We start from the raw sequence: 57338 nt of genomic DNA, 5'->3' as shown, positions 1-57338 counted from the left end.
TGTACGGGATATAAAAGATATAATTTTACCACTTGCCAAAGATCTAATATTCTTGAAAAAAATATTTAATCTACTTGATAAAAAAATTTCAAGATTAAAATTTAATTCCTTGCTCATAACCATAAAAGCAACAAAAATTTATTAATCACAACAAGACAAAGAAAGGAACAAAAACTTGTTCAAACAATATGCTGAAAGGTACTATAGTGGTAGATAACAACTTCCACTTATTTATTTATAATACTCCCCATTATTCCTAGAATGTTGGGTTTATAATTAGACCATAGACTTTGTCCTCACTTGTCCCCCATTTGATCATTTCTCTTATCTGGGCTCATTTGGATGATTCCTCATATGCACCAATCTCTACTTCTTTCTTAGTAGCTTTTTGGTCAGATCTCATCTCCTCGTTTATCAGTTGGAAATTGGGCTTAAAACAATTCTCATTGGTGATAATAACTTTGTCCTTATTCTGAACACATATTGTAGTTGTGATGGGCGTAGTATTCTTCATGTTCTCTAAACTGCCCAAAGCCCCACCTGTCTTTAGGAAGTCTGATATGGGTGTTTGAGATGTTTTCATGGTTGCATTTTCCCAGTTTATTTTTAGACCTATGGGTCAATCTCGGATTACATCCATGGGTACCTTTTTGCTTCGATTTCTTTTCCCATTTTCTTACATCTGATATTCTTCGCAAGTTTTGATCACATTAATCTCTGTTGAGGCAATGATTTCTGAGCATTGTACCTTAACCCCTTCTTCTACCCTGCACTTTTGAATTACTTGCTCTAAAGGATCTTGGAAATTTCCCTCAAGGTTACTAGGAACCTTAGCTAAACAATTTAGAGTTCCAGTCTCGTTCATCCAAGGAACCTCTTTATAGGTCCATTTTTCATTTGGAGGCCACAGTGGCTGGACATACCGTGGAGTAATTAATTCTGATGAGAGCATTTTTGAATGTAAATTTTCACTCGAAAAGTAGAAGGGAGGAAATTGAAAACCCTGCATATTCTTTTTATTCTTGATCAACCTTTGACCCTTTTCTATGCCCCTCTTCTTTGGGTAAAGCTTATCTCTCACAAGTGAACTTTTTTCTTTCATTGATTCTTCATTCACCATTAATTCACCAACGCCTTGGGACAAATCTTGAAGCTATCTTGAATTACCATGCTCCCTAATAGGTTCTTGATCATCAGACAATATCACTTCGAACTCATTATTATCATTCAGAACCTCAATTACAGCCTTCACAGCGGGATCCTCTAAGGATTTCTCTCCATGGATCACAACATTCACCAGGTCCATTAACATGTTCATATGTTCTTTTGAATCAGCATGGAACTTTTTTGCATGATCAATCATTTCTTGTTGAGTCTTGATAAATTGCTCTTACAGTTTCTCGATTCTTCCAACCCTGGCTAAAATCTCGTTCATGGCTCTTATCATTCTTTAGGAAGACCAAGTTAACTCCAATTTGATTTCGGAAATTTTGTCATGGAATCCTCCATGAATTATTCCCATATTTTTATGATTAAATGTATGTAAAATAGTTTGAAATAAAATATAATTATGCAAAGATGCAAATGCAAAAATGAAAATGTAAATAAATGTAAAAATGCAAAGATGCGAATACAAATGCAAATATGTGAATTTACATGAAAATGCAAAAAATGTAGAAATGCAAAAATAAGAATGCAAATTGTGCAATAAAAAACAAACATAAAAGTACGAATGCAAAATGAAAATGCAAAGATGCAAAATGCAAATGAATGTATGAAAAAGGTGTTACTCAAGAGTGATCATCTTAAAAACAACCTTCATTGAACACAAAAGTTTGGTACATCAAACAAAACTTTATACATGGGGATAGCTTTCACTCTTAACTTTAACAAAACTTTACATATAGAGGATAAATTTCACTCCTAACTTCTCCAAAGACAAGTTAGTTTCCATTCATGCTCAAAAGTTGAGTTATCAATATGCTTCAATCCCTTGTAAAGTAAGCTAATTCTATCACTTAAGAGCCATATTGCTTGTATGGACAACATCTTCTTTCATGACATTGTCTTTTTCCTTCATCTTATGTGTCAACCTTCGGAGTTGTAGGCAATGTTGCTCATTCTCCCTTGTGAGAGAATCTTTATGTTTACGGAGTTCTTTGACAAGATCTTCATGTATGTTGCAGCTCTTTTTCAGTTTGGTGACCCCTGTTATCCACTCTTCTGGGGTGTTTCCTATACCAGCATTTTGAAAGGCTTGGCTGATCTTTTAGAAATCTTCACACATGGTGCTCATCTTTGTGCTCAATTTATTGTTTTCAATCTTTAAATGACGTATTTGAGCCTCAGACCTCAGCAAATCTTTTTCTTTCTGGGCGCCCCTACTGATATTCTTACCTTGACCACTTTTGGTATTAATCTAGCAGGACCTTCAATTACCAAACTAGGTACATAATTTATCATAAACTGTAAGATTCCATGATCCAAAAGACTTTGGACTCGACGTTTGAAGGCAAGACAATTCTCAATGGTATGTCATTGAGCTCCGGCATGACATTCACAATAAACGTTGATGTCATACAAATTCGGATACGGATGTTGGAACGGTTTTATGTAATGCGGAGCTGTTCTCGCGCTTCAAGTAGCTTCTCGTATAACTCCTCATATGATATAGGGATAGCAACAAAATGAGAGTTGCCTTTTGTCTTGGATTGAATTAGAGTTTCTGACATAGGGAGCAAATTAAACTTCGATGATTTTAGATTACATGATTTCTTCTCATTTCTGGGAGTTTTTACAGTTGTCACCATTTCTTGGGTATCTCCAAACAACTTGTGAATACGAATGATGAATGTCTGTAATTTCTCAAATTGGTTAGGATCAAAAGTCCCTTGTATATCTGAGATTGTAGGATTATATTCATTGAACTCTCTCTCTTTTTTGTGCAACAATCTCTTTTTCTTTGGCCAAAACAGATATTCTAACCATCATCTTGGACATTTGTTCTCTTATTTCTCGTATCTCCTTTTTCTCTTCAACAGGCATACGATCTTTGGGTGTATAGTTCTCCTTTATCTTCGGAGTTCCCTTAGGATGACATTCCTTAGCTGCGTCTTAGTTTGTTTGATCATAAAACTTTTTGTCCATTTATGAAAACTTTCCAATTTGATGTCCACTCTCGAATTAATACCTTCTGGTTATGCCATGATCATGTAATACAAGCAAAAGAAATTAATGTAAACAAGTTAGAGCAACATAAAATGTATATACAAAATAGATAACAATAAGAAAAAATAAAATGGTTAGTACCAATTAATGGAAAGGAAAGATTCTATTTATCATGGTATCTAAATCCTAACCTCATGCTTTCTAGTTCCATGCTTTGAAAAGAAGAAAGAAAAAATCAAATAAATTAAAAGCTAGAGCTTATTTCTCCTTTGTGTTCACTTATAGATAGAGTTTCAGTATTGTCTTAGATCGGGTGAATTTAGGGTTTATTAAATGCTAGGTTTCAGTTCTATGAGTAAAGGTACTTGATTGTCCTTGTTGATGCCCCCTTGGGCTGTCAAACCTTTAACCCTAGTCCATTACAGACTTAAACGGATCGAGTTCAATTTGAGGGGACACATTTCTCTATGCCTGACACAGAGAATAAACTCTTAGGAAGACATAGAGCATATGAACCCCAAAAGCTACTTGCTAAGTCTGACACAAAAAATAAATTCTCACGAAGATCGCTTTCACTCCCACTTAAAAGGAAAAGAGCTCAAGTATAGAGCTTGTGTTTATGCAATGCAAGTGTTATGTGTGAGGAGAAATTTTCACAAAATTAATATATAATATATAAAAACAATTAAATTAATATACAAGGAGTATAAATAAATTGAAAGAAATAAAAGAATCATAAATTAAATAAAATTGGATTCTCAATTTCTAACTAATAGAGACATATATAATCGAATTAGGTTGACCAATGTCCCAGTGGAGTTGCCAAGTTGTCATAACCGGTTTTTACCCGGGCATGAATTTCCTGGCGGAAAAATAATGGTGAATAAATAAATGGGTTTTATTGAATGTTTGGGGAGTCGCCATCGGCCTTTTGGGTAAGGTGGGTCGAATACCTAAAAAATCATCGTTTAAAAGAGTTTTTAAAAAAACATCAGTTAAAAGATAAACTGATATGCGTTTAACCAAAAATTTGTTCGTTTTAATAATAAAAAGGGATTCGTGGTCAATTGCATTTGGGGAAGGATTAACACCCCCACAATGCCCAAAATTGGTCCCTATCGATTATAATTGTCTCTAACAGTAGAAGTTTTAAGAATTGAATATAAATTTAATTTATGATCCTCTTATTTCAGATTCAATATATAATTCTTAAAATTAAATAGAATATTTTTTAGGGTTTTATAAATAGGGTATTTATTTATTTATTTAAAAATCATAAAAGAATATCTAGTTATATTAAGACTACCCTTTCTTAATATTTAAAAATATAAATATTATTATTTAATCATATATATATATTTATGATAAGCTAAAATAATAATAAATTAATAATTAAAGTATTAATTTAAATATATTAGAATTTAAAGGATAATAATAAATGTAATTTAAAAGGTGACTATAATAGAGAAATTAAAACTATAGGAATAAGTAAAAAATTAAGAAAAACTTATGGTAAAAAATTAAAATCAGTGATTAAATTATAAGATATAAAACCTAAAGGCCCTAATTCGAATATTATAAAATTTGAGTACTAACAATGTGATTTAACTTATATTAATTATTCGGGATTAAATATTAAATATTAAAATCTGAGGGACTAAATATAGTATTTACCCTAATATGTAAAGTGGCAAGACTAAATAAAAATAAAATAAAATTAGAAGACAAAATTAAAATGTCCAAAAATTAATTCCAGTGACTAAATTACAAAGATTACAAACTGGGATGACTACGGAAAGGGTTTTCCATGTGCAAAAATTATGAACACACCCCTCATCAAAAATGGCGTCGTTTTGATGAGGGTATTAATACCATTTAAACCGGCCCTACGTGTAACACCCCAATTTAGGGGCTAAAGTTTAGAAATTATAAAGTGGTGGATTTAATTGGTATTTGGAAGAAATTTGGGGATTAAATTGTCAGATTTCAAGATGGCAGACCGTTTAAGAATGCATGAAGTTTAGTGGCTAAAGTCATGATTTAACCAATTTTTATATGTTTGAATTATAAGTTCCCCCGTGCGCAGGTTCAGAGGAAAATTTTCCAGTTTTCCTCTCCCGTTCTCCCTACTTCGAACTCCGATCTACTCGCCGTCCGACCTCCGATCGATGAGCCGAAACCACCATCGTGTTCGTTGTCAACCGAGGAACAAAACCCCTCAAACCTTTTGTCGTGAATCATCTCCGTTCGTCGTTAATTTCAGTCGGAAGTATCGTCGGTAATAACTCGTTTTAGTTGGTTTTTCATCGATTCACAACGATCGGATCATCTTTACGACACCTCCCGCACCATCGTGTTCCTTGTGCCGTTCCGAGTCCACCGGTGTCCTCCCTTTTCTCCCGGCGGCGGCGGCGCGTGTGGAGGTGAAGCGGTTAAAGTTTTCGATTTGTTGAAATCGAGCTCTCCGCCGTTCAAAATTGTGAACCGAGCTTTGTAGTATCTCGAATCGCTCAAAATAATTTTTTAGAAATTTTTCCGGGATTTTATCACTGTTCAGCGCCTCCACGCGCCGACACTGCGCGTGGGGAAGGGAAAAGTGACCTGTTTGACCGGTTTTGAAAGTGTTTTGACCGTTTGACCGGTCACACCCGACCCGACCCGTTGACCCGACCCGACCTTTACCCGACCCGTTGACCCGACCCGACCCGTTGACCCGACCCTTGACCGTTGACCCGTTGACCGTTGACGGATTGACCACTGTTGACCAAACTTTGACCGGCTTTGATCGGCATTAAACGACCTTTGACTTCGACCGAGTATACCTATCCTGATATTTTTCGACGTTCCAAATCCGATTCCGCTGTTTGTTTTTCGAAATTCGAACCCGAAGGTCTCGAAATTGCCGGTCAAACCCGTTCTGATTTTGACCGAAAATTCCCAAATTTCCGAAAAGTCATTTTATGCTTTCGACGTCCAGAATCCGAATCCGAAGTCCGTTTCGCCAAATTCGAACCCGGTAAGCCGTCTTTCACTGATTTATCACCCGATTCGATCCGTTTATCGTAATTAAGCTCCGTTTCTGATATAATTTATGTTGATATGTATCTGAGGAATTATTGGAAGTTGAATTAAAGATCAAAGGCATTCGAATGGATTTTTATGGTCGATCGATATTGCACGAAAATCGAGGTAATACTTACTACCTCTTTATGCTTTATAGAACATGTTGGTATTGGTAAATGCATGAATGAAAATGTTTGGTCTCATATGTGTAATTAATGAAGTTCTACACTCGATCTGAATACGGTAAAAAGGTTCAGTAATTGATTATGGTTCAGATGACTTTTATAAGAAATTAAGGGATTGCTAGAATTAAATTACAAGTTATGTGCTTAGTGGTAAAGAAATCACCTGGATCTGTAACTTGTAATTTATTTCATCAAAGGTTAAATGTTAAAGGCATTTGGATGTGAATTTATAAAAATACTCCGGTAGGGTAAAATTACGAAAATACCCTTGTGTTATAAAAGACAAGATTGGAATATGGAAGTTAGATAAGAGGATTTTACAGACATTGATCTGATAAAAATATTGATGTGCATAAGAAATGATAGTTATACGTAGACATTATGGATAACCGGTTTTTAACCCCAAGAGGGTTTATGCAATATATAGAAGTGTGTTAAGGGAATTATTTCAAGATCAGAGATTGTTCAAGAAAGCAATTAATCATAGGATCTTTAAATTATATTATTTTCGTTAAGAGCTAATATCGAACTTATCTGGTTAAGAAATTACGGAAATGCCCTTAAGGTAGAATAGTCTGAGATGACTCTGAATGAGAAAATACTTAGAGGATTCGTACTTAACTCGATTAAGTACGGATTTAATTGTTAAGATCCCGACTTAGTGCAGGAAAATTCATGATATTCCGTTTGTAAAATCTGAGAAGGCACTTGACCCGAAAATATCCGAGAAATGAGTAAATACCTGAAGAATAATTTATCGGGGTATTCTGCTGTCAGAATTATTCGAAAGGACTGAAACAAATAATGATATTGAATTAATAATAAGACCGAATGGAGGAAAAATATTGAAATACCGTGGATCTGTAAAATGACAAAAATACCCCTGTAATGGAAATGACTCAAGAATGTCACCAAGCTCAGGAATGATTGAATATCCTCGAGCTCTGAAATGAATGGAATAAAACTGAACATCAAAATTACCAAAATACCCTTATGGCCTAAATTTAGTAAATGTCTTGGATTAATTAAGGAATCCAAGTAAGCATATGTATTGGACTACCTTTAAAGGTAATGGGAAATAATTTAAGTGAGTAGATCAACCTAAAGCTATGTTAATACCTGAATGGCATAGATATTACTGGAATATGTGTTCGTCTTCTCAAGTTTGGCTCGATGACAAATTTTGGAAGTATTCAGTTCAGCTAAGATCTAGATCGTATTCAGTACTAAAATTGGACGTTTGTTCGACAAATCAACCACGAAGACCAAATTGAATGGAATGGAAGTACAACTATCTGAAATTCAGGAACGTTTAAATTATTCGGGAAAATCCCGAAGTAACTGGATTGGACTTGAATGTTAAATGAACTAAGTAACCTCAATGACTGAGGATTAAGTAAGAGATTGGAATAAGTTTGGAAACTCGGATGAACTTATATGATATCATCCCTATGGATTTTGAACCACAAATCAAGTACGTCAGCATTTCATGGTATAGTTGAAACATGGAAATAAAATAAAGACCATTAGAATATTTGCTTGTCTCCTTAAGATCTATTCAATGATGACTCAGATGATGATTTATGGATAAGATATTTGGTATTAAAGAGTAAATACCCTGAAAGGTTAATGAATTGACAAGTTGGTAAGTATTGGTTCTAGAAGCTATTCATCTGGAGTTATTCGATATTCGGATTAATCGTCATAGATTATAAAGATTTTGAATACCTTCAAATTTCGTAGAGCTTCAGAAAAGTGTTCGAATAAGATGATCCCGATGAATCATATCCTGAATAACTGATGATTTTGTCAGTTAACAAACTCTTCTAATAGTGATTCTAATTTCCGGCATTCTATTGGTAAAATGAAGATTTGCGTTTCTCTGCCCGATAAGATTATCCTGTATCTCTAAATAATATCTGGAAACTCTAGTGTGTTCCCTACTTATATGAATATTTTATCTGATTTCTGATTTGAATTCTGTTTTGACATCTGATCTGAAATCTGTTCCGATTCCTAAACTGGATTCTGTTATGATATCTGATCTGAATTATGTTTTGATTTTTGATATCTCCGTTTACCGACGGAGAAATGTTTTTAAATGGGGGTATTGTTGAAGGATAAGTTCCGCAGGTTCCTCGGCTTTGTGCTCGGGCCTTATATGTTGTGTTGGGTTGGGTGTATGGTTCTGGGGAACCTACACATTATTGTGTTGGGATGGGGGTATATATATATATATATATATATATGTTTTAAAAAGATCTGAAAAGTTACATAGTTTTTGGGAACACACTAGAAAACCTATTCTGATATCCTGAACCTAGACATCCAAATGTTTCCATCTGGAATGAATACTTTTGTTACTACCTGAAATATCCGTAGAATCTCTGCTCAGTATAAAGATCTGTAAATGTCTGAATCGATAAGGAAAAATATGTTTATTTGTATCTGCACGTTCTTCAGCATCATCTGGTAGTTCTGTATTACTGAGCTTTCCAAAGCTCACTCTATTACTCAAATTTTCAGGTTAAAAGAATTGTACCAGTGCATCTATTGACTTCAGTAAGGGAGTTCGTACGGCGTTGTTGCAGAGTATGGTACATGTGATTAGGGGGCATGTAATTGTATTTGATTTATACGAGTTTGGAAATCTGTTTTATTTTTAAATAGTGAAAACTGATTTTATAAGTTTACATGATCTGATAAAAAGTTTTAAATTTTCCGCTATTTTTACAGTGGGTCGCTTCGGTGGCCCTAATGTGACTTCCCGAATCGGATCGGGCTACCCGCATCGGTCTGGGGGGTTACACTACGGGCCAATGTTCTCATTTTCTTTCTTTTCTCTCTCTCTATAAACTCTTTTCCCATTGAGAAAACCGGCCATCGGCCAACAACTCTGATTCGCCGTCAAGGAATTTACAAATTTACCCAAAATGAAGTCTTATTTATCCTAAAGCTAGATCCTAGGTTGTTTTAGCCTAAAACACTACCCAACAGCGTAGATCAACAATTGTTTTACCTTCGATGCTTCGTTTCTGGTGATACGTGGAGGCTACAGTGAGTCTCTTTTCTTCTTTTTCTTCTCTTCGTTTGTTGTTTCTGTTGGTTGCCTTGTTTCGTGGTTGCTCCCGTTCTTGCTCTCGTTCGTCTTTGCTATTGTTTGGATTCTGTCTGTTGTTTTGTGTTTTTTTCTATTGCTGTCCGTGGTATTCTCTTTCGCAGGATCGGTGGCTTTTATAGCCACCATGATGCTGTTCTCGGACCAGTCACAAAGGGGGCTTTCGGTGAGTCACCAAACCTCTAGTGGTGACTCACAATAGGGTCTCGACGTGGGCGACCATCTGGCCTTCTGGAGGCTTCTGGCGAGGGTGGTGTGGCGCTTCTAGAGTCTTCAACGAAGTGGTGGCAGCAGCTGGTTGGGTCACCTGGCAGTGGAGCGTCGGCAGTGGCTGTGGATAGTTAAGGCGGCGGCGACGCTAGGGTTAGAAACCCTAGTATAAACCCTAAATGGGTTTAAGGTTTTCATTTAGTTTGGGCCGATTCTGGACTGGATCGGGCCTGTGTTGTAAACGGGCTTGTAATGTATTTGGACCTGCTTTATAATTTATAAACAATAATAATAATATATAATAATATATTATTATTAATAATAATAAAAGTAAAATGAAAAAATTAGTTGGATATAAGTTGGTGAATCTGCTCCTTTTTTTTTTGAACTTGACAAATTTCTTGGGAAAGGGAGATAGGATGTGTATTGGAGACTTTAGGGTTCTAGTGCCTGTTCAGATAGGCAACAGACTGAAGTAGCAATGGCAATGCGTGATCTGTATCACATTCATAGTATGGTGTTGTTAACTGATATTTCTCTAGTTGCCCCTGGTTTTGATTTTGATCTGCTTTAATTATATTGTTACACATTTGAAGAAACGTTGATCCTAGATGCTAAACGAATAAATCTGATATTTTACTTCTATGGCAATGATAGGCTTTACAGCTTGGACTGAGGCCGTAGAACCGCCTTTTATATGCTTTTTTGCCTACAAAGGAGTGAAGGACTGATTTTTAGTCAAAATGTGTTCTCATTTCTGATTCGGGTCATGCTCATAAATGATTTTTGGTCTTTTTTATTTATTTTATCTAGATATTATAGCATATGACTCTATAAAATTTCATGGTTCATAAAGAATGTAAGAAGCAAGTGCCAATAGGACTTGTTTAGTTGCGTTTTTACAGTTGCGTGTGAAATGTACATGGATTATAGAAGAGTACATACCTTGAACTACCAACTTTTTAAAAAACGCATGTAAATATGAGAGCTTTGAGCTTAGAGATATGCTAAGTTCCAACTCTGTTTTGTAAACCAACTTGAGTTTGTTCTTTGCTGGCTTGAGATTTATTTTTTTTCTTTATGTTTCACTTTCAAGTCATATTTAGGACTTATGTATGACAGGGTGGTGCAGGTACTTGGAGTGATGGAAAACTAGTTACTAGAATCGGAAGAAACAGTGGCTGTGTTTTGACGGTCAGACCTCTTCCTCTAGATTTCTCATTTTAATTGGCCTCCCCCCCCCCCCCAATTTTCTTTTAAGCTTTATTTCCAGATTTGTATTCTTAAATGCCTCTTTTTTTTTTGTTCTAGTACAGTTGCTTCCTTACGCCTGCGATGATTTGGTTTCCATGAGCAAGCTTGTGTGTATTTTCTAATTGATGTTCTTTTCTGACAAAGCCCATCTCCCAGTGCTGTGTTGGAGATACAATTTGACAGTTCTTATACTTATGTGCGTGCAAACAATTGCACTTGGGCACAATTGTGATTGAGTTTTGAACTTTGGAAATTTATGTTGAGTTACAGATATCAGTTGAAAGTATATGTGGCTATTTTTAAAATAAGCGCATATGGTCGATATAATCAAGGACTAATTGTTCAGATAAAAGAAGGGTTAAATGCTCTACCATGCATTAATTTGGTGTCTTTATTCCAAACATCAAAGTGAATGAGGAAAAAAGAACCATCATCATTTAACCTTTATCTTCTAAGTGCGTTACTGTCATTGTAATTTTAAGTCTTCTCATTTTATCGTGCATCAATTACTAAATAGACTAAATCAAACATTTTTGTTGCAGATCATGAACATTTTGGTTTAGTTTGGTGCTCCAGAAAGTATATTGGTTGATGGAAAGCCTCACTTGGGAACTGATAGGCTAGTTCCTTTACTCCGTAACTTCCGCCAACATCTTCAATCACTGGGTGTGAGTTTCATAATACCTTCTCTCCTTTCAAAATTATAGTTTATATCTGATAAAGTCCGTTTTCTTTATTGCATATTTGATTCTAATTTTGCTATTTTTCTTACATGTCTTAGGTGGAAATCAAGTTTGGAACAAGGGTAGATGATTTGCTCATACAGAATGGACATGTTGTGGGCGTGGAAGTCTGATTCAACAACTAAATTGCAATCAGATTGCAATAAGTTGGGATTTGATGCGGTTATTCTGGCAGTTGGGCATTCTGCACGAGATATATATCAAATGCTTCTTTCTCATAATGTGGATTTGGTTCCAAAAGATTTTTCTGTGAGTTCTTTGTTAATTTTTCAATTTTGCTTTGTTAGTATAGGATTGCCTGAAAGTTCGTTTTCCAGCATTTCCACTTGTTGTAACTTTACTAATGCTTCCTAGCATCAACAAACATTGGTTTCGGCTAGTATGATCCTAAAGGATCAAATCTACTGCTGTGAGCATCATTTCGATAACTGAACTATGTTGAACTTGCAGTGGCAAAAAAAAGATGAGTATGTTATATTGTGGATTTCAGAGAATTTTGGTGACTGAAAATGATACTTACTTGTGTATTCAAATGATTGATTACATCAGTATTTATAGCAACCTAACTCAGGAAAGCTGTAATATAAAATCCCTACAAATTTAGTAATCTGAATGCCTAAGAATCTGCCTTAGTCAAGCTGTCATCTGTCCATAATCAAGCTGTTAATTGCTCAACTTATATCTAGATCTGGGAAGTTTGAATTCAAAGGGTAGCTTGTTTTGTCATAAAGTAGGGCATTTGCATGGACCAGTCCCTTAGCCACTACCTTTTCTCATCTTTTACTTACCAATTTTATTTTACTTCTTTCAATTCACCAAATTATTTCCTATATAATTGCAGCATGTTCAAGTAGAAACTTAAAAAACCGTCTAAAGGTATTCTCATGTAAGTAAACACAGACATTAGCTATATGATGCATTTCTAAAACACAGTTCTCCTTACAGTTTTGGAAGAGTTGCTGGTTCTTTCAATTCACCAAATTATTTCCTATATAATTGCAGCATGTTCAAAGAAACTTAAAAAACCGTCCTAAAGGTATTCATGTAAGTAAACACAGACATTAGCTATGATGCATTTCTAAAACACAGTTCTCCTTACAGTTTTGGAAGAGTTGCTGGCTGTTATTTCTCTCTTCCAACCCTCAGTTGCTTAAAGACATTCTCACGTATTAAGCACAGACATTGAGATACACAAGCATGTTATGGCTGTTTATTTCTCTTTCTAACTATCAATTGCTTTTTTCCTTTTATTTTCTACCAAGTTTTGATGATGAATATGCAATTGGCACCACTGTCTAGTGGAAATTGTATAATTGATAATTTATGTTGTTATGTCACAGTGATACCAAGAGCTGGATTCTGTTCGTGTAAGTTATGAGTTTCTCTTTTTGACGTTGCAATATCATTAGAGAATAAAACTTGTAGGAATGCCTGAGTTTGAATGTTTCTTATTATTGATTGCCTCATAACTTTCTTATTGGAAAAGGTTGGTTTGCGGGTAGAGCATCCTCAGGAACTAATCAACACATACAGGTTGTTTACATATTGTTGCTCTAATTGTTTTCAGTAAATATTTTTTCCTCCGTGTTAATGTTACCAAGTTTAGGTATCTGCATAAATCATGTCATATCATATCTGATGGTGAAGATTAGTATTCTACCCCTGAAGTAGGGCGGTGTTGTGAATGAAATGGAACTGCTAGGTTCTTTATTCCTTTCTTTTTATCTATTATCTTTTGCATATTGTACTTCAGCTTTTAATGTGTGATCCGTTTTTCTAAGAATATGGAACTTAAACATACGCATAAAAAGGTTCTTACCATGTAGAATATTTGAGGTTCAGTTTTAGAGCCTTTTCAATATTACTGCTTCTATCATGCATCACATTTGTGTCTTCATTGTTCCTCAGTTTTTGGTAATCGTGATGATTTGTTGTGTTAGTTTTCCTTTAGTATGATTTTTGTTTTTGACTTGGAGAATAAAAGAAAGACTGAAAATGTGAGTTTTTATTGCCAACAAACCATTTCATAGTTTATTAATGAAGTTCTTAAAGAATGAATGCACATATGATTAAAATAAAACAGAAGTCTGTAACAATGAGAGACTTTTGTTTATAAAATTGTTACCATATTTCTGAAATCCTAACTATTCATGTGCCCAGTATTCTGCATTGGCCAATGAAGTTTGCCGAGGACGTGGGAAGGCACCAGTGGCAGATAATAAGTGGTACAGTATGTTAATGACAAGGATGAGAATTACCACTCAAGTCAGAATCTACAAGTCGTAGTTGTTATCTTTCTGCATGTCCCTGGTGAGCATTATGTTCTTCATTGTTTATCCAATTTTCAATGTACATTTTGTTATTTTTAACTCTCTAAGTGATGTGTTGTTGCATCTTATCTCAACTGAAAACCATTAGCCTGTACAATTGGTCAGCCTTGACTAATACCTCTATTTGAAAAGAAAACTCTTTCCTATATCTAATGACCGAAGGACGGTACATCTTTATTGTTTGCAACCAAGGCTAATAAGGAAAAAATATTTGCATAATCAATAAAATGTCTTAAAATCTGTCCTAAATCTAGTACCTGATAAAAGAATAAATCGGTGAATTAATTCATATAAATTGATGAATTAAATCCCTTCATTCAAGGGTTTTATTTCCCACAATCTTGTATAATCATTGCATCTTTCGTCTTATATTTATTTCATAACCCTTGATGGTCATTTGCATAATAAGAACATTTGAACTTTCTGATTGTAAATTTTGCAAAATGGTATACTGTATAATACCTCATGTGTTATTGAATAGAAATGTTACAAATATATATATTTTCTAATATAACTAACTAATTGATAATTAGTTACAACTGCAAAACAGAAATAACAAACTTAACTTCTTAACACTCCCCTCAAGTTGGTGGGTAGAAGATATCCTTTACCCCCAACTTAGATACAAGATATTCATGTGTTGTACTCCTAAAGCTTTAGTGAAAATGTCCGCTAATTGTTCTGAAGAAGACACAAATTCTGTCTTGATGAGCCCTTCTTGTATTTTTTCCCTTACAAAGTGATAATCTATTTCTATGTGCTTCGTGCGCTTATGATAAACTGGATTGTAGCAATCTGAAGGGCAGCCTTGTTATCACAATACAACCTGACTGGGTATTTTCTTTCTAGTCCAAGTTCATTGGCTAAACCATTTAACCATGTCAACTCTGCTGTCGTATCTGCCATGCTTCTGTATTTTGCTTCAGCAGATGATCTGGCTATAACATTCTGCTTCTTAGATTTCCACGAAACCAATGAACTTCCAAGCTTAATGCAAAAACCAAAAATATACCTTCTTGAAATAGGGCATGCAGCCCAATCTGAGTCAAAATATGCTTTAAGTTCACAACTGCTGTTGAGTCCATCAAAATCCCTTGACCAGGATTCTTTTTTATGTACCTCACTATCCTCAAACGCATAACATAAATTAGACTCCTTAGGTTGTTGCATAAACTGGCTCAAGTAATGTACAACAAAGTTATATCAGGCATGGTATGTGTGAGGTAAATGAGTCTTCCAATGAGCCTTTGAAAAACACTCTTATCAACTAACAACTCATCGTTTTCATTACTCCCTTTCATGCACAGCTCATCATACTCTGTTGTAGCGAGCTTAACATTTCGTTCAAGAGGAGTTCTTGCAGGTTTGAACCACATTCATGATTCCTCAATTAATTCAAGAGCATATTTGCATTGGTTAACTAAGATTCCTTCTTTTAACCTCATAACTTCAAGCCCAAAAAAATACTTCAACTCACCAAGATCTTTCATCTTAAACTTTTTGTTAAAAAACTCTTCAAGTCATTAACATAAATCAACAAAACTACATATTCTTATCCTTCTCATCGTGAACAAAGAATAGTCAAATTTACTATGTTCATAACCAGCCCCTAAAAGAGCCTCAGTCAGCTTAAATTCCATTGCCTAGATGCTTGTTTCAAGCCATAAAGGGATTTTTGCAGTCTACATTCCTATTCTCCCCCTGACTGCAAAAAACCAGGAGGAAGTTCCATATATACCTCCTCAAACAAATCACATTGTAAAAAGCATTATACACATCAAGCTGGAACAGAGGCCAATCAAAACAGAAGCAATAGCAAGGAGAAAACGAACAGTAACCAATTTAACCACTGGTGAGAAAGTATCCATAATCCACACCCTTTCTGACTATATCCCTTGGCCACCAAGCGAACTTTATATCTTTCTATGTACCAGCAACATTTTATTTAATCCGATAAACCCATTACAACCAATGGGAATTTTGCCAGAAGGTAAAGAAACAACTGACTAGGTTTTTGTTTCAAGAGCAAGAATTTCATTCTTCATGGCTTGTACCCATTCAGGATGTTGAATGGCCTCATGATAAGACTTAGGTTCAATGGAATTCGAAATAAAAGAAACACAGGATTGAGTACCACAAGGAAGATGATTATAAGAAATGAAATTGAAATGGGATAAGTGGAGGTGGAAACATAAGTGCAAATAAAATCAGATAACCATTGAGGTTGCTTAGGAACCCTAGTATATTTTATAACGGACTGGAGCTACTGGAACCACATGACTTTCTAACTGTTGCGATGATTGCCCAAGTTCAGTACTGGAAGGAGAAACAAGTGGTGTAGTAGGAACAGGTTGCTGACCAAAGAAAGGTCTAAAAACTCAAATCAGGAATAGAATGAGTAGAAGGAAAAAAGGAATTTGTTTGGACAGGAAAGTGAAAAGGAAACACTAGTTCATGAAAAATAGCATCTCTATTGACAAAGAACTTCTTAGAAGTAAGATCAATAAGAGATAACCTTTTTGAGTGTTTGAATAACCCATGAAAACATAAGGGAAGGCTCTAGGAGAAAATTATCAACTAGTTTAGGAACAGTAGCATAAACAACCAAACACTCTCAAAATAGACATGTCAGGGACTTTGTGATAAACAAGTTCATAAGGAGTATTCCATTGTAAAACAGAGGAAGGGAGTCTGTTTATAATGAAACAAGTTGTTAATACACATTCACCCCAGAATTTAATAGGTACTTTGACTGAAAACGTAAAGCCCTAGCTACCTCTAAGAAATGTCTATGTTTTCTTTCTACAACTCCATTTTGCTGTGGAGTCTGAACACATGAACTTTGGTGCAAAATTCCAAGAGAAGAAAAATGGAGAGCAATGAGAATTAAAAATTTTGTACCATTGTCACTTCTGATAATTTTAGTGACAGAAGAAAATTGAGTGGAGGTAAATGAAGAAACTGTTTAAGAAAAAAATAGCATCATTTTTTGCCCTCAAGAGATAACCCAAGTCATTCTTGTGCAATCATCAATCACGGTCAAGAATACCTATGACCACTATGGGTAGATATCTATAAGACCCCATAAATCGATATGAATTAGTTCAAAAGATGTTGAATCTAGTAGAACTAAGAGGAAATGGCAACCTAGTTTGTTTTGGTAAAGGACAAACATTGCAAGAATGAACAGAATTTTCATAAAACTTGTCAGAAATACAAGAAGAAAGCTTTTTCATAGCAGAAGCAGAGGCATGTCCAAACCTAGCATGCCAAAGACTTGTTTTATTATTAACAGAAATATTATACAAAATGATCAGAAGAAATATCCCTAGTACTAGCCAAAGAATTAGAAATCAAACCAGTAGCTCATTTAGACTCAAAATGTAAAGGCCATTAAACCGTACCAATCCCCTTGATCATGCCATTGCAAAGATCCTGCAAGATACAAATGTCAGGATAAAAGGAAATGATACAGGCATGATCTTTAGCAAGCTGAGAGACAGAGATCAAATTATGAGAAGCTTGGAACAAACAAGACGTTGGAGAGAACAAGTTCAGAATTTAACCTATGAGACCCTACATGAGTTACAATTTCAGTATGACCATTAGGCAAATGAACAAAACGATGAGCAGAACAAAAACAGGAAATTGCAAGCCCTTGAAAACAGATAAATGTGATAAGTTGCACCAGTATCAATTCAACAAACACAAGAATTACTGGAAGCAGGTAAATTACAAGCAACAGTACCTGCAAGATTCACACTGGAATCTAAGGGTTGACTTTTGCTCAACAAATTCAATATTTGATGGTATTGTTCAGAGGTGAAAGAAGGTACTGCTGAAACAGTAGGAGAAACCATCAAGGCATTCGCGTTTCTTCATCAACAGCATGAACAGAGTTTACTACCGTAGCCGGAGGAACCTTTTTCTATTGAATTTAAAGTCCGTGGAAAGCCAATAAGTCGTAACAACGATCGCGGTTGTGGCCCTTGATTTTACAGTAACACATGTTCCACTAAAACGCCTTCTTTTTACCTTTGGAAGTTGTGAACATCACAGAGGTTCAACGAGCGAGGCAGAAAGTTGAGCACGATGCAACTCCTCCTGACGATCATAGAGTAGGCTTGATTGACAGTGGGGAGAGGCTTCACGATGAGAATTTGATTACGGAGTGTATAATAGGTTTCGTTAAGGCCCATCAAAAACTGGAACAAGCGTTGTTGAGCCACATGAACCGAGTTCTGCTGGGCAGCATCGCAGTCACAAAACAGAAATGGAACCAGCAGTGTATTCTTCCCACAAAAGTTTGAGACGAGTGAAATAAATAGACATATGATTCTCCCTGAACAAGTGTTGCAATCGAGCGATGTAGAAAAAAATCCTAGAGCCATCGATTTTATCGAATCGCTCTTTGAGGTCTTTTCCAAATGGCTTCGACATTTGAAGCAAAGACTATTCCATCGGAGAGATTCGGACTTACCGAGTTCATAATCCATGAGAGAACGAGAGCATTGCAGCGCTTCCATTGAGACTGCATGACATCGACAAAGTCGTCCCTTCGACAGCTTCCGTCTACAAAACCAAGTTTGTTCTTGGCCAGAAGCGCGATGCGCATTGACCTGCTCCACAGGCTGTAGTTCTCGACACCGGTGAGCTGTTGCGAGACTAGCTGAACCCCCGGTATCCGAAGGATGCAGAAAGAGAGGGTGGGTTGAATCAATTGAGAGAGCCATTAGCCCTAAGAGAAGATAATTTGGGGGAAGAACGTAATTGGAACTACTGCAAGAGACGGGCCACAGAAAACTTAGCGAGAGATGGGCCAAACATGAAACCCAAGCAAGGACGACCTGGAGACTGATACCATGTTAAATTTTGCAAAATGGTATACTGTATAATACCTCATGTGTTATTGAATAGAAATGTTACAAATATATATACATTTCTAATCTAACTAACTAACTGATAATTAGTTACAAAACAGAAAATAACAAACTTAACTTCTTAACACTGATTATCTATTTTCCTGGAGTGTCTGGTCAAATCAGTTAAATTTATGCCAGTAGTATCAGCATGATCTAATTAGAATACTAGATAGGTTTCATTTGTAGGCAGTACGAGTTAGGATGTCATCATAAGTATTAGAAACATCTCTGGAGTATCCACTGGTAAATCACTTATATTTTGAGTTTCAGGTTGTTCTCACTAGTACAAGTCCATCAGAGATCTGTATCAATGGAATGTCTTTTTCTCGCCGTTCATCCAAGTGGGCAAATGCTGCCCTTGTTGTGACTGTTTCGACAAATTTTGATGCATTGAATTTCCATGGACCTCTTGCTGGGGTTGAATTTCAGGTAGCCTTTCTGTTCTTACCTTTGTTCTTTGAAGGAATCAGGTAGACTTACAAAAGGGTTAAAAGATCCCTGTAGAGAATTTTATTCATCCACAGATGACAGAGTACAATAACTCCATAATCTCTGTTGAGTTACCTTTCACCTGCTTGTAGTGTATGCAATTTCCAAAAAAAAATGTGGTACAAATATTGAGGTTTTATTAAATTTCTTTAAATCAGTTCTATTGTTTCATTATTCAGAGGGAATTCGAGCGAAGGGCAGCTATAATGGGAGGGGGAAATTTGATAGTCCCTGTGCACAGACTGTTACTTTTTTTATGGAAAGTAAAATATCAGGTAATATTTTTCCTTGTTGATTCCACGTTTCTTTTGCTTTTACTTTTCATCTAGCTTAGACTTGCCTTGTTTTATCAGTAACATCCATGCCGCCATCAAGCTACCGCCTAGGAGTGAAGGTAGCCAATCTCCATGAATTTTTCCCAATTTATGACAGATGCTTTACGCTATTCTATTTCGACGTTTGACAAAGAGGTCTTTATATTTCCCCAATAATATTCACCTTATATTTTCCATTCTTTTAATAATATCCAAACTGAACTTAAAAAGCTTCTCTTTTTCTCCAACCTATGGAACTTTCAGCTACCTGAATTTTCTTAAAGGAGGCTCTTCTTCACGGGTTTGAGGTAAGCAATTTTCTACTTCTACACTTTCTGTTTCATCTCTATCTATTTGTTTTTTTATCTTATGAAACCACACTTCTCTTTTATGATTGGTATTTTTTTTAGTGCGTTTGTTATCAGATTGGGTTTGCCTCTAATACTTCTCAAGTTCATTTTTAACTTTTTATATGTTATTTTGTAAATGGATTATGGTTTATGACGTAATAATAGAACTTGGGTTCAATCCCTAGCATCCCTACCCCTACCCTCAATTATTGAAAAAAAAACAGGATGTGTGTTTGTACTCCAAACTTTATCTCTCCAGCTCGTATATGCTCATTTTACATGGAATTTGACATGTTATTTAGGGTATTAATTTTCTTTTCCACTATTCTATAAAATCTCCATTCTTTCTTTCAGACTAGAAACTAGCTCTCCCATTCAGATTCGTGACAGTGACACTTACCCAGTTGGTGAAGGAGCAGGTTATGCTGGTGGGGTTGTAAGTGCAGCAGTTGATGGCATGTATACTGGTTTCTCTGTGGCAAAACAATTTAATTTGTTTCAAGGTGACATCGAGTCAGTTTTAGGAAAGGCTCAGAGTGCTGGAATGGTGAAGTACTAGAAGGGGTTTCGCACTTGTATGACTAAATGACTTTGCACGAGTACATGCTCCTTTTGGAGTACATGATGACTTCAAATGCAACTCCAGTTTTACTTCAGAAGATGTAAGCAGTATTTACTATACCTTTTGATTAAGGACATAAACTAGTTTCTTATTGTTTACCCTTCTCTCATTTTTTGTTTACCCGGAAACAGGTACACTTCTTGAGCATATGAGCTAGTATTACATTCATCAACAAGAGATGTTTAAGCACTTGGGCTGGAAATAGTTCTTATTATTTACCCTTATCAGTGCAACATAGAATGCAGATAGATGGAAGGGTAAGATTCTCCATGTAAATCTTTCCAAGTGTATGGAAGTTTTAGTTTTGAGTTTCATTCGGTCTGAAACTGATGTGCCTTTTATTCTTGTTGGTCTTGAGCCTGTCGAACGGTTTTTTATTTTTTTTCCGGAATTCTCTTTAAAAACTCGAAGGTGGCCATGGCAGAGCAAATAGAAGTCTGTAGCTGCTAAACTAACCCAAGACATTCTTTGTTTTCTATTTTCTTAGTTAGAGGCCATTGATGGAAGCAAAAATACAAGGAAATTCTTAGTCATGCAGGTTATATAGATTACTGTACGTCCCAACTTCCTCAATAAATTCGAGCTGTATGTTCGCTATAGCATTTGACATTTTGCTATTGCACGTTTATGCAAATCTACGAATATGTGTTGATATTTGTGTTAAATGATACAGGTACGAGTATACTTTTTGAATATTTTATTTTTTAGAAAAATTAAGCTATTTATCGTCCATGTCGAAACAAATACTAATAATCATTAAGCATATTTCTTGTCACATAAATAACTGCAACACAAGAGAAGAAATTTCGTATTTTTTTATAACAAAACATTTTATACTTTTAACTATAAATAATCAGATCAAAATAAAAACAAAATGTATAGGTGAAATTGTATTAAATCAATCTTTTACAATTTACTATGTCATTTATAGTGACAACGTTTTCTTAAACAATATTATAAAATATAAAATGTCTCAAAATAAAAACATTTTATACGTTTTCTTAAAGAGAACAGAAAAGATAAAATATTTAAAAATAATGGTTTAATATAAAAATAAGTGCTTAAACAATGTCTCAAAAAAATGTTTTGGTACTCAAAGAAATTTTTGTTAAAAATAGGTGTTTAACGTTTTCTCAGTTACACTTTTATGTGTCTACCGTTATATTTTTTAATTTTTTAATTTTTTGAATAATACAAATATTTTAAAAACCTTAATTTATTTATAAAAATGTCCAAACTTTTAATGAAATTATTTAAAAAAAAACTAAAATATCTCATTTCAATCACATTACCAACCGTCATCGGTCATCTTCGGCCACCAACATCGTTGAAAACTTGGGTTTTGATTGGAATTGCGTTGTGGTTCGAATGGTGGTGGCGGTGTGACTTATGGACATCGCGATTGACCGAAATAGACGAAAATCAGTGATGAGATCTTAAAATCCGACAAACCTTTGAACACTTCTCTACGGCAAACGGTGACACTGTACGATGAACTGTGAATGTTGTTTTTTTTAATAAAATATATTTTTATTTTTTAAAATGAATTCTCAAAATTATTAGAATGTAACACATGTTAATTAACAATCAAATTTAACGGCCGTTACGGTCCAGGCACTTAAAAATCTCCGATAAAAACGTTAGACTCTTATTGTTAATAAAAATTTATTTAGACACTAAAAGTTTTTCGAGATAAAATTTAGACAATTATTTATATATTAAGCCAAAAATAATTAATAAGCTACTGAAAAATAAAAGCAAACTAATGGAAGAATCGTTTATATTTTTGCAGTAAGAATCATATTTAATTGAGAATTGATCAAATTTGAACGTAATCTTTTAAAAATAAGACCAAAAAAATGTGAAATATTTTTCAGAAAGCTTCTAACAAGAAAACTCTAAGGTAGCGTTTAGTTCGCTGAAATATTTATGGGGAATTGGAATCTGTGAAAGAATTGAAATATGTAGGAATTGGAATCCAATTCCATATTATGTTTGGTTGGCAGTAAATGGAATTGGAATCCAATTCTATATTCTGTTTAGTTTGCAGACATGTCAGAAGAATTTGATTTCAGTAATGTAAAATGACAGAATTGCCCTTCTTATTTTTTTGCTTTTTTAGTTTATTATACAACTTACATGTAGTAATATATTATAAAAAATTAAAAAATATTAAATTTTCATTTTATTGATTGATTATTCATTTCAATAAATTATAAAATCATGCTAATAAACATTATAAGTTAAAATCATCGCAATCAAAATGTTAATAAGTTACCAAAAGATAGAGTAATATTTCGATACATTCCAATCGAATTATGTTAATTAGTTATCAAAAAATATACCAAAAACTATTTTTATTCAATATATGAATTAGAAACTCGACCCGACACGACTCAAAATAATAAAACATTATTTTTATTCAATAAAAACATTGACTTAATTGAAAAAATTATATATAGAGGGGTATTATTGTGATTATTCCTAAATATATAAGGTAAAATTATATTTTTTCGGTCGGTCCGGGTTTTTTCACCCTAAACCCGAACCCGACCCGAATATCACACTTAGAAAAACCCAACCGACTCGACCCGAATATCACACTTAAAAAATCCGACCCGACCCGAACAAAATAAAGTTTCATCCGACCCGACCCGAATTATATATATTTTCGGGTCGGTCCGATTTTTTCACCCTAAACCCGACTGACCCGAATATCACACTTAAAAAACCCGACCCGACTCGACCCGAATATTACACTTAAAAACCCGACCCGAACAAAATAAAGTTTCATCCGACCCGACCCGAATATATGAATTAGAAATCCGACCAGACCCGAAATAATAAAAATTATTTTATTTAATAAAAACAGTGACTTAATCCGACCCAACTTAAATTATATATTTTCAGGTCGGTCCGATTTTTTTCACCCCGACCCCGACCCGAATATCACACTTAAAAAAACCCGATCCGATCCGACTAAAATAAAGTTTCATCCGACCCGACCCGACCTGAATATATGAATTAGAAATCGACCCTACCCGAAATAATAAAAAATATTTTTATTCAATATATGAATAATTATTAAATAATTGATGAGGGTAGTATGGTCAAATTTCAATTTTCTCAAATAAAAGAATTAAATTTTATCTATTTTTTTTTTATAAAATTCATTTTCCCTAGTTTGATGGAATTTAATTCAATGTGATTTTGAAAAACTTGAACCCAAACATAAAAAAAAATGATAAAATTATATTTAAATTCCCAAAAAAAAAAAAAAAAAAAACCACCTAAGAGATAAGAGCAGCCATTGTGCCTCCCATTGCTACTTTCTTCTTCTCAAAGTTTCAGCTTCATTGGAAACGAAAGAGAAAAAGGAACAATTTGAAGTTCTCTCAATGTTTGAACTTCAAGTTTGTTCATAGAGGCTCTTCACATTGTTCTCTCACCAGGTAACTCTAATTCTACTTCCAAACCTCCTTTAGATCTATCCGTTTTTCATACATAATTTCTTCATTGTTGCATTCACTGCTAGATTTTTGCTATTCCCATTGTTTACTCAAAACCCTCATCGAAATTCACCTAAATCTTTACTGATAAATTCATTCTCATTCTGGGTTTTCCCGGATCTCATAAGACTCGGATCAATGGGCAATTTTGGGATCTGGGTATTAACAATTTGCTTGATATTTCAATCTGGATATGGGTTTTACTTGCCTGGTAGTTACCCTCAAACATGTAGTTGGGAACTATTTATCTGTCAAAGTGAATTCCCTAACTTCCATTGACACTGAAATGCCTTCAGCTATTACAGTTTACCCTTTTGTAAGCCTTTAAAGGGTGTTAAGGATAGTGCTGAGAATCTCGGTGAGCTTCTCATGGGAGATCGGATCGAGAACTCGCCATATAAGTTTAGGATGTACACTAACGAATCTGATATCTTCTTGTGTCAAACTGGTAAGCTGTCTTCTGATGATTTAAGTTGTTGACGAAGAGGATTGATGAGAGTATCAAGTTAACTTGATTCTCGATAATTTGCCTGCGATAAGGTATACTATGAAAGAGGGTTTATGTTGAGGTGGACAGGGTATCCGATCGGTGTTAAGATTCAGGATGTGTATTATTTGTTTAATCATTTGAAATTTAAGGTGCTCATCATAAGTACGAGGAACCGGATGTGGCACGTGTTATGGGGGCTGGGGATGGCGTGGAGGCTATCCCCACTGTCAGCAATAAGGGATCAGATGTTCCTGGTTATATGGTCGTTGGGTTTGAGATGGTTCCTTGCAGTTTCAAGCATGATGGCAATTGGTTAAGAACTTGAAAATGTATGAAAAATATCCATCTCCGATTAAGTGTGAGCCGACTACTGTGTCAATGGCCATTAAGGAAGGAGAGCCAATTGTCTTCACTTATGAAGTTATTTTTGAGGAGAGTGATATCAAGTGGCTATCTCGTTGGGATGCTTATTTGAAGATGGAGGGAGCCAAAGTCCATTGGTTCTCGATCTTGAATTCTCTTATGGTGATCACTTTTCTTGCTGGTATAGTCCTTGTGATCTTCCTAAGGACTGTTAGGCGGGATCTGACCCGGTACGAGGAGCTTGATAAAGAGGCCCAAGCAATGGTGAACGAGGAGTTATCTGGGTGGAAGCTAGTTGTTTTTTTTTTATAGAAGTTAGGCCTCATTAAAACCCCCTTCATATCCTTAATGTTATATCTGGGTGGAAGCTAGTTGTTGGAGATGTTTTCCGTGCCCCATCAAATCCTACCCTTTTGTGTATTATGGCTGGGGATGGAGTTCAGATCTTTGGGATGGCAATTGTGACAATATTGTTTGCTGCTTTTGGATTTATGTCACCTGCATCCCGTGGAACTCTTATTACTGGTATGCTATTTTTCTACATGATTCTCGGTACTGTGGCAGGCTATGTTGCTGTTCGCCTTTGGAGAACAGTTGGCTTCGGCAATCACAAAGGATGGGTTTCTGTTGCATGGAAGGCTGCTTGTTTTTTCCCTGGTATTGCCTTTTCAATCCTAACTATTTTGAATTTCCTGTTGTGGGGAAGTCACAGCACAGGAGCTATTCCGTTTTCTCTCTATGTTATTCTACTTTTACTTTGGTTCTGTATCTCGGTTCCTCTCACCCTAATTGGTGGATACTTTGGGGCTAAGGCACCTCATATCGAATACCCTGTTCGAACCAACCAGATCCCCCGGGAAATTCCAGCTCAAAAATACCCATCTTGGCTGTTAGTTCTTGGTGCCGGGACTCTACCTTTCGGTACCCTTTTCATCGAGCTTTTCTTCATCATGTCTAGCATCTGGATGGGACAAGTTTACTACGTCTTTGGGTTTCTGTTCATTGTTCTGATCTTACTCGTGGTGGTTTGCGCCGAAGTATCTTTGGTGTTAACTTACATGCATCTCTGCGTGGAGGACTGGAAATGGTGGTGGAAATCGTTCTTTGCGTCCGGCTCAGTTGCCATCTACATCTTCTTCTACTCTGTAAACTATCTCATATTCGATCTTAAGAGCCTGAGTGGACCTGTCTCTGCTACTCTGTACTGGGGTATTCTCTCTTCATGGTTCTTGCGATTATGTTCGCAACCGGAACTGTCGGATTCCTTTCTTCTTTCTGGTTCGTTCATTATTTATTCTCTTCGGTAAAGCTGGATTGAAGAAGCTTCCTCCAAACACAGAAAAAATGGCATGTTGAAGAGGTAATTGGGCAGTGAAGAGTCTATTGAGAAAAGATTTCATTAGTGTGTCATTTGTTACCTTGAGCTTTACTTTCTTAGGAAAAATTTAAAAGTAAAATGTGATGGTACCAGTTTTGCTTAATTCTTTATTATATTTGTGTTCTGATTGTGTTGGCATTTGGCTTGTATCTGTAAACTTAGTTCTGGTAATTATTATATTTTATCACAACTATTGCATTGACAATATTGAGAAATACTCATTAGGGGAAAGGAATTCAAATGGGATGACTTGCTACTCATCCATATTTTGTTTAATATACTCAAATTATCCCATTTGTCAGCCAGTGTATTGCTTCATATATATCACAGTCAAAATGAGTAGTGGCAGAATTATGAAGAGACCCATGAGTATCGTATTGTGGTCTCCCTCTTTAAGATAATTATAAAAATTTTCTTAATATATATTAATCACCATAAATTTTAAAATAAATGATTAAATATCATGATGATGAGATAATTGAAAGCTAAGATTGCAACATGGGAATCAGCTACAACCAAATGGGGAAAATACTATATGTAAATTAAATAACACTATATCTCCATGTTATAGTCAATGACGATCCATAGTTTGATTTTGAGTTTAATTTGGATTTTGGGTTGATTCCAGATTCATTTCGACATTTTTTTAATTCTGATCGTTGTCCTTCCTTTTTTTTATGTTTTTAATTTTTTAACAATATTTTTTTGAACAATTTATACTCGAAAAAAGAAATATTTTACTCTTAATGAATATTGAACTTATAATCTAGAAAATAAAAAAATATGAAATTAAAACTTTTAACCACTTATTTTATTAGTGTTAACAATTTTCTATCAAACTTTCTGATAAATAATAAAAATGGTAATATTATAATTTATGTAGGACCCAAAAAATGTGAATTTCTTCTAGAATTAAATAGAATTTAAACATTGGCCCCACCGGTGTTACGATCTTAGTCAATGACTTGAACATCACAATTAATAATTGAACTGAAACGGGTGTCCATTGTTTTGGCTGAAACTGAGAAACGTGTAGCTAAATGTGGTCCATATTTAATATTTGCATTTAGCTTCATTTATGGTTGGAATACTAAGCTTAGATTAATATTTCTTTTATATAATTATCGATATTAATTTAGTGATTGATTAATTTAATTCGATACGATATGAGTTTATAGAAGTGATTTTAATAATTTATTTTATTTTATTTATAATATTAAAATTAAAATTATAAATATTTTTATAAAATTTAACGTCTCGTGTAATTGATACATTAATCGTATCTTCAATATGCAACTTATTATTCAATACTTTTAAAATTATTTGATGTAAATTATTTTTATTTACAAAAACAAACCAATATGTATTTCTTTATGTACACTTTAATGTTATAATAATAACAATTATAATTGAATTAAGATTTAATTAATATATATACATATATAAAAATTAATTGATAACATACATTTTTTTTATTCCAACTAATGAGAAAAATAATAGAAAGAAAAGAAACACCCTTCAACTTTAGAAGACAGGTCATCTATAGTGATTAAGTTGTATCTTTTGTATATGTCATAGATGTTATCTACCAACTAATGTTAAAGAAATTTTAAATTTTTTATGAATATTTAAACTCATCAAATTACTTTAGTAATAAAAAAGAAATAATATACTCTCTAGAAGTCTTAAGTTTAAATATTTGTGTATGTAGAGTATATGTATATTATTAATAGATTAAATTTTTTTTAAACATATATTAAATAGTAATCATCTCATACTAATAAAAAAATTAGTATTTAAGAATATTTTTAACTTTTATTACTTAAAAAATTATAATAATGATGTATTGTTTAATCATACAACTTGACTTTTATGGGGGATTTTGTTTATTTTTAATGTACACTTGAAAATGGAGTAAGACAGCGAAACGAAAGAGAGATATAACGAAAAGTATGGTTCAAGTTGCGTCGCTTGGATAACTATGTCTTAATATACAATTAAAAAATATGTTATTAATTTTATTTTTTAATAAAATCGATAAAAAATTATCTAAAACATTATTTTTCTATCGGTTTTGTTATTATTGGTCATTTTACCGGTTTTGTTAACATATTCGATAAAGTGCTATCTAAAATATTTTTTCCAGTTTTGTAATTATTAGACACTTTATCGGAAATATTAAAAACATTAATGTTTTATGTAGAAATAATAATATTTTAAGTATTTTTTTTACTGATTTTATTAAAGAAATAATAACAAAACCGATAACGTTTTTCCTTAGCCGTATATTAAGGTTGTCGCACGATAAAACTTTCCATCTCTACGTATATATAACATATATCATTCTTTTAACATAATATATATAATGATTAAATTTTTTGAACGAATATTATTTATAATTATTCTATACTAATAAAGGATATATATTGTAAGTAAATTTGACTTTAGCTCAATTAAATAATTATTAAAAACATAACTTAATAATTGAACATAGAATCAATTGATTCAAATCTATCATTCTATTCATTGAAAAGTTTATAATGTTAAGGATCAAGAAAATAATTTTATCAAATTAAAGGCCTTAAGAGCATTTTTCCATCCTATTAGTTGAAAACTATAAAAATTTAAGGGCCAAGGAATATTTTACAACTTCAAGTAGGACAAATCGCCCAGTGGCCTCCCTGAATAATTTGTTTTAAAAAATTATTAAAATTGAAAATATTATGAGAAAAAAAAAGAAAATATTAAACATATAAGGAATAAAAATTGAATATTAAGAATATAATCTAAAATCTAATATTAATCTAGATTAGAATAATATTTATTAACAGTATATAATATATTTAATTGATAATATTCGTTTTATATATATAATAAGGATGAATGTAAGATTTTATATAATAGACGTGAATATAAAAAATTATATTAAAAGTTTAAGATGTAAAGCTATAAAATTTAGAAAATATAAATAATATATATATATATATAATTTAATAAAGTTTAGACTAGTGAAATCCAGACAAAATTTAAAGAGAATGGAATCAAAGATGAAACAAATAGATAGGGGCAAAATCCTTAAAAACAAAGCACCAAAACTCAGCCTAGTGGAAAACAAACAGCTCAAAAGCAAAGGAAAATCAATATGAAGATTCAATCTGATTCTGCCAAATTCACTCACTTCTACCCATATCCCACTTTTACAAATCATTCACAACATTTGAATCATATGCTGCATATTTTTTGAGATTCTATTCGAGAATGGTATTACCAGAATAGTAAAACTTTTATTATTAATAAATATTGTTATAAATCAAAGACATTACCATTAATTATCATAAATAATAATAATAAAAGAAAAAAAATAATATAACTATTGTGTCATGATAAAATTTATTGTCTTAAAATAATCTCGTCTGAATCAGTCTAATCCCGAAAATTGTAAGAAATAGAACTCGTTTGATTTTATTCTTTTCGAAAACAAAATAGAAATAAAGAAATTATATAAAAAAAGTTTTTGTTATATAAAATAATGAGTTAGAGCTTAAAATTTTTTAAGGTAAAACGTAACAAATCAATAAATATGACGAAGACGATGATCTTATAAGTCTCAATTATCTCTCCAATATCTACTTAATATAGAAACAAATCTTATTTAAAATCTTATAAGTTTTTTCGTTTTTATTTACATTAGCCAACATTTATCACTCTATCGATAGTTTAATCAACTAAATACGAGTCAAATTAAAGAAAATTCATCCGTATGTAAAACTACAATTGAAAATTCTGTTATAAATTAGAAAATGAGCTCACTCGTTGAACAATTTTATATACAGAAGTCTCAACTTATTTAGGCAGACCTTTCATTATTTGGGATCATCCTGTTGAATTATCATGCCAAGATTATGTTCAAACTATCTCGTATAGAAACCACATGCAACTTTCTTCTTCCACTTTCACTTTCTTCAACGAATTCATTTCTATCTCAGTGAAAAAAGATCAAGAAAGGTAGATTTTGATCATAACCCAGAACAGTAAGCACCATAAATTTTAACTTGGTATTCACAAGAAATGAGTAATTACCAGAAACAGACGAATTCCATTGATTTTTCACTCATACATACATACATACATGAACTTGTTAATCAATGAAAATCGTGAGAGAATTTCTTTTCTTTTTTCCCTTCTTTTGCTGGCACGTGGTGATGGTACATTAAAATAAATGAATATTATATTTCCTTGACAGGGGCTTGCGTGATGAACGCTTCAGTCAACCACATTAAAACCAGGCTTTAAATTCTTCAACAAGAGAGGAGAAGGTTGAAGAAGTTTTGCCCTTTATATTTCCTCTGGTTTTTGGTGTTCCTAAGAGGGAAAAGTAAAAAGGCAAAGCTTTCAGCCATGCCTGCCGGGGGTTTAGCTCCGACCGGGGTGGCCAAGGAGAGAGCCGAGCTGTATCAAGGAAGGGTCACTTTGTATGTGATTATTGCTTGCATTGTTGCAGCTGTTGGAGGATCAATTTTTGGATATGACATTGGAATTTCAGGTATTTTCTCTCTTTCTGCAAAAAGATGAGAAAATTTGTTTAGATTGTTGTTCCATCATGTTTTCAATCAGATTTTGCGTCTTTTTGGCTGAAAATGGGACCAGAATTGTTCTGTTTCACTCGGTTTGAGTTCAATGAGGGATTCAATTTAGTTACTTTAGGTATCAAACAATGATCGGTCAATGAACATAAAGGTTCATGCATGACAAAAGTATACCAGAAAGGGTATTTTGCATGAGAATTTGCTTTGCCTGAAAAGTTCATTGACAATCAAAAAAAGGGTTATGGAATTTTGTGTTACTGATGTACTTTTCGACTTTATAACGATGATTCGCAGGCGGTGTGACATCGATGGATGGATTTCTTCGGGAATTCTTCCATTCGATGTACATAAGCAAGCAGCATGCACATGAAAACAACTACTGCAAGTATGACAACCAAGTGCTCGCGGCATTTACCTCTTCGTTATACTTTGCCGGTCTAGTTGCATCCTTGGTGGCATCTCCTGTGACTAGAAAGTATGGCCGTCGTGCGAGTATAGTTTGTGGGGGACTCAGCTTTCTTGTTGGGGCAAGTACCAATGCCGGAGCTCAAAATCTGGCAATGCTCCTCTTCGGTCGAATCATGCTCGGTGTTGGGATAGGATTCGGAAACCAGGTAATGGCCTTGTTTCATCTTCCTGTAATAAACTTATTCGGATTTCAATAATGGACAAATTTTCCCTTTTCCATATTGCTTTGAAGCATTGGAGTATTTCATTTACTTCTGGTCACGGGCAATGACTGAGGTTTAGCATTTCATTTAGCCATATAATATAGTTTGGTAGATATTTCTGAGTCTTTCTTTTTCCATGCTTATTGTGAAGGCTGTACCGTTATATCTGTCAGAAATGGCACCGACTCATCTTCGAGGAGCCCTCAACATGATGTTTCAAGTAGCAACCACACTAGGAATCTTTACGGCGAACATGGTAAATTATGGAACACAAAAGCTTGAACCATGGGGATGGAGGCTGTCTCTGGGCCTAGCAGCAATACCAGCCCTTTTAATGACAGTGGGAGGGTGCCTTCTTCCCGAGACACCGAACAGCTTAATTGAAAGGGGATCAAAAGTGCAAGGCCGAAAGGTCCTGGAGAGATTAGAGGCACTGATAAAGTCGATGCTGAGTTCGAAGACATGGTAGACGCTAGCGAGTTAGCAAATTCAATCAAGCATCCCTTCAGAAACATCCTTAAGAAAAGGAACAGGCCGCAACTAGTGATGGCGATCTGCATGCCGGCATTTCAGATCTTAACAGGGATAAACTCAATCCTGTTTTACGCTCCAGTGTTGTTCCAAAGCATGGGATTCGGAGGAAATGCTTCACTCTACTCTTCAGCTCTCACTGGAGCAGTTCTTGCCGGATCAACATTCATTTCCATCGCCTTAGTTGATCGATTAGGTCGACGAGCCTTACTCATCAGTGGGGGAATACAAATGATTATATGTCAGGTTATAGTTGCCATAATCTTGGGGTTGAAATTTGGGAACAACCAGGAACTATCAAAAGGCTACTCAATATTGGTTGTGACTGTAATATGTCTCTTTGTTTTAGCATTTGGTTGGTCATGGGGCCCATTAGGGTGGACCGTACCCAGTGAGATATTCCCACTGGAAACAAGGTCTGCAGGGCAAAGCATCACAGTTGCTGTTAATCTTCTCTTTACTTTCATCATAGCTCAGTGTTTCCTCGCAATGCTTTGTCATTTAAAGTTCGGGATCTTCTTGTTCTTTGCCGGATGGATCACCGTGATGACGGTCTTCGTTTACTTTTTCTTGCCTGAAACCAAAGGAGTTCCCATTGAAGAAATGATATTTCTGTGGAGAAAACATTGGTTCTGGAAAAAGATTATCCCTGAATATCCCGAACTCGAAGATCAGACTGTTTAGAAATACAAAAGAAGATATTCCTATGATTACTTGTTTGTAATGTTTTGTTACATTTTTGTAATGCTTTGCGTTGTATCTTAAATAGACTTGTTGAAGAGCAGATTACTAGATAATATCATATTCAACATCCGACTCTTAAACAAGTCTAATTATAAATCTACATATATATTTTTCTTTTATCTGTTACTCGAAATACTTGGTGGATACATTTTAGCTGAATCAGAAGCTAGATTGTCAGAAGATAACACACTTGAGATGTCATGGATTTAAAATTTATATTTCCTTTACAAAGCATGATTATATACATTTTAGCTGAATGAGAAGCTAGATTGTCAGAAGATAACATACAATTTTGCAGCCTCGTTGAAAGTGTTGGTTTCAATAAATTGATTTTTATCTGGTGTAATCAATGAGGACGTGCCAAAAGGGGACTATTATCCTCTATTTGAGAGTTAATTTCAGAAGGAAATTGCTGAAGTTGTCCACTGTTAGACAACTCTTCCCAGCCTTTGATATCCTGTTGCAAGCGAGTTGCACACAGGACCACATGGTCGAGCACTACCGGATCATCTGGAGGATTAGCAGAAGACTAAGCAAGGTTTGTCTATAAATTTGAGCTGCTAATAGCGGCCTTGCAACATGCCTGTTTTTATATTCATTGCTACTTTGATGACATGCTTACAGAGATTTCCCAGGCTTGACCAGCCGCAATCACAGAGAGAAAATTCTGAACCAGGATTCCAAATTGTATAAGCCAGGTTTCGGTCTGTTTGGGAGATGACTTTTGCAAGCTGGAGATTCTGCTCATCCAGTATCACATCGACGTCCGGTATGTGTAAGGCGTGATACCAAGCATTGCTCAAGAAAGATTCATCTCTTAGATTGGAAAGATATCCGGTTTCTGCACTGTATTGATCTAACCAATATAATGAGTGAAATTCAGTAGTCAAAGTATGGATTAACCAGTCGATTCTAGGCCAGAAATTGGAATGTTGATCCTTAAAAAGTTTGTGATTCAGTCTTCTGTGATAAGATTCAATGGCAGCATGGGGCTCTGGACCAGCAACAGGAAGTGACCTTATGCAACTAACCCACGACTCTGCAAGACAAAAAAATTATGTTTTCAGAAATTTTAAAACATAAAACATCATCCTACGTTTATCAGCAATTAAAGACATTGCTAGAAACACAGTATGATATTCACGCATAAGCAGCAGAAAAGAGAATAGCAACAGAATAAAAGCTAACAACCAATTGACACTCACCTATATACGATGACCAACAGCGCTTGAAATAATCCAGAAAAGCAGATTGATCAACAAATATTTCCATGAATTCTTCAACCGCATCCATTTCATTAGGTACACTTCTTGAGGAATATAATATCCAGCCCAAGTGCTTAAACATCTCTTGTTGAACATCAATGTTGCAGCACTTCTTTAAAAGATTCCTTATCCAAGCACGGCGAACATGCCAGGCACACAATAGAACCCGGCACTGGAAAGCATCTCTGCAGGTAAGCAACTTAGATTTCACATTCCTCCTATAAAATCAAAAATTTTCAAATAATTCAGAAACACCGTATCAGAATTTACCTTATGACTGAAAACCCAAAAGAAGGATCATCTACTAAAAAGGCATTGGGTCTCCATCTATAGACCTTTGCGCTTATTCTCTCAGCAAGGGAGCCCACCCATTTATGAATATCTTGACCAGCCAAAGAGGAGGTAATCACCCAAGCAACAGAAATTGCATTTCGGGATGAGTCAAACACAAGTAAAGTGGATAGAGGATACTGCCAATGAAGGGAATTTTCATCCAGTGTAAGGTCCTATCATTTCAAACCACGATAAAGATAATTGAGCTCAAAATTTGATAACAGAATAGACTCATGCATCCTTAAGTTTAAGCCTATGTTTCTTTAGGTATTTGTGCCCAAAACTTCCGGACAAAGGTATCGAGCTTTGTCCCTCCAAATAGGTAGAAAACCTAGAAAAAATCTGAGTGTACCCCTGTCATGCTCATACGCTTATTTAACACTCATCCCAAATCTAAGTAAACATAGGTTTAAGGAATAATGACTTTCCACATAACTTGTCTACACTGACCAGTTTCCAACAAATATATTTGCAATAATAGATGCGTAAAAAAACAGAAAACTAAAACAACACAGAAAAAATCTGAAATTATCATCTTTAGGTACCATTGCCTTATTTAGCACCTTGTATATGCTAATATCATTACTATATCCTACCATTGGTATTTCTTTACATTTGAAAACAACCGGTTTTGGTTTCTTCGGTGTTTTCCTCAGTTTCAAGAGTAAGGTATTCTTATTTCTTAATTACAGGTTCTCTGGGAATTATAGATACAGAGTATAGAGGCTCATCTTAAGCTTTCCTACTCTATAAAATGCACAGGGGAGCGTGCACACACACACATATATGATTTTTGTCAATGGTTTACGAGTTATTTTAAGTCAATTTTGTGGTATCATATTCTAAATTTCAAGTCCTTGTATTACAACCCTGTAAATAAACATGAAGAAACCTCCAACAAATAGAGAATTTGACACAGGAGTTTTACTATTATTATTCTATTTTATTATTTGTCTTATTTATATTAGTTATCAGACAAATAAATAAACTAGTATAAATAAGCTGCAAACTATCTCTACAGGCAACAACATTACTATTTTCTCTCAAGTAAATAGACAGAAACTTGAGGTTCTTACAACCCTACATTCTAAGGTTCTAACTTCTATCTTACACGTTTCAGCTTAATTTCTTTCAACGGCTGTTTTCTCTATAAACAACACCAGAAACAGCTTATGGCAATTTTACCAGCTGTTATGTTATATTTGTCATTTGGTATTTTGTCAAACAGCAATAATCCTAGGTGTAAAACATAAGGAAATCCATGGAGCTATGATCTCTCTCTTCTTTTCTCAAAAGTTCACTTCTGTTTCAGACTGGCAGGCTTATTTGAATCATTCTCTTTAAACACACGCATACATGTGTGTAGAAATTATAAACAAAAGTGTACCTTAAGTTTCTTTGAGCCAAAGGTAGAATGAGAAGCTATAGAACCATTATGTCCATAGCAAAGCATCTGTTGCAGCTGCCAATCTGTCTGTATCCCCAAAATAAAGGGTTCTAAAGCAGAAGCATCTTGGAAGCAGAAAACATGCTTTTGATGCCTTTGTACCCATATCTTTGCACTGCATGCATCATCAATGTGAAGTTCATGTGATGTATTACGAATAACTCTCTCCATGTTACGAACATCATTTCGTGTGAGAAAATCATCTCGGTTGTGTGGGCCCCATGCCCTTGGACCACCTCTGCATGATGCTGAATTATGTTGTCCAAAGATGTTCCAACATAAAGTATGGACATCACTTTCTGGCGCAATTCCTCTGAGATTCGTGGAGCATACATATCTCTTGTGCCCACAGCATCCTGATCAAGTATCCCATGACAAGGGGCCCCTGTTTTATCTACATGCTTTCTTTGATTATAAATTATAAGGGCAAGGAGAGGACATGTGTACAGGCGTTTTACAGTGAAGTGACAAAGGCAACCTCTCATCATGTGGCGTTTCCCTGGCCTGCTTCCCTTTCCCGTTGCGGGTTTGAAGTTTGAGCCATCTCCAAGACCAGATTCACAATCACGGTAATCTTCAGGACCATAAGAACACCAGTATCTGCAAAATCACCATACTAGCTTTGATGTTACTTAATGTACATAAAGATGAGCTATTAACATAGAAAAAAGCATTACTGCAAGAAAATATGTGGTAGAACGTACTTGCACAGACACGCATGCTCGTATAAAACATGATGCACTACAATAATGTTACTACCAAAAGTTTAGCAAACATGACTGAGATGGCTAGCCTTGAATGAAAATATTCACACTCCCATAGATAAGAACATGTTTTTCACATCTGCTGATTTTATGATGAGAATTGAAGACTACTTCGAAGAACTACTATCATAACAACAAATCAAGAAGTATCATATATAAACCGGTTTTCATTAGGCAAAGAGTTTAAAAAAGAAAAAAGAACTACATAGTAAACTGTAACATCCCAATTTAGGGGTTATGTTTTTTATAGATTAAATATGAAGTTGGTTGAAAAATAATTGTTTTATTAGACCATTATTTTATTAAATAAATGGAGGATAATGAATTAGGTTGAAGTGGACAAATTGTTGGGTGTGATGGGATTAAATTATGATAATGGCATTGCTGTAATCCATTGTTTCCAGCTTTCATTTTCGGCTAGTATCCATCATTGTTTCCAGCAGAATGGTCCAAATGAAATTATATATACAAAATAATATAGTGTTGGATGATGATTGCAGTGGTTGAGTAACCTCATATCATTGCTCAATATTTAATCATTTTATGGGGATTATCTGTTGGTGGGTTCAAGGAATGGAAGCAGACACTGCAACCGCTTCATCTCTGCAGCTTTCCTCAACTGCCACTTATGGAAGTTTACATACCATTGATTTTGTGTTTTTGGGTTTCCGAATATGACCATGGTTCCTACTGAAAACCTTCCTCACGGCGGCGGCAAATTTTATGGTTTTTGTGGCGGCGACAGTATATACACGGAGAGTTTTGGGCATATGACTCGTTTTCGTGGTGGGTATGATTTTCACACCGAAGCTTGCTTAGGAATAGGATCTAATTTAGAAGTTAACCGCATGGATAAAGATGAATCGAGAACTAATAGCGTTAATGAGGTGGGCTCCAACTCCAAGGATAAAGCCATCACCGAGGAAGAGCCGGCGAGGGTCGAGGTTTCGTAGCTCACAGTATCGTGGCGTCATATTTTACCGGAGAACTGGCCGGTGGGAATCACCTATATGGGGTTGTGGGAAACAAGTATATTTAGGAGGAATTGACACTACCATGCTGCCGCCAGAGTACATGATTGAGCTGCAATCAAGTTCCGGGGAGTTGATACGATATCAACTTCAATTTGAGTGATTACAACAAAGACAAGAGACAGACGAAGGCTTAATGAAAGATTGAAATAAGGAATAAGGAAATGATACGTGGGAGAAGGAAGTGAGAAAAGAGATGGACGATGCAATCACTTGAGCAAAGGAAAGTCCAATGTCTGAGCCTTCAAAACTGAAAGGATGAAGGAGCAAATCACGTGGGTTATGTGGCAATGCCCCACACACCAATTACTTGCCAAATGGAGTTATGATTCCCAAAGGAATATCACGTGGGTGGTGTTTTAAAAAGAAAGTGGAAAATTTCATCATGAGTACTTGGTAAGAATTTGACTTTGTCTCATACTTTCCTTTAGTTTTAGTTTATGGCTCAATAATGTAAATTAATTCGGTTCAGTCCCTAATTTTAGTGATTAATTATTATAGTAACGCCACAAGTATTCTATTATACTAATTGGGTTTCCAAATTATTATTTCAATTCTAATAAGCTATCTTTATGGCGAGGAAAATTATTTGGATATGAGATAGTAATTTTGATGGTCTGGATCGAGAGGAAAATATTGGAAGTTGAATCAAAGATCGAGGACTTCGAATGGAATTTAAATGGTCGACCAGTATGGCACAAAAATCGAGATAGTATTTTACTACCTCTTTATGCTTTATGGAACATGTGAATATTGATAAATGCATGATTAAGATAATGTTGGTCTCATTTGTGTAGTTAATTAATTTCTACACTCGATCTGAATACGGTAAAAAGGTTCAATAATTGATTATGGTTCAGATGACTTTTATAAGAAATTGAGGGATTGTTAGAATTAAATTACAAGTTACGTGCTCAATGATAAAGAAATCAACCTGGATCTGTAACTTATAATTTATTTCATCAAATGTTAAATGTTAAAGGTACTTGGATGAGAAATTATGAGAATACTCGAGTAAGGTAAAATTAAGAAAATACCTTATGTTATAAAAATACAAGATTTAACTATGGAAGTTGGATAAGAGGTTTTTAAAAACATATTGATCTGATAAAACTACTGATGTGCATAAGAAAGGCTAGTTTTGCTTAGAAAATATAAATAACTGATTTTTAACCCAAGAGGATTTGAGCAAGAATCTAGGAGTCTGTTAAGGGAATCATTTCAAGATCAGAGAATATTCGGGAAAGTAATTAATCATAGGATCTCTAAATTATATTATTTGGTTAAGAGTTAATACCGAAATTATCTGGTTAAGAAATTACGAAAATGCCTTTGAGAGGTAAAATAGTCCGAGTTGACCCTGAATGAGAAAATACTTTGAGGATTCGTACTTAACTCGATTAAGTACGAATTTGATTGTTAAGATCCTAACTTAGTGTAGAAAAAATACTGATATTTTGTTTGTAGAATCTGAGAAGGCACTTGACCAGAAAATATCCGAGTTATGAGTAAAAACCTGAAGAACAATTTATCGGGGGTGTTCTTTTGACAGAATTGTTCGAAATGACTGAAATAAGTGATAGGTTTGAATTCGATAATAAGATCAGACGCAAGGAAATGATTGTAATACATTGGATATGTAAAATAACCAAAATACCCTTAGAATGCAAATGACTAAGAATATCACCAAGCTCAGGAATGATTGGATATCCTCGAGCTCTGAAATGAATGGAATATAACTGAACACCAAAATGAACAAAATACCCTTATGGCCTAGAATAAGTAAATGTCTTGGATTAATTTAGAAATCCAAATAAACACGGATGTTGTACTGCTATTAAAAGTTATGGAACGCAGCTTAAGTGGTCAACCAATGCTAGTGCTATATCATTATCAGAATGATATAAGTATCACTTGAATGTTGGTTCGTCTCATTAAGTTTGGATTGATGATAATTTTGGAAGTAACCAGCTCAGCTCAACTTTGGATCGCATTCGGTACTCAGAAGTGAATATTCGTTAGAAAAATCAACCAAGAAGACCAAATTGAATTGAACGGAAGTACAATACTTATCCGAAATTCAAAAACATCCGAATTACTCTGAAAAACTCTGAAGTAACTGAGATACACTTGACTGTTAAATAAATTAAGTAACCTCAATGACTGAGGATTTAGTAAGTGATTTTGATAAGTCTGGAAACTCTGATGAGTTTACATAGTGTACAATTACGATGGGTTATGAACAAAATAATCAAGTACGTTAGCATTACATGATATTGTGGAAGCATGGAAATGAAATAAAGACACTGGAAGATCTATTCAACGATGATTCCGAAAATGATCTATGGACAAGAATTTGTGGTATTAAAGAGTAAATACTCTGGAAGAATAATGAATTGACCAATCGACAAGCATTAGTTCTGGGAACTATTCATCTAAGAGTTGTTCGATAATCTGATCAATCGACATAGGCTGTAAATGTCCTGAACCTTCATTTCTTCCTTATCAGCTCAAGTCACATTCTGAACAACTGATGATTCCATCAGTTATTGAACTCTTCCAATAGTGATTCTAAATTCCAACATTCTATCGACATATTGAAGATCTATGTTTTTCTGCTTGATAAGATTATCCAGTACCTCTGAATAATATCTGTAAACTCTGGTGTGTTCCCTAATCATATAAATATTTTATATGATTTCCGACTTGAATTCTGTTCTGATACATTACCTGAATTCTGTTATGATTTCTGATCTGGATTTTGTTCTGATATCTAATATGAATTCTGTTTTGATTTCTGATATCTCCGTTTACCGATAGAGAAATGTTTTATCTGGGGGGTTTATTGTTGGAGGAAGATTATCTGCAGACTCCTCGGCTTTGTGCTCAGAGTCTAAATGGCATGTGCGGTTGGGTGTATGGCTCTGGGGAACCTACACATTTATGATGTGAACGGATGGGGGTATATATATATATATGTTTTTTTTAAATCTATATATTTTTACATGGTTTTGTGAGAACACACTAGAAAACCTATTCTGATCTCCTGAACCTAAACATCCTAAATATTTTCCATCTAAACTGAATATTATCTGAAATATCAATGGGACTTCAGCTCAGCATAAAGATCTGTAAATATCTGGACCAATAAGGAAATATATGTTTATTTGTATCTGCACGTTCTTCAGCATCATCTGGTAGTTTTGTATTACTGAGCTTTCCGAAGCTCACTCTGTTACTCACCTTTTCAGGTTAAAAGAATTGTATCAATGAAGTTATCGACATCAGTAAAGGAGTTCTTTCGGCGTTGTTTGCAGAGTATGGTACATGTGATTAGGGGGAATGTAATTGTATTTTGTTTTATATACGAGTTTGAAAATCTGTTTTATTTCTGAATACTGATAAATGATTTATGAGTTACATGTTTAAGAAGTTTTAAATTTTCTGTTATTTTTATGGTGGGTCGCTCCGATGACCCTAATGTGACACTCCATATCGGATTGGGTTACCCGAATCGGTCTGAGGGGGTTACATTAAGTGGTATCAGAGCTATGGGTTGAGTCAAAATTTTCAAGTTAGATCGACCGGTCGAATTTCAAAAGATGTATGATTAGTACATGCCCCTAAACTACAATCGTACCTCTCTGAGCTGGAGCTCTAAGGTTGAGTTCCTATTTGTAATGAGCAAACCTAAGTTTTCATCTGTTAAGACTCTATTGTTTTATACAGTATACAGTGAAGACTTCCTGAAAAAGAGAATCACTTTAAGTAGCTGTTGATTTCTATCAGATTTTTCTCATCATTTTTTTCTCTCATGGGTATTATCAGTAAGTTATTTCAAAGGAACATAAAATCAAGCAGTCTTGTTTACTAAATGGAGTTCCATTTGCATCATACAGCGTATACTTGAGATATCTATCAACCCTTGGTTTGGTAATACTTCATTCAGATTTCTTCCTCCTCGACTCAATGCGGAAGCTAGCAGGACATTCTTCATTAGACGACTCCCTTTTACAAAATCATCTACTCTAGAAAAAGGGACTAGAGAAATATCATCACCGCTTTGGCGACCACCTTCTACTTTTACCCATGTCATGTGAGCAGCAGAGAATTTTGTGCAAGGAGGATCTTGCATCGGAAGGTTAAGGATATCCTCCATTCTTGCCATCTAAATAGAATATCTCATATAATTTAAATTTGTGAATTAATCCTTATATTTTAGTATTTAATGTATGTATTTTACGGGTTTACCCCTTGATGTTGCAATTGATAACGTGATAATAAAATGTCAATAGAAAGGCGATACTTGCACAAATCACTGTATTAAAGTTATATCGTGGTCATAATTCATTGAGTGATCTTAATAATAAAAATGAAGTTATTTTTTTATAAGTTTTAGGTATGAGCAATATATATGTAGAATGTGTATACGTTTATTTTCAATGTCTAAAAAGATTATGAATAAATATTATCTCATAATCACCTCAAACTAATTAAAAAAATAATATGGATATTTAATGTTCTAGTCCCATTACATTTCATCATCACTGGTATGAGTTGTAAGCCATGGATTCTGAAAACCCCAAAACCTTTAAAACCCAAGCTGAAACACCTCATTCATCAACCAACATAGTTCATAAAGTGAAAAGAAACTTATCTTTTAAATCCATATGGGCAGAATCGAATGGCGCCATGGCGAGACTTGGGCACCTGTAGCCAAGGACCTTAACCTAGGCACCACATTGATATTCATTGGTGTTTACAACATTGTCATCAGTGCCATATATTGTGTTCCAATGTCTGTCCAACCCATAAAATCGATTGTCGCAGTGGCTATATCTCAATTTTACTGGTTTCGAGTGTTACAGGGTTGACATAGATGGTGTACAGATTGATACCTTTGTCTGTTGTTAGGGGAATTCAACTGTTCCAAGGCTTATCATCTGTTATGAGTGGTGTGAAGTACAGTAGAAAGGTTCAGGATCTTTCAAAGTCGAAATCTATGGGGAATAGGCAGTGGTTGGATTGATTTTGGCCCTTTTTTGTGCTTGTTTCGTATCTGGTGTCAATGGCGCAGGTCAATAAAGTAACAGGAGTGAGGTAAATGTTGATGAAGAAAGAAGTATTAGAAAAAAAGAATGAGGAAAATCATGGTTACCATCCTTTCAGCTTTCATCGTTTTAAAAAAAATCATAACTAAGTCACTTCGACTAATTGATTGCAATAATTAGATGATTCTACCGTTAAAATCTCAAATATAAATTTTTTTATTATTAGCTCAAATAGACATTATTTTTTGTTTTAGAAGATGACTCAAATAGACATTAATTTTTTTAATTAAGTTAAAAGTGATTATAAAGTAATATCTAATTAATTTTGTTACAAATGAATTATTTGGGTTTCAAGATTCTTGAATATCGAGGGCTCCATTAAACGATCTAAACAGTTAAGTCTTTTACACAAGTGAGAAGAAGAATATATTGTGAGGTCATCTTATGATGTATGATATAAACAGATGTTTAAGAAATTTGTATGTTTTGAGGATGATTTCATGGCTTTTGAGATAGATTATTGAGAACTTAATTTGATTAATCAAATGAGGAGATTGAGATGAATCTTATAATGAAATTTGTGGTTTATCAACCACCATAAACGACTAGATTTTATATTGCATATGACTTGATTGTTACAATTGATTAATGACATGCTAATTTAATTTAAAATATTTGTATTTTTCATTATTATTACATATCATACTGCTTTTTTGTTTAACGGCAATGATCTGATTATTACAATCGACTAATTGAGGGATTTGATTTTTTTTTAATTTTAGTGACCAAATCATTCATTCATTACATTAATCTTGAAAAAATCGAGTTTGAAAAATGTCGAGGATTTTAGACCAATAAGCCTTGTGGGTGGACTTTATAAGATCTAGTCAAAGGTGTTATCCAGAAGATTAAGACAATGTATGGATGCAGTAGTTGGCCTTTCACAATTTGCTTTCATTCTGGGTCGGCAAATCACGGATTGTTCCTTTATCGCGAATGAGGGGATCGACTGTTGGAGGAGGAAAGGTCTTCAAGGAGTAGCGTTTAAGGTTGACTTCAAGAGAGCGTATGATTCATTAGAATTTGCTATTGAAATTAGTAGATTGCATGGGGTTTGGTCAGAGATGGAGATCTTGGATGAAAATGTGCGTTTCTACGGCTTCCATTTTGGTGTTGGTGAATGGCTCTCCTTCAGATAAATTTCGGATTGCGATGGGTCTTCGTCAGGGTTGCCCTCTTTCCCCGCTCCTTTTCAATTTGGTTGTTGAACTATTGAGCTTGATGTTGTTGATGTCGAAACGATTTTTAAAGTGTGGGGAGCGTGGGGGCAAGATTTGGAAAACCACATCATTTTTAATTATTCTCTTTACGATTGAATTTTTAATTAAAAACAATGTGATTTTAGAAAACTCTCGTTTCGAAAAAAAATTGAAAATTCCTTTACGATAAAAAAACATATGGTTCGAGGAGTCGCCACCAATATTTGATTAGGGTGTGATTGGGAACCCAAAAAAACGTTTTTTCATTTTAAATAAAAATTAATTTTAATTAAAACAACAAATTGGAGTTTGTATTACCAGAAAATGAGTTCGGGAGTCGATTACACATGGTAAAGGATTAGCACCCCCACAACGCCCTAAATCGGTACCTAATCGATTAATTAACGTCTTTTCAATGAATTTTACAATTTCAATTTTAATTTAATTTTTGATCCCTTAAAACAACAAGAATGTGAATTTTATAACATTCAAAAGCAACGAAATATGTTAAATTAAAATTACCAAGTCATTAGAAAGATAAAGAATATTCGATTATTTAAAAATATTGAGACTAGATCTTTAGGTCAGTTCTAACGACCTTTTCTCAACAAATTTAAATAGTCGAACATTTCTTTTTCTTTCTCTCCCAAATTTTAAAGTAAAGAATCAAAATTTTTTAGTGACAAAGACGGGGTTAGATCAAGTTATGCACGTGAAGCTATCATACATATTATGCAACATGATGTTAATGCAAAAATTAATTAAACAAATATTATGATTAAAATATCATGCAATGTTATTTTACTACCAACAATTATATACATATTTTATTTTCACGTGTTATACCATATATATATATATATATATATATATATATATTAATATATAATACATCAATGTTACTAAAATAAATAAAAGGAAACATAACACTTAAAAATGTAAAGTTAATGTCGAAACGATTTTTCTTAAAGGTGAAATTTTAAAAACCGCATTAATTATTAATTTACCTCTTTCAATTGATTTTTAATTTAAAAACAAATGCGATTTAAAAAAACCTCTCGTTTCGAAAAATTTTAGATTTCCTTTATGATAAAAAAAATGGTTCGAAGAGTCGCCACCAATCCTTGATTAGGGTGTGATTGGGCACCCAAAAATGTTTTGTCATTTTAAATAAAAATTACTTTTAATTAAAACAACAAATTGAGGTATGCGTTACCAAAAAATGAGTTCGGGAGTCGGTTACGTGTGGGGAAGGATTAGCACCCCCACAACGCCCTAAATCGGTACCTAGTCGATTAATTAATGTGTTTGCAATGAACTTTAGAAATTCGAACTTAATTTGACTTTTGATCCCATAAAACAAAGATGTAAATTTGAAAACATTCAAAAGCACTCAAATAAATTAAATTGAAATTACCAAGTCGTTTTAGAAAGATAAAGAATGTTCGATTATTTACAAATATCGAGACCAGATCTTAAAAGTTATAACAACATTTTCTCGATAAATTTAAATAAACGAACATTTCCTTTTCTTTCGTTCCCAAATTTTAGGTGACAAATCAAATTTTTGGTTTCACTTTTGGGATACACTTTTAATTTAAAATCGTCGAAACGGCTCTCTAATCAGTTAAGACAAGCACTCAAGACAATTTAAATTAAAAGGGTATTACCCTTAGTCTGATTATGTATTTATAAGTCGAGTTATGCGCATGAGGGCATCATACAAATTATGCAAAAAGGATGTCATGCAAAAATTAATTAAACAAATATTATGATTAAAAATATCATGCAAGTTGTGCAAAATGATGCATGCAGTTCGTAAATACATATGCAAAATATATAAACCATATGCACAAAGATCCCAACAAGAATGTCTGTAGAAAGATGATATGTTGCTTTCATCAATGTAAATATGAAACTTTGCATGGCAAGCAAGGAAATCAGAACACAAAGTGTCAACTAATACTTTATTATCGCATACTAAGAATGACCGAGGAGAGAAAAAAAATTAAGCTGTTACTTTTTAGTAACTAGCAATATATATATATATATATATATATATATAAAGAGAGATAGTAAGAGAGAAATAGAACCAAGCCCAAACCAACTCAGTATGAGAGTCCTGACATGTTTCCATACCAAAAGAGTGACCCAAATGTTATGGTTTATGAACGAGATTCCACAATAGCAGACTCCATGATAGCTAGTTCCCATTTCCCAAGCATTGTTTCCTCCAAAGACTAGAATAGACGATGAAAAGCTGTACTTTTTAAACCTCATTATCCTGCCTCAGCTCTTACTTTCATTCTTGTTCATAGACCCGTCAGCTCCAGTGTATTTTTACTCGAGTAATACTCTTTGAAGAAATAACAGTTCAAAAGCCTAGACACAGTCACCTCCCTAGTCCCAATACATAGACTCTTTGACTGAAAGCTTAACAAAGCTATCCTAGTAACACTGACTCATTAAGGTTTTATTAGATTCTCTAGAGTTGAACCCATATGCATAATGAGACTCAGAAAAACGCAAGGTGGGGAAGAAAAGAACACAGGATCAAAACAAAATGCGTTTATATAAGACAAATCATGCACATTTTTTAACAGTGAAAGAATATAGTAGAACATGTTTTCAAGCCAGTATTTTACAAGTTGGTAAAGAGTGCTTGAAGTGTTTTACTGGACTAACAAAAACCCGGGAGGGATAAAGAATATAATATGAACAGATTTCATAATTTCCCAGCCTTATGTGGTTACAAGCGTATACATCACACTGATCGTTGACATGCAAAATGTAAATCGATAAAATGATGAGGAAACATATCACCGAAACGCAATGTCATGTAGCAAATAAGACAAAACCCAACAAGTAAAACTCAAATCCATTTCTCTCCAGTAGCTAAAACATCGAAAAGAAAGAAGAATGTTCGTCGTAAAGAAATGAAATCGTAACAAACACAACTCATAAAAGCAGAGCGAAAGCTAATCGAAGCTAAAATAGATTAAGAAATATAAATGATGGACAGAGAAATAGATGGAAAAGAGTACTCGGGTTTCTCTTGAGAAGTAGAAGATTGGCTCTTAGACTCTGCCAGTTCCCCCCTCTCTTTGTGTGTTCTCCTCTTTTCCTTGTTTGTGATGCCTTGAAAAAATTACCAATGCCAGTAATGCTTCATTTTTCCTTTTTTTTTGAGAACTGCCCACTCTCCAATTTTAAATCCTCCTCTATCCTATGAAAACCGAAACCCTTTTTTTTGTTAACTCCCGATAACCAATTTTTTTATTTCCAGGGAGTATTCACATGGGTTGGAAATTGCTCTGCAGGGTTACTGGGCTTGAGTTGGGCCTTCAACTGGTATGCTTCGGGTCTGCTCCAACCTAGCCCCGGACAAATCGAGTATCTACAGCTGCCCCTCTTTGCTCATTATCATGTAATGAGAATAGAGCAAAGATCAAAAGATGATCGAATTTGTCCGGTCATGAGAACTTCAAACGATTAAACCATTCCACTATTACTTCGGGATAACTGAAACTTGAAAAATCTTCAAATGACGGGTCCACTCCCTCTTGTTCAGGGATTACGGAACTCGAACAATCTTCTAAAAAAAAGGGTTTGCTCCCTATTACTTCAGGGAGTAGAACTCGAACAATCTTCTGGTGTGATTCTGCTTCACTATTCTTCCATGAAGGCTCAACTTCAAAGGTTAAACTGCCATCTGAACCTATCGTTTCCTGGGACTTTGCATCTGTTAATGACTTCTCGTGCGCATTTTCTTTTAATCAATTGATCAACTTTTTTGTACTCGAGAAGGCTTAAAATGGCCCGGAGGACTTATCATCTTGGTGTGAAAATATCCTACAAGAAACTCACAAATGAGCCGAAAGATTTAATCATCATGCTCGAAAGACTTACTGATGACCCGAAGGATTTCATCATCATGCTCGAAAGACTTACTGATGAATTTGCTTCACTACTCTTCCGTGAAGGCTTACCAGTTACCCGAAGGATTTAATCATCATGCTCGAAAGACTTACTGATGGCCCGAAGGACTTATAAATTGTGAAATTTTGAAAATCGTATTCTTTGTTTTCAAAAGTTTCATCTTCTCAAAACATCGTTTTTTCATTTTCAAATTCATGTGAAAACATCCTACCCGAAGGTTTTACAGATGGCCCGAAGGACTTATCATCTTGCTCTAAAGGCTTACAGATGACCCGAAGGATTTAAACATCAAGCTCGAAAGACTTACTGATAGCCCGACGGACTTATAAATTATGAAATTTTGAAAATCGCATTCTTCGTTTTCAAAAATTTCATCTTCTTAAAACATAATTTTCATTTTCAAATTCATGTAAAAACATCCTACCCGAAGGTTTTATGGATGGCCCGAAGGACTTATCATCTTGCTCTAAAGGCTTACAGATGGATTTGCTTCACTACTCTTCCGTGAAGGCTTAAGATGGTGCTTCACTACTCTTCGGTGAAGTTTTACAAATGGATTTGCTTCACTACTCTTCCGTGAAGGCTTGACTTTGCCCCAATCTCCTGTGTACAAGTCACTTTAATCGAGTGATTCCTCTCTTCATACACGAACATCCCTGTTTTTCTTCTATATTTGATGGTCATCACTTCAGAGTAATGTTTCTTCTGTGGATTAGACCTCTCTGTTCTTCAGGTTCTGCCACTCTAAACATGATTCCCTGCGTTTAAAGTTTGACTTCTCCCTTTCAATCGTCGAGATTTTAACATCCTGCATCTTATCTTTTCACTGGAAAATCTGTCAAAATCATGTGTTTATACATGAAACACTAATGCAATTAAATGTATTAGTGTAATACATTTTCTTTTATGCAAATGATATTTTCTTGAATGCATAAATGTTGAATCAATCTTTACTTGGCTTCAGAATGGCAAGCTCGATCTTCTTCTACTTGATCATTCTTTCAAGGGTTTGCTTTAGACGCTCATGCAACAACTCATAGTTTCCAACTTGCATTTTTGACGAGTCCTCTGATCTTCTTCCATCTTCTTGTCGTCTCAGTCTTTTATCTTCATTTCGGAGAAAAAATTTTCTTTCTCAACTTCTTGCTATGGTCAGAAATACGACTGTGTTGCCCCATTTTCGTCCTTGGCTCAATTATGCTTTCTGAATTGTTCTTTCAGGACTCTACCTTTGATTGATGCTCGGTTGGTTTGCTTTACAAGGTAAGCTCTGCTCAAATTCACGGTCTGCCCCTGACATTTCAAGTTGTGAGACTCATTCTCAATATCTTCTTGGTCTAAATCTTGTCATCCCAACATGATCTGGGTTTCTGGTCATGCCCCCAAAGTGGGTACTCATGGATTTCTTTGTGCCCAACATATCCTAACTTGAATGTTCTCATTATGGTGTCACTTCACAGTGGTATTGTCAAGTATCTTGAATGCGTCTCTTCGCATTGTCATAAACACTTAAAAAGTGGTCAATTCTTCTAACAAAATGTCTTGCATTTTATACAAGCTGTGATAAATGCCCATTCTGAATAACGAGACCATCTTCTTCTTGGCGGGTTACTGACAACGTCACAAGGAAATGTTATAAGTTTCATTCTTCATTCATTTTGTTCTCTTGGACCATCTACTTCAAGATCGTGGAATGCTTCATGTTCTGGCATTGCTTATTCCTTTTCTCCAATAGAGGAATAATGAGTCTCACAAGCTTCAAGGATCTTTCACACTTGAAATGACATGTTTGAAAATGTTTTTCCCTTTTCTCTTATTATAGGGATCAAAGAATGAAAGAATTTTATAAAATATTACCCCTTAATTCAGGCTCACAATCAAATCAAATCATAAACATGAGTTCAAAAAATATCAAAAGAATCAATAACTATTTAATTTTTCAGAGTTATAACTCTTTGACAAGTGTCAAAATTGATGGGTTGGCTTCAGGTTGGCTTCCTATTTTTTAAGGTTTCGGCCAACAAACTTACATTTCTTTCTCGGTCCTTGTGAACATCACAACATGCCCCTCCTTCTGGCTTGGTATTTTTAATCGGATACGGACAAAATGGAGCTACTAGCATAATCAATTACTAGATTTTCTAGAAAACTTCTATTTCAGTTCTCTGCAATCTTCCATTTGTTCAAGCTTCATAGACTCCTCTAACAAAGGCAGTGCAGAAATATCGGTCTAAAAATGAAATTTCTGAGTGCTCGTGTGAAATTGACTATAACAGGTGTTCCTTAACTCCCTTAGTCCATCTTTACCGAAACTCCTTATTCATAAAATTTGCCATTGTCTGGCTAGCTGAATTCAGCTTTATTGTAATTTTCCTTTATCGGGCTAGCTGAAGGGTTCATCTCATCACAAAGTCTTTGACTTGACAATCACAGTGGAGCATACACCGAATTGCCAGGTACCCGATCAAGGTCATGGTTTGAATATAATCTATTCATAAAGCCAGGGCTTTCGAGTTTCCTCTATAACCAATTGCTTTAGCGGAATAGCTCAGCTTTATTGTATACATATAATATAATCATTTTTATCAGGCTAGCTGAATTATATCCATAAAGCCGGGGCGTTTAACCAATTGCTCTAGAGGGATAACTCAAGCTTTATTGTATACATATAATATTATAATCTGGGTATACGGATCCAATTTCCTAAGCTTGTCAAGAAGAACTTGTCATAGTCTAGGTGTTGTTGAAAGTCAGAAAATCTCATCGTTAGAGTTCAATTTCCAAGCAACTGACCTAAACTAGATTCACCTACCTGACTATTCCATCTGTAAAGATCATAATCATCCTTGAACATCATCAACAAAAGTGAAATATAGTTGGTTTTGTAACATTATACACAAAAGATGCCCCATGTTGTCCGCTCGTATACATACCTGAATACCAAGCCTCTTGTTTTATCCTTATGATAGAATAAGGCTATACCTGTCCTTGCAAGAAAATGGTATAGTTTTCGATTGTATTTTCTGGGGATAAGGTCAAGGTCCTTGTTTTATCAGGTTTCAATCATGTCACCTTGTCAAAGAACAATAACTCTGACCATCTACAGAGTTTTTTTAATTCAGTTGATATTCAAATAGTATCAAGTTGCAAATTTGATTCAATGCTCACCATCCTTAAAGTAACATGAATTTATTTAAACATCATTACAAAAAAACTGAGAAATGATGAAAAACAAGTTCAAACATGATGTTGCAAATGGAATAAAGCTTCATAATAGAATGAAATGATCTCTTCCTACCTAGGATGCCCCATTACCCATCTAATGTCGTGGCACTTAACTCAAACGGATGTTACATATTGCTCTTTGATACCCCACTCGAGCTCGTCATCCACTGTTCCACCAATTCCTCTGTTAACGTCCCATTAGCCACAAGCATCTCTATCTCCTTTAGCAGCGGCCTACAGTTTCCAGTAGAATGTCCCAATGCCCCCAAGTGGAAATCACAGACACTATCTTGATCATAGCTATGAGCAGAAGGGTCTGGTTGCACCTTCACTGGCCTCGGTGTGAGGTATTGACCTTCAATCAAATGGGGATACAGATCTGAGATAGGAGTTTGGAACACTTTTAAAGCATTTTTCGATCTTGAGACTTTCTTTGGACGTCTCGAGTAACCAGCTACCCCTTTTCTTTTACGATTTTGAGAGATCTGGACGTAACATTCATTCACCTTATCAGTTTGTTTCTTTTGATCGGTTGGTTTTTTAGAAGTGTCTTTCAAGTTTCCTTTGCTGATTGCATCCTCAATTAACTCTCCAGCTTTCATAAGATCCTTGAAGTTATTTGTCGACTTTCCCAACATTAACTCAAAGAAAGGAGCTGGAAGAGAATCGTGAAACATATATGATATTTCTTCTTCTAACAAAGGAGGCTGAACTTGTGCTGCCACTCCTCTCCATCTTAGGGCATATTCTTTAAAGCTCTCAGTAGCTTTCATTCTTATCCTTTGAAGGTCATGACATTTTGGGGCTAAGCCTTTAACATATTGATATTGCCCCATAAAAGCATCAGCTAAGTTAACCCATGTCTTGATCTGTTCTTTGTTCAAACGGTTATACCATACTATAACTGGCCCAGCAAGACTATCATGGAAGTAATGAATCAACAGATTGTCATTATTTAGGTACCCTTCCATCTTTCTACAAAACATCTTCAGATGAATTAGGGGACAACTAGTGCCATCATATTTTTCAAAATTAGGCACCCTAAATTCATGTGGGATGACCAAATCAGGAGACCAAACTGAGTTCTCTAGCTTCTAACTCCTTGTGAGGGGCATTAACAACCTTCATATCTTTAATGGCTTCATTCAACCACCTGAATTTGTTTTCAAATTGCTCAAAATTAACGAGGCTCATCCCTAGGTCTGAGTTAGATGCTCCAGGGCAAATTATCACTCTTGATGTTCCAGTCTGATGAGATTGATTTCCTTTATCCTTCATTTTCTCTTTACCAGCAGCCTGTGGTACCAGTACCTGGATCATTTGATTTGATACGCCTTGCAAAGAACCCGATGCTTGATTCCTTGTATCTTGTTGTGACCCGACTAACTGCTCTTGCAATTGATCTTGTGATCCCTTATGAGATTGCTCCATTGCTTCCATTTGCTTATTCACGATGATGAAGAAGTAGTATGAATGAAAGATCTTGTTATTACTGTCACATAACCTTCCATAAATTATTTCTGTGTTTTTTATAATTAATGTATGTAAAATGCTTAAATAAATACATGTAATGCAAATGCAAATACAAAAGGTGTCATTCCAGAGTGACCATATTAAAACAACTTTCATTGAACACAAAGGTCTCGATACATAAAAACAAACTTTACATATAATTGACAGCTTTCACTCCGACCTTTTCTATCTCCTTCAAAAGCCAATTTAATTTCCACTCATACTCGGGGGTCGAGTTGTCAATATGCTTCAATTCTCTTGCAAAGCCAGCTAAATCAACCCATTTTTGAGCCACATTGCTTGCTTGGGTCATAGTTTCTTTCATGACATTGTCTCTTTTCTCTATCTTGAGTGTCGATTCTCGGAGCTGTAGACACTGCTGTTGAATCTTCCTTATAAGAAAGTCATTGTGGTTATGAAGCTCTTGTATAAGATCACTGCAATCATCCACTATCTTCATCAACTTCTCGTTCTTGGCTCTAACGGCTTCAATCTCAGCGTCATTCTCCCACTTGTGGCGTTGATATGAAATTTCCATATTGGCAATAGACTTATTCAACATCTGATTCTCGGTCTGATATCTTCCCAAATTATCAACAACTATATTGCGTCTTTTTTCTGCAATTTTTAAATTATGAGAAAACTTCTCAACTTGACCTTCGTGCATCTTGCAATTCTTTCCCAACTGTTCAACATCATTTTTAAGTTTAGTGACCCCTATTATCCACTCCTCTGGGACATTTCCTATACCAACAAATTTAAAAGTTTGACTGATCCTTCGAAAATCATCTTGCATGGCTTCCATCTCTTTGCTCAATTTATTATTTTCACTTCTTAAATGACGAATCAGAGCTTCGTATTTTGGCAAACAATTTTCTTCATGGATGTTCTCACTGATACTCTTACCCTTGGTCGCTTTTGGTTCAAACTCAACAGGATAATTTGTTTTCAAACTGGGTTGTCTTTTCAATTCAAACTCCAATACTCCATGATCTAGAAGAAGTTGGACTCGACGTTTGAAGGTGGAACAATTCTCAATAGAATGTCCTTGAATCCCAGCATGATATTCACAACAAACGTGGACGTCATACCAACTTGGATATGGAGGTTGCAAAGGTTTCACATAATGCGGTGCCACTTCTCGGGCTTCTAACAGTTCATCATACAATTCCTTATATGATATTGGGATGGAATCACAACGAGATCCACCTCTCAACTTGGGTTGAATTGGAGTTTCCAATTTTATTTCCCCTGATGTTGGGAATAGACTATCAAACACCAACGAGTTTGGACTGCATGTCTTCTTTTCATCCTTATGAACTTCTATAGTTGCCACTATTTCCTTGGCATTTCCAAACAACTTGTTGATACGAATAATGATTATGCGTGGTTTCTCATTTTGGCTAGAATCAGCAGGTTCTAAAATAGTCCTTTGCGTATCTGACACCTCGAGATTGTTTTCATTGAGTTCTTTCTTTTCTTTGGTAGAAGTCTCTCTTCCTTTGGATAAAATATCTATTCTATCCATCATCTTGGACATTTGCTTTTTTATCTCTCTTATCTCATTGTGTTCTTCATTAGACATATGATCTTTATGTGCGCAACTCTCTATTATTTTCGAAGCTTTCTCAGGATGCCATTTCTCGACTGTGTTATAGTCTGTTTGATCACGAAACCCCTTGTTCGTCATGAAAACCTTTTACTATGATGAACACTCACAAATCAACACCTTTTGAATATGTCATGATCATGCAATTCGGACAAAGAGAAAAAAAACAACATAGAAACAAGTTAGTACAAATGAGATAACAAAATGACAACAAGCAACAATAGCAAAATAAATAAATTAATGCTAATAAGAATGCAAATGCAAATGCAAATCCACAAGGTGTTAATTCCAAAAGTGACCACCATAGAACAACCTTCATTTAGACAACAAGAATTCAGTACACCATGTAGTCAAAATATAAATGTGATTCTTCATTTCTTCATTTCCTTGAGCTGTACTCTTCATGGAATCTAATATTGCACCCAAAGTTGTCGGCGTACTTTATCACCTTTGATGACAGCTCCTTAAATTGAATCTTGAGGTCTCTATTTTTACTTTCAATATGAAGTAGTCTCATGTCTTTGTGAAGGGTCTTGTTATCCTTGGTGTAACTGTATCTATCTTCTGAAGGTATCTTGGCCTTCACTCTTTTAAAGGAAGTCTTCAATCAGCTTCAGATTTCTTCATTCATCGGATGTCCTTCTTCATGGATCATCTGAATATCTTTGAACCTCCTGATTTTGACTACATGGTTAAGAATTTCTTGTTTCAGTATGACCAACCTTCTTATTAGTCAATCACTTGCGAATTAACACCTTGTGATGACATGAAGATGCGAATGCAATAAAATCAAAATAAAATAGACATAGATAAAAAATGGGTTATTACACATAATATCAACAACAAGATAATAAATATCATAATCATTAAATAAAACCTACCCTTACATGTTGGCTACCCAATCATGTTTTAGTAGATCCTACCCAACATGATATCTACCCCCATGCTTTGTTTGAACATTAAAACCCTAACCGCATAATATCTAATTCACATGCTTGCTTGACAAATAAACCTAACCGCATGATTTCTAGTTCGCATGTATTTATTCGAAAAGTGAAAATAAATGACTCAAAAAGCTTTTCCTTGTGTACCATTCTCACGAGACTCTTAAGGTTTGGGTTAGGCTCGACCTAAGTTCGGGCTCTATGTTCACTATATGCTGGGTTCGGTTCTAAAGTAATAGGTTCTCGAATTGTCGTTGTCGGTGCCCCCTTGGGCTGTCGAACCCTCAATCCTGGCCCATCACAGGCTTTAGGGGATCGAGTTCAATTTCGAGGGAACACACCTCCTTATGTCCATGCGGAGGTGATTACCATCACGAGGACCATAAGGCGTAAGCTCCAGGAGCAATCCACTATCCCATGCGGAGGTGAAAACCACACGAGGGCATAGTCTCTCGCTCCTACTTAATTTGGACGGAGCGGGGTTTTAGCTCATGTCATGAAAATGCAGCTGTGCAGTGTGTGAGGAAAAGCGAAAAACAAACAATAAAAACACTGAAAATCAAATCTCAAAACACACAATTATTCTGAAACCATTAGCAAACAGATCAGTACATCTATTTAATTGTTAATCGAATTAAATTAAAAAACCAAAATACAAACAAAACTTATTAAAAACCAAACAAGGGATCAAAAACCAAATTAAAATGAATTTATAACTTTCAATTGCAAAGACAATTAATTAATCGACTATCGGTCTGACTCTCTAAAAAAAATTCCCAGTGGAGTCGCCAAGCTGTCGAAACGATTTTTCTTAAAGGTGAAATTTTAAAAACCGCATTAATTATTAATTTACCTCTTTCAATTGATTTTTAATTTAAAAACAAATGCGATTTAAAAAAACCTCTCGTTTCGAAAAATTTTAGATTTCCTTTATGATAAAAAAAATGGTTCGAAGAGTCGCCACCAATCCTTGATTAGGGTGTGATTGGGCACCCAAAAATGTTTTGTCATTTTAAATAAAAATTACTTTTAATTAAAACAACAAATTGAGGTATGCGTTACCAAAAAATGAGTTCGGGAGTCGGTTACGTGTGGGGGAAGGATTAGCACCCCCACAACACCCTAAATCGGTACCTAGTCGATTAATTAATGTGTTTGCAATGAACTTTAGAAATTCGAACTTAATTTGACTTTTGATCCCATAAAACAAAGATGTAAATTTGAAAACATTCAAAAGCACTCAAATAAATTAAATTGAAATTACCAAGTCGTTTTAGAAAGATAAAGAATGTTCGATTATTTACAAATATCGAGACCAGATCTTAAAAGTTATAACAACATTTTCTCGATAAATTTAAATAAACGAACATTTCCTTTTCTTTCGTTCCCAAATTTTAGGTGACAAATCAAATTTTTTGGTTTCACTTTTGGGATACACTTTTAATTTAAAATCGTCGAAACGGCTCTCTAATCAGTTAAGACAAGCCACTCAAGACAATTTTAAATTAAAAGGGTATTACCCTTAGTCTGATTATGTATTTATAAGTCGAGTTATGCGCATGAGGGCATCATACAAATTATGCAAAAAGGATGTCATGCAAAAATTAATTAAACAAATATTATGATTAAAAATATCATGCAAGTTGTGCAAAATGATGCATGCAGTTCGTAAATATACATATGCAAAATATATAAACCATATGCACAAAGATCCCAACAAGAATGTCTGTAGAAAGATGATATGTTGCTTTCATCAATGTAAATATGAAACTTTACATGGCAAGCAAGGAAATCAGAACACAAAGTGTCAACTAATACTTTATTATCGCATACTAAGAATGACCGAGGAGAGAAAAAAAATTAAGCTGTTACTTTTTAGTAACTAGCATATATATATATATATATATATATATATATAT

At 34.6% G+C, this 57338-nt stretch overlaps 2 protein-coding genes, 3 long non-coding RNA genes and 1 pseudogene across 6 annotated transcripts; 4 read left to right on the top strand and 2 right to left on the bottom strand.

The window, feature by feature from the left end:
- Positions 1–10874: 10874 nt before the first annotated feature.
- On the top strand, positions 10875–11957 carry LOC120192658. Its single transcript, XR_005522790.1, has 3 exons — positions 10875–10938; positions 11541–11666; positions 11780–11957. It is a non-coding gene; the product is annotated as an uncharacterized LOC120192658 (long non-coding RNA).
- A 7309-nt stretch (positions 11958–19266) lies between these two features.
- Positions 19267–21286, top strand: LOC120192660. Of its 2 annotated transcripts, XR_005522793.1 has the most exons (6): positions 19267–19422; positions 19662–19757; positions 19836–19952; positions 20061–20104; positions 20501–20808; positions 20900–21286. It is a non-coding gene; the product is annotated as an uncharacterized LOC120192660 (long non-coding RNA). The 2 variants fall into 2 exon arrangements; XR_005522792.1 differs by having other exon boundaries at positions 19662–19952.
- A 2782-nt stretch (positions 21287–24068) lies between these two features.
- On the top strand, positions 24069–26468 carry LOC120192656 (annotated as a pseudogene).
- Positions 26469–30760: 4292 nt separating this feature from the next.
- On the top strand, positions 30761–32990 carry LOC120192662 (sugar transport protein 7-like). The gene is given in 4 exon segments (XM_039195407.1): positions 30761–31051; positions 31389–31708; positions 31917–32187; positions 32190–32990. Coding segments are annotated over 4 exon segments (1527 nt in total). The 5' UTR covers positions 30761–30906; the 3' UTR covers positions 32981–32990.
- LOC120192664 lies at positions 31595–55241 on the bottom strand. The gene is made up of 3 exons (XR_005522794.1): positions 55231–55241; positions 41952–41957; positions 31595–31726 (listed from the first exon to the last, which is right to left on the bottom strand). It is a non-coding gene; the product is annotated as an uncharacterized LOC120192664 (long non-coding RNA).
- Positions 33235–36324, bottom strand: LOC120192663. The gene is made up of 4 exons (XM_039195408.1): positions 36026–36324; positions 34576–34775; positions 34246–34490; positions 33235–34079 (listed from the first exon to the last, which is right to left on the bottom strand). The coding sequence occupies exons 1-4, from the start codon at positions 36254–36256 to the stop codon at positions 33601–33603; spliced, it is 1155 nt and encodes a 384-aa protein (XP_039051339.1). The 5' UTR covers positions 36257–36324; the 3' UTR covers positions 33235–33600.
- Positions 55242–57338: the final 2097 nt, after the last annotated feature.

This window comes from Hibiscus syriacus, unplaced genomic scaffold, assembly GCF_006381635.1.
Source record: "Hibiscus syriacus cultivar Baekdansim isolate YM2019G1 unplaced genomic scaffold, ASM638163v2 tig00116976_pilon, whole genome shotgun sequence".
In the NCBI taxonomy this organism is placed as follows: domain Eukaryota; kingdom Viridiplantae; phylum Streptophyta; class Magnoliopsida; order Malvales; family Malvaceae; genus Hibiscus; species Hibiscus syriacus.
The sequence above is the reverse complement of the archived record's forward strand: the minus strand, read 5'-3'. Positions and strand labels throughout refer to the sequence as shown.

Bases quoted from the DNA above. Each gene is read 5' to 3' on its own strand.
- LOC120192663 (XM_039195408.1), bottom strand. From the start codon at position 36,256: ATGGAGAGAGTTATTCGTAATACATCACATGAACTTCACATTGATGAT. The intron at 34,491-34,575 runs GTAAATTCTGAT...GCTTACCTGCAG, and splicing joins TTTGGGTTTTCAGTCATAAG to AGATGCTTTCCAGTGCCGGG. The intron at 34,080-34,245 runs GTGAGTGTCAAT...TTTGTCTTGCAG, and splicing joins CTGTTGGTCATCGTATATAG to AGTCGTGGGTTAGTTGCATA.